At 35.0% G+C, this 72,089-nt stretch overlaps 2 protein-coding genes across 2 annotated transcripts; both read left to right on the top strand.

Annotated features, from left to right (window-relative positions):
• The first annotated feature begins 10,820 nt into the window (after positions 1-10,820).
• Positions 10,821-11,411, top strand: LOC127546428 (olfactory receptor 1361-like). Its single transcript, XM_051973545.1, has one exon. The coding sequence runs from the start codon at positions 10,821-10,823 to the stop codon at positions 11,409-11,411; it is 591 nt and encodes a 196-aa protein (XP_051829505.1).
• Positions 11,412-16,934: 5,523 nt separating this feature from the next.
• LOC127547963 (zinc finger protein 271-like) lies at positions 16,935-71,178 on the top strand. The gene is given in 7 exon segments (XM_051975098.1): positions 16,935-18,627; positions 18,935-21,964; positions 23,554-23,637; positions 26,552-27,955; positions 58,761-58,774; positions 67,743-68,406; positions 68,467-71,178. Coding segments are annotated over 5 exon segments (2,652 nt in total). The 5' UTR covers positions 16,935-18,627; positions 18,935-21,964; positions 23,554-23,588; the 3' UTR covers positions 68,988-71,178.
• Positions 71,179-72,089: the final 911 nt, after the last annotated feature.

Raw genomic sequence — 72,089 nt, 5'->3', positions numbered from 1 at the left:
CCTAGGGAGACAAGATAGAAGGGAAGCCTTCATGAAAATAGAACAAGGTCCAAATGAATCCTTTGCTGATTTTGTGGGATGTCTGCAGACAGCTGTCACAAGAGCTATTGGAAAAAGTGCACCTACAGCAATAATGATAAAACAACTTGCTAAAGAAAATGCTAATGAGATTTGTAGAAGAATTATACTGGGACTACACAAGATGCTCCTTTAGAGGAGATCATAAGATGTTGTGCCACAGTGGGCACAAATGCCTTTTCTACCCAGGCTATGATGCAGAACATGGGAAGATGGGGTGCCTTTTGGCAAGGGACTTGCAGAGAGACTTATCATTGCATTCAGTGTAGTAAAGTAGGCCATCTAAAAGCTCAGTGATGGCATAGAGATAGAGTGAGAGGACAGTGTGAGAGCACAAGACTCAAAACCCCATGTCCACAATGCAACAGAGGCTTCCATTAAGCATCAGAATGTAGATTGACCCAGGGAAATGAAAGGTGGGGCCCAGCTCCAACACAGCAAACAAAAAAACAAATGAGGCATGATGACAGCCAAGGTTACACCAAGAGAGTCTTTAGAACTTCAGTACTCTGATATGATCAATCAGCTGAAAAGCAATCAGATAGAAGAAATGGATTTCAATTGAGGGGGAATACTGGCTTTTTAACCACAAAGAAGAGCAGTGTCTAGTGTAAGCAGCTCCAATATAATTGCCAGGTGATGTGGAGAGATCCAGGAATGATGAATAGAAGGGACCAGATAGGCTAACTGCTTGGGGGGAAAAGGTTTGCTTGTATCTCTACAGATGGAGAAGGAATCAGATGGGTGCCAACAAGCTGTATTCTCCTTGTCCATTGGAGAAAGACAGAAAAAGGGAAAAAAAAAAAACTCAAAACAAAGGAGAAGACCTAAGAAACATCTGACACTGAAAGAGCATGGCTGATAATGAGACTGTTACAGAACTTAAAAATCCACAAGAATCATTGGATTCCCTGAGATGAAAAATTGTTGATAAGACTATTGCAGAACTTCAAAACCAGTAGGAATCATTGGATTCCCTGAGACATGATAAGACTGATATAGGACTTCAAAATCTGCAGGAATCATTGGATTCCCTGACACATGAAGTAATGGACAATAGATTGGTTTTGTATTATTTCTAGGACTTATGGACATGTATAATTCCTCATGTTGATTCATGTTGTTTGTTACATCACTACTAGCCTGTATTATATTGCTATACTTCCCATATTATTAGATTTATGCATGCCTATTTCAAGTGAGACTCTTTCAGAAACCCACTAATTTGGTTTGATTCCCCATTTTCCTTTGATGTTTTCATCTCCCTTTCTGAGAAGTCAGGGAAGGCATGACCATCTATGTTCTAAAACAAAAGAAAGTGGGAGATGTTATGGGCCAGAATTCTGTACTTGAAACAAGGATTCTTACAAGGTGCTAAGTGGAATTGATAAGACAATGGTTATCTAGTTTAACAAGGTGATTAATAGTTCTCTAGTTCAGTATGATTGATTTAATCTTACCACAAATAATGGTTCCCTATTGATATAATGATTGGTTTATACTCAGTATACTGTAAATGATCTAATTATAATAGAACATATAAACTGGGACAAACTCAGTCAGGATCAGCCTCAGAGACACATTTGTTCCATTTCCAACCTTTGTGGTGGCTGGAGCACAAGCCCTTAGACTTAGAGACAGATTCATTCCATCTCACACCACCATGGTGGCTGGCCTGTCCTCCTGCATTTCCTCCACTGACACCAAGCTAGCCCTGGCCCCAGGCAAGGAGACAATAAAGAATTTGGACTTTAACACCTGGCTATTTTCATGATGATTGCTTTGCTGAAACAAAGGCTAGTCCATAGACCTTCAGAAAACCAACCAGAACACTACAACTGGCTTTATGAAAAAAACCAACAAAATAGATAAATCTTTAGTTAATTTGATTAGAAAAAGGAAAGAAGAAAATCAAATTGTTAGTCTCAAAAATGAAAAGGGAGAACTTTTCACCAATGAACAGGAAATTAGAGCAATAATTAGGAGTTATTTTGCCCAACTATATGACAACAAATCTGATAATTTAAGTGAAATGAAGGAATAGTTACAAAAATATAGATTGCCCAGATTAAGAGAAGCAGAAACAAATTACTTAAATAGTTCCATTTTAGAAAAAAGGAATTGAACAAAACCCTAAGAAAAAACCTCTAGGGCAAAATGGATTAACATGTGGATTCTACCAAACATTTAAATTTAAGAACAAATAATTCCAATACTAGGCAAACTATATGAAAAAATAGGGAAAGAAGAAATCCTACCAAATTCCTTTGATGACATGAATATAGTGCTGCTACCTAAACAAGAAGTAGGTTCAAACAGAGAAAGAAAATTATAGACCAATTTTTCTAATGAATATTGATGCAAAAATCTTAAATAAAACATTAGCAAAGATATTATAGCAAGTTATCCCCAAGATAATATACCACGACCAAGTAGGATTTATACCAGGAATGCAGGTCTGTTTCAATATTGGGAAAACTATTAATATAATTGACTACATCAATAACCAACTAAGAAAAATCATATGATTATCTCAATTAATGCAGAAAAACCATTTGACAAAATCCAACACCCATTACTATTAAAAACACTAGAGAGTATAGGAATAAATGGAGTTTTCTTTAAAATGAACAGTAGCATCTATTTAAAACCATCAGCAAATATCATATGTAATGGAAACAAACTAGAATCATTCCTAATAAGTTGACAAAATAGTCAATGACTATAGTAACCTAGTGTTTGACAAACCCAAAGACCCCAGATTTTGGCATTAAATACTCACTCTTTGACAAAAACTGCTGGGAAAATTGAAAATTAGTATGGCAGAAAGTAGGCATTGATAGGCATAAGTACTCCTAACACTATTCCAGGATGAAGTTGAAATGGGTTCATGATTTAAACATAAAGTGATATTATAAGCAAATTAGAAAAACAAAGGATACTTTGCCTCTCAGATTTGTGAAGAAGGAAGCAATTTGTGGCCAAAAAAGAACTGGAGTACATTAATCAATATAAAATGGATAATTTTGGTTATATTAAGTTAAAAAGATTTTTTTTAATAAACAAAACAAATGGAGACAAAATTAAAAGACAAGCAGTAAACTGGGAATTTTTTTTTTTACATTCAAGGGTTCTGATGGGCCTCATTTCTACAATATATAGAAAATTGACTCAAATTTAAAAGAATTAAAGCCATTCTCCAATTGATAAATGGTCAATGGATATGAACAAACAATTTTCAGATAAAGAAATTGAAAACATTTCTAGTCATATGAAAAGGTGCTCGAAATCACTATTGATCAGAAAAAGGCAAGTTAAGTCAACTCTGAGGTACCACTATACACCTCTCAGATGGGCTAAGATGACAGGAAAAGGTAATGATGAATGTTGGAGGGGATGTAGGAAAACTGGGACATGAATACATTGTTGGTGAAGTTGTGAACTGATCCAACCATTCTGGAGAGCAATTTGGAACTATGCCCAAAGGACTATCAAAATATGTAGTATACTCTTTTATCCAGCAGTGTTTCTACTGGACTTATATCCCAAAGAGATCTTAATGCAGGGAAAAGAACCCACATGTGCAAAAATGTTTATGGCAGCCCTTTTTGTATTGGCAAGAAACTAGAAACTGAATGGATGTTCATTATTTGGAGAATGGCTAAATAAGTTATGGTATCTGAATATTATGGAATATTATTATTCTATAAGGAACTATCAGCAGGATGATTTCAGGGAGTCCTGGAGAGATTTACATGAACTGATGCTAAATGAAATGAACAGAAGCAGGAGATTATTGTACATGGCAACAACAAGATTATATAAAGATCAATTCTGATGTTCATGGTTCTTTTCAACAATGAGATGATTGAGCCCCGTTTCAATGATATTGTGATGAAGAGAGATATGTACATCCAGAGAAAGGATCGTGGGAACTGAATATGGATCACAACATAGCATTTTCACCTTTTTTGTTGTTTACTTGCATTTTCTTTTTTTTTTCTTTTTTTTTTCCTTTTTGATCTGATTTTTCTTGTGCAGCATGATAATTGTATAAATATGTATACATATATTAGATTTAATTTACATATTTAACATGTTTAACATATATTGGATTACTTGTTATAGGGAAGGGAGTTGGGAAAAGGGAGGGAAAAATTTGGATTTCAAGATTTTACAAGAATCAATGTTGAAAAATTATCCATGCATATGTTTTGAAAATAAAAAGCTATAATAAAAAATAATAAAATTTTAAAAAATAAAAGGACAGCCAATCACACACAAAAAAAGACTCATGTAGCAAGGCTTCTAGGATCCACAACATGAAGTATCTTCAATGTTAACATTATGGATTCTAGTTGATCTTGTGGAACCTTTGAAGTTAGCTTATGAATATGTGTGGCTCAGAGTAAATGGCTTGTATGTTGAGATATTAGTCAGAAGAGCTTGTTCAATCAATTAGTATATAAAAGATTTTACATATGGGTTTTTTCTGTTAGTACTCTATTTGATTCTAATTTTGAATTATATTAGGATTATTTAGTTCTACTTTCCAAGACTGGAGTAGGAAAGGAGCAGTTTACTCAGCCCTAATCTTAGTTTTGATGAATATGTGAGTACATGTCATATAAAATGTATTCTTGTTCAAGCAAGCCAGGTCAGTGTTTATTCTTTCTTGTTCTTATTAAAATATATTTTAAATGTTAATTATTAATTAATTAATTAATTATTAATTAAAAATAATAAATAAAATATTATTTTATCCCCAAGATGGATATTTCTGGGCTTCAAAACAATCTTCAAGAGGTCCAGAGGTCCTAACTTCTATTAGATTAAAGTTCAATGGAGGGAAGGAAGCATTCTCTGACAAATGGAGAAAATGACCACTGATAAAAGGTTAAGCTCATGTTTGTCCATTCTTAATGGTAAATGTTACCAGAAATCATTCAAACAAAGCAGAAATTAACTGAATTGTATGAAGCATATATGTTGTCCATGTTGATTATGACTATATCTCTATGAATTTGTTTAAAGGAGACTCAATTCAATTCAATAGATATGTATTAAATGCTACAAGGCTAAATACTAGGGATACAAATAAGAAAAAGAAAGATAGCTCTTGATCTTAAATAGCTTACAATCAAATTGGGATAGATAACCCACAAAAGGAAACTGAAAAGTAAAGAGTATGGGGCAGACGGTCAAGGGAGTAAGTGTCTAAGATGAGAGAGTATATAGTTTGTTGGAATCAAAACCCAATAAACCTATTGATGATAAGTGGAGAATTACTTCTTAAAAATCAAGGCTTCTATAAAGGAAGGCTACAAATAGATCAAAATATTTTTGTATATTCTGTAGAAATTTAAGCATCATCCTCTTAGCACATTATGACCAGAATTATATTAAATTGTTAAATTATATTTTAAGATGTTCTGTTAATGACTACTACAAATCTTTTATGATTAGCATTTATTTTGCATGTATAATTTTTGTGTGAATAACATTTGTTCAATACTTGATTCACTTTTTGTAATGAATACCTTTCTGTGCTTCCAATTTTGGGAAAACCCTAGATGTAAGCTACAATTAAAGTTACATATAAAATCATCCTTTGGCATAATATAATTGGCTTTGATAATCCCAATTTTGAGAACAAGGATTCTATGCATCCTTATTAGAGGCTAAGTTTCAAAGGACTGATTTTGGTTCAAAATATATATATATGTCAGTAGAGAACATTTAGATCCAGCAGCAATTCCTTAATGTTATACTTATACCAAAGATCAAAGAGCAGGTAGTAGATGATGAAATTAAATACTCCATATCTTAATAAGGAAAGCTAAGGCTTTAAAAATTGGTTTTAAATTATGTTCAGGAAAAGAAAGGAATCAAAGGAGTATATGATGAAACAATGAATTCAGAAAAGAGAGAAGACAAATCTACCTCTTTCTTATTTTCTACAATTTTTTTTCTGCCAAGAAGAATGATGTTGTGACTGAAAAGAACAGCAATGGAGAAGAATGGGGTTGAGTCTTACCCCCCAAAATGAGAAAAAGAGGCAAAGAAATAGATGAATGAATGAACAAATAAATGAATAAAAATAACAATATAAGTAAGTTCAAATAACTTTACAATGGGGCAGGTAAACAGTAATTTGAGAGAACTTGTGGGAGTAGATTAGCATCAAAATAATTTAAATAAAACCAGTGACAGGGACCAAGTGCTGATTTAAAGGAGGAAAAGAATAAAACACACACTCACACACACACCACACACATACACAATCAATAAATGGAGAAAATCATAAGCCTAATTTTCATAATCCCCAAAGTTAGTGAATTAATATTCAATTCAATAAAATAAAAAAATGTCAGAATATATAAAAAATAAAATCCAACCATTTGCTATATAAAATAAATGCCTTAAAATAGACATAAAGAATAAAAATGAGAAGCTGGTACAAGGGAGCATTTTAAAAAATAACAATAAACTAGCATACTGATACTTGAGTTACTTCAGAAAAGAAATAATAAGGCAGTCATTCCAGGACTGAATTTTTTTCTTTTGAATGGGAGATGAGGCTTTCTGTCAAGAAATCTTGGACCCCAACTGAGTGTACCCCAGAGATGTCTGATATTCTCCTGTTCAAACAATGAGGACACTGGGGAGATGAGAGCATAACGAAAAGTAAACCCTGGAGAGTGATAAGAGAAAATAATAAGAGTGAGCCCTCAGAGAGATCTAAATGAAAGTACCTGAAAAGAAATTTCACCCCAGGATGAATCGATAAGTCCCAAATCACTAAATATGATAAACAAGGAAGTAATAGATGATGGGGATCTTTTTCTTTCACCAATTTCTTTCTTCTTGTCTTGTTTGAAAACCTCCAATTTTTGTAACTGTAGCTACTGAGAAAGTGGCCATAAACAGGTTTCTCCAGATGGATCACTACTGGGATCAGAGTATTATTCTGAAGACATATGGAAGGACAGAAACACCCTTTCAAAGGTGAGTGAAATTGTATGGCTTCTGCTTTATCCATGATGTCCAGCAGAAATAATTAAGATTCATCTGGCCTCTCTTAGGAAGAAAGTGGGTGAAATTCAGTTGGGTCCTATTGGAAAATGACAGAGGTCAAGGAACTACCTCTAGCCATGAATTATGGGGTCAGAAGGAATGGAGAGTATAAAAAAAAAATTCTCTTAAGTGTTTTCTTCTTCTTACACCTTGCCTTAGGAGGCTGCTTATGGTTTAGTATTGTCTTAGGAAGAAATGAGCAGATAGTTTTCTGACTCATCTGCATCTAGATTTCCCATGGTCCCAATTAGCAGATAAGGATTTGTAGAGATTATTGCTATATTATTGTCTCTCTCAAAAGATGCTAACACAAAGAGGCAAATTTGACATGATTGACATTTTTAAAATATAGTAGACAGCTATTCTATATCTTTTTTGTTGAAAAAGAGCAAAATATATAAAAGACAATAGGAAAGAGGAATATTGTTTATTAAGAGGATATACAATAATGATGAGGGAGACATAATGACATTTAGGTGGAAATCAGTAATGACGGAAACAGAAACAAATTTTTCATCATAATATATTAAAGAGAGGAGATAGATCTGTTGAAACTCTTCTGTTCAGATCAGAATAATTAATAAGGAATAAACATAATAATTTCTCCTTTAAAAAGTAGAATAACCAACAAAGAGAATGTCTATTCTGGTCTTGATTTTTGCTAATTAGGAGGACCTGGTTTCTCGGGTGGGAATGATAGTGATAAGAAATAACTATTCCACATTAAAATCAGAGTTAGAGGAAAGAAGGAATTCAATCTGACACGCACCCAAGATTTGAAAATCTTAGTTCTTAGCACAATGGCTGGCATACAGCAGATGATTACTAAATGTGTATTGATTGATTGGGAAAAAAGGTATCTACCAAAGTAGGACCTGTCTTCTATAGATGTCAAATTGAGAGAGGAAAACATATTTTAATTCTGGACAGAGAAACAATGCCAGTGAGGAAGAATATGAGAAATTGTGCAAAGAAACTAATGTGGATATATACGAAAAACAACAGTCTTGGATTTTTAAAATGCATACTGAAGAGAAAGAGGAAACATAAATAAGCAAGAATATCAAAGTTTCACACAGTCTTATGAAAAATATACAGGAAAACACAATGCAGAAGGCTTTAATGCTGATGAAGAAAGTTAAGAACAACAAATAGTGGAGGTGGGGGGGAATTGTTTTTGTTTTCTTAGGTATACCAGGTAAAAAAGAGGGAGATGAAAGGAAGGTATGTATTTCCATAACAGATGACTTATCCTTTTCTATCAGCTAACAGCCTCCTACATTGAATCAGAGGGAAAAAGTGGGCCCAAGCATTCTCTTCTACTCCCATTTTGGGGGTGATTAACATCTGACCTAAGGCCAGATGTAGGAAGAAGAGAACACTTAAGAGAATAATCTACTCTCCTAGATATTGCTTAGAAAGTTTCTGCTCCTCTTCTTCCTCTTCCTCTTCTTCTACTGCCTACTCTCTTAAGACTTGTGTTTGAAAATTTCAGTGCCTACATAAACATGTTTTTCTCTCTCTTTGACTCACCATGCCTGTGTTATTAAAAAAAAATGCATTTTTCCCAGGCCTCTTCCTCACCTTTCATTTATATTCTTGGAGTGGGTGGAAATCTGGGACCTCCCCAGTCACTGAATCCATAGTCACCATCTCCATTACTGGATATACTTTTATGCCTCCAAAGCAGTGAGCCAAGAGAAGGAGGAGGATGCTTATTCCTAGTTCCTCACTGCCCCCTAGAACATCCCTCTATAAGCATCACTGAACAATAGCTTTGGGTGAGGGAACAAGAAGATAAGCATTTATTTAGCACCTACTATGTGCTACTATTATCTCATTTGATCCCTACAACAGCCCTAGGAGATAGGTATTATTATTATCCTCACTTTACTGGGGAAAGTGAGGCAGACAGGGATTAAATAACTTGTCTGAGATCACACAGCTAATAAATTTCTGAGGCAGGATTTGAGCTGAAGTTCTCTTGACTACAGGCCTCCCAGTGCTCTCTCCACTGAACCACTTAGCTGTTCACCCCAGCAGGTTTCTAAGTCTTGTCTGTGAGTATTGTCTTGCTGTCTAAAGCATTTCTTTACAAGATAACTATTCTAGAGAAAGCTAAAAAGGAGGAAGAGGAAGGTTTTTTCCAAAGGTAAGTTGGGATGTAAGTTTAGGGTGACATTCTGGGAGATGATGTGGGTAACAGCATTCCCTTCAAGAGGTAAGGGGTGAGACTGTATTGTACTATATACTATAGGGGAAACAAAGTATACAACAGTGGCTTTCTAATACTTTTATTACAATACTCAAGCATGTAACAAATCCGTATAGTGTGATGACCGCATTAGCATCCTGGATACCTTAGAATCAGCCGGAGTCAGGATAAGGAAAGTCCTTAGTCTTTACTCTTTGTCGAAGTGAGAGGAATAGCCACAGGAATCTGGCCAGGAGTCCCTCTGGCTTGTCTTACTCCACTCTCTAATCCCTCCTCTCAATCTCTCTGTACACCAACAGATTGAGCCAGCACAGAATAGTGGGACTGGCCATTTTCCAAGCAAATGCTAACAGAGTATTGTCCTTAGACAATACTTAGACAAATTAGAGTAATTAGCCTTAAGTGCTTGCTTGTCTGAACCTTAGTGCATGGACTCAATAGTTTCAGCCCTTTATATTATAGGACTCTTATGTTCCTAAGAGATCACACACACACACACACACACACACACACACACACACACACAACCATGTGTTGTTGTTTTGTGTGTTGTGTGTGTGTGTGTGTGTGTATAGTGCTTTGTAAATCTTTCTTTTTTATTGATTTTTTATTTATTTTCAAAACATGTGAAGGATAATTTTTCCAACACTGACCCTTGAAAAACCTTGTGTTCCAATTTTCCTCCCCTTCTTCCCATTCCCCTCTCTTAGATGGCATGTAATCCAATATATGTTAAGCATGGCAAAAATATATGTTGAATCCAAAATAGGCATACATATTTATACAATGATTTTGCTGCACAAGAAAAATCAGATCAAAAAGTTTAAAAAAATGAAAAGGAAACAAAATGCAGTGCTTTATAAGTCTTAAAGTACTCAGTGGTCATCATTTATTACTGTCATCAGTTGCCCAGAGAGGTTATTTCAATGATATTTTAAAAGTTAACACTTTTATATCTCCTCTTTGGAATTGATCTTTAAAGGATGAAGAAGAATATTTTAAATTTCTTCAATGGTTCTTGAAGGAGAATTTAATTTTTTTTAAAAATAACTATAGAAATATCACTGATCCTATTTTTCCCTTCTTCAACCCAGGCTCAGATCCAACAGTAATGTCACAGTGGGGAACCAGACTGATGTCTCTGAGTTCTTCCTTTTGGCCTTCTCCAGCCATCAAGATTTTCTTTTCATACTATTCCTGATTGTGTACCTAGCAGCAATCCTGGGAAATCTGTTGATTCTTATGGCTGTCAGTTCAGACTCACATCTCCATACTCCCATGTATATCCTCTTGATCAACCTGTCCTTGGGAGACCTGTGCTTCACCTCTACCACAGTTCCCAGACTCCTTTATTCTCTATTTACTGGAGACCAGTCCATCAGCCACACAGCCTGCCTGACTCAGGTCTTCTTCTTCCTGATGGCGGGCAATGTGAGTAGTGTTGGCAGTCATGGCATGGGACCGTTATGTTGCTGTTTGCCGACCTCTGCATTATGCTACTGTGGTGACACTACCACGTTGCATAATGCTCATTGGTGGAGTCTGGGTTGGCACAACTCTCCATTCCCTGCTCCATACAGTCCTCATTGCAAGGCTCACCTTCTGCAGTAGTCGTGATATCCCACACTTCTATTGTGATGTCTATCCTTTACTGCAGCTTGCCTGTTCTGACACCTCCCTCAACTATATAATAGCCCTAGTTGAGGGTAGTGCAGACATCATCTTGCCTGCTGCTTGTATTGTCATCTCCTATGTCTTCATTGGAGCTGCAGTAAATGGAGTCCGAGCTACTGGGGGTTTGCACAAGGCACTTGCCACATGTGGATCTCATTTAGCTGTGGTCATGCTTTTCTATGGAACATTAATTATTGTTTATATACAGCCCCTAGGTCAGACTGAGGTTCAAGGAAGAAGTGGAGATCTTGTAGCCTCAATTATGTTCTCAGTGGTGGCTCCTACACTGAACCCCTACATATATAGTCTTCAGAACCGTAAAATTAAAGCATCTCTGGCACGTATATTCAAAGTGAACTGGTTATAGTGATATAGCAAAAACAGGGCCTGTTTAAAATCCATAATAATAACAATAATCCCCATAATAACCCAGACAGATAGATACTATTATTATCTTCATTTTTACAATTAGAAAATGAAGTAAACAAGTTAATGAACTGCCTAGAGTCAGATAGGTAACAGGTGTGTGAGGCAGAGTATGGATTTAAGTCTGATTTTCTTTTTGCTCTATCTGCTGTGCCACATGGCCTCAAATGGCTTGATATTCCATACTGGAATGATACAGACTTACCCTTTTCTGTTCCATATCTTCCTCTACACAATGATCAAGTTATAATACACACACATACACACACACACACACATGCACTCACATACAGTCAGAGAAAGCATATTTGAACCATAAAAGCTATTTGATCTCAGGCTTGTAGATAGAATCATCTATATCTAGGCCTTCAACTACAGATAATCCACATTGGAATATTCAGTTTTATTTAGTCTTATTCAATGACTCTTTTATGTTACCTGACTTTTTCCTTCCTCAGAAACTTTCTAGTTCTCTTAGGAAGTAGTGTATATCTTTTCTTCTTTCCTCCTTATATCTCAATTTAAAGTAACTTTATGTGGAAACCTCATGCTTTTTCTTAGGAACAGAAAAGATGAAGTCAGACATCTTCCCATATTAAAAATTACAACATGTGCCACAAAGTCATAAAGTATCTATTTCTGATAATTATTTTTGGCTCAGAAAGATGACTAGAAACTAGTTGCTGGGGGTTCTAAATCTGAAGTCTGTGTATTGATTTCAAGAAATCAGTAAATTTGGATGGGAAAAAAACCCCTACCTACATTTTTATTGTCACTAATATTTGGTTTTCTTTTTAATCCTATATATTTTATTTTATACATTTAAAAATATTATTTTGAGGAATCCATAGACTATGTGACACTGCCAAAAGAAATTAACAAAAAGATTAAGAACCTTCAATCTACAGATATTGAGTAAATAATGAGCTAATTATCTTGTTAGATAGAGGTAATTCATCTTTTCTCATCCTTACATGTCAGGCAACATTAAAACAAACACACAAGCAGAATAGTTTTATACAACAAAAGGTACTTTGTTTCAGTCTTAAAAGTATGACAGGGAATTTCTGGTTTATGATAGCTAGCTAGCTAGGCAGAAAGATAGACAAGAGACAAGATAGTCATGAAGAGAGCAAGCATTTAAGCTTTTGTCCTAAATGTTAGCGATACAAAGAAAAGCAAGTAAGACACTTCCTACACTCAAGGAATTTTTAGTATAATGTGGGGCTCCAACACATTAATGACAACTAGAAAAAAATGACATGAAATCTTGTTTCTGGACAAAATAAGTTTTTTTTTTTTTTTTAAATCACATATCATTGCCCAGCATTGTCCTACTGGTAGAGTACAAGATTTCCATAGTAGAAAATGGAGATAAGACCAGAGTAGAAGTGGCATGGTATGGAAGTGATCAGGAAGTGGCATGAAGATCTGGTTCCAGGCAAGATAAGATAAAAATTCAGTATCCTAGCAGCAGATTCCAAGATTCTAGAGAAATTAGAAATATGGTTTCTTTCTTTGAACTATTAAAATACATAAAATCCCCATACACCCACACTTAACACCATATACCAAGATAAGATCAAAATGGGTCCATGATTTAGGCATAAAGAATGAGATCATAAATAAATTAGAGGAACATAGGATGGATAGTTTACTTCTCAGACTTGTGGAGGAGGAAGGAATTTGTGATCAAAGAAGAACTAGAGATCATTATTGATCACCAAATAGAAAATTTTGATTACATCAAATTAAAAAGCCTTTGTACAAACAAAACTAATGCAAACAAAATTAAAAGGGAAGCAACAAACTGGGAAAACATTTTCACAGTTAAAGGTTCTGATAAAGGCCTCATTTCCAAAATATATAGATAATTGACTCTAATTTATAAGAAATCAAGCCATTCACCAATTGATAAATGGTCAAAGGATATAAACAATTTTCAGATGATGAAATTGAAACTATTTCCACTCATATGAAAGAGTGTTCCAAATCACTATTGATCAGAGAAATGCAAATTAAGACAACTCTGAGATATCACTACATACCTGTCAGATTGGCTAAGATGACAGGAAAAAATAATGATGAATGTTGGAGGGGATGCGGGAAAACTGGGACACTGATGCATTGTTGGTGGAGTTGTGAACGAATCCAACCATTCTGGAGAGCAATCTGGAATTATGTCTCCAAAATTATCAAACTGTGCAAACCCTTTGATCCAGCAGTGCTACTACTGGACTTATATTCCAAAGAAATACTAAAGAAGGGAAAGGGATCTGTATGTGCCAAAATGTTTGTGGCAGCCCTTTTTGTAGTGCCTAGAAACTGGAAAATGAACGGATGACCATCAATTGGAGAATGGTTGGGTAAATTGTGGTATATGAATGTTATGGAATATTATTGTTCTGTAAGAAATGACCAGCAGGATGAATACAGAGAGGCTTGGAGAGACTTAACATGAACTGACACTAAGTGAAATGAGCAGAACCAGAAGATCATTATATACTTCAACAACGATATTGTAAGAGTATGTATTCTGATGGAAGTGGATTTCTTCAACAAAGAGAAGATCTAACTCAGTTCCAATTGATCAATGATGGACAGAAGCAGCTATACCCAGAGAAGGAACATTGGGAAATGAGTGTAAACTGTTTGCATTTCTGTTTTTCTTCCCAGGTTATTTTTTACCTTCTGAATCCAATTCTCCCTGTGCAACAAGAGAACTGTTTGGTTCTACATACATATATTGTATGTAGGATATACTATAACATATTTAACATGTATAAGACTGCTTGCCATCTAGGAGAGGGGATGGAGAGTGGGAAGGGAAAAGTTGGAACAGAAGTGAGTGCAAGGGATAATGTTGTAAAAAAAATTACCTAGGCATATGTTCTGTCAATAAAAAGTTATAATAAAAAAAATACATAAAATCCCCTTGTTAACTGCTGAAATCATAAGTCTAAAAAAGGCATCTGGAATGTCCAGTGTCCAGACAATTTACAAAGATAAAAAAAAATAATAAAAGCATTTATTGTCAAAGAAGTTTGCAAGCTAGAGGAGAGAGACAAAAGTTCTTACCTGTTCAAAGGGGAGTGGGAAAAAATGAGGTAATGATACCTATTTGAAGTATTTCCGCTAACTGTGGGGTAAGGAAGAAACAAAATCAAAATAGGATTTCTGTAAACACAATCAGTCAAAAAGCAAGATATTTGCATCTCTTTTTGAACTGGTTAGAATTGGTTTCAGCAACTGCAGGAATCTTCAAGTTTAGCTAAAGTTTACTTGCAAAGGATAACTTGTATCACTTTTATGTCAAGTAGCCATGGACTTCAGAAGTTCTTCTGATTGATTAGATGTATTATTCCATTGTCTGGAAGCTCTAGTATATTTAATTACTGAGTATAGCTCCTATGTTCACACAACCCTTTCTTAGTTTTGGAAGCACACTTGTCATTAAATGATTGACAGTGTTGTCTAGAATGATGCTTTATACATAAAAGCACATTAGAATCATTTGGTCCCAGAGGTCATCTAATATATTACCTAAAATAGAAATTTCCCTGAACAAAATTTCTAGTAAATGTTCTTCTAGCCTCTTTTTAAAGACTTGGAGTTAATAAGGAAGTCAGTACTTCATGAGGCAGGCCTTTATCTTTTTAATATATCACAAGTGTTTGATCAATAAATGAAGAAATACATGAATAAAGATGTGGTTTTCTTCCTTGTCAGAAAGCACAACAATTTCTGATCTTAGACAAGAATAAGATAATTAAAATGCTTAATGGAACCAAAATTTTAAAAAGGTGGAAGTCTCTTGAATCAAATAAAGAATTGTAAAAACACAAGATTTTTTTAAAATATAATTTATAAGACAAAAGTGAAAGTCAAAGAGTTTAACTGGAAGGTCCTTTAGAAATTAGACTACATCTCTCATTATAAAGATAAGTAAATCATTTACTGAGCACTTAATATATATATTGGGTACTATACTGTTAGAGATATAAATTTATATTTGCTTTTATAAGTATGATTATCCTTACCTTCAAGGGGTTTACATTCTGATAGGGGAAGACAATATATAAAGAGGAAGGAGGAAGGGTTAGATAGAAGAGATTTATTGATGCCAGAATGATATAGAAATGGCCAGGAAGTAATGACTGATTCCAGGCAAGAAGAATTGAAAGCTCATTTATCAGAGTTGAGCATACCAAAACAGATTCTAACATTCTGATCCAGATGGTGATAAGGAGCCACCAGAATTTATTGGGTAGGGGAAACTGATATGAAATATTCAGACCTACTCTTTAGGAACATCACTTTGGCAGTTGAATAGAATGAATATTGGCAGGAGTGGAGAGTGGAAGTGATGAGGATTGTGACAGGGTCTGTTTGAGTCTCTTCTTTCCAAACTAGCACTCATACAGTTACTACATAAATTTGTCATAGGCATTGAACCCAAAATGCTGCAAATGTTCTTGGATATTTTTTTCCCATCACAAAGTTAATAATGAAATATATGATCTCTCCATAAAGTATTGTTTAATTTCACTAGACAATCCATCTTCTTTCCCACTAATAAACTTATTTGATGACATCTTGTACTCTGGTTCATTATTTACAGTGTACCTCCCCATTTAAAAAAAAAAAAAAAAACTCCAACTTGAACAATTTAAATAATTTTTGATGCCAAAAAATTGGGAAAGAGATCTAGCAAAGGATAATTTCATGGTACCTATAAAATATAAGGTTCAACCTTGGCTTGCAAAGTGTATCCCTGAGACAAAATTACCCAACTTTAAGGTACTCATTAAGTTTATATCCATTCAAATCTGTAGTTCACCATACTCCACTGATATGCTTACCTTTATTTGTTGACCATATGATACAATTTTAAACAAATGCATTTAATAAAATAGAATAGTAATGAAAATAGAAATTAAAAAATTTCTTCATAAATCTGGGGTTAACTGTTCCATCTGTAGGGACAATAGATACATAGTAATAATAATCATAATGATTATTATTAGTTTGATAGCTACTATTTACCTAATTTGATCACGCAGGGAACAAATTCATAGAGACACATAGTAAACTCAGGTCATGAGAAACTTTTATGTAGGAATACACACATAGGTGACACATTTTCTCAGGGCACTCATATAAAGAGATACATGTGATTGGAAAACATGAATAAAGGAATAACACATGCCTCTGATATAAGGATACCCACCCAAGCTGATGATCTCATATGGCATGCAGTCAGCATTTTTTAGATATGTATCCTTTATCCAGTACATAGTAATAGTACATAGTAATGTAAAAAAGTTTTATATATATTTGGAAAATATTTTACTAAATAAGAATATAGATATAAAAAAGAATGAAAAATTGAGAGAAAAGGCTATGGAGTCAGAAATTTTATTTAAAGAAAAGACCAATGAAAGTAACTCTTCTGACAGTCTTTACCATAAGAAGAAAAACCTGGAGATATATATGTTGGGTCCTAAAAAAATTCCCAGGTGATCTGTGCTTATTCAAAGTGTCATTTTCTGGCACTTCAAAAAGGGAACTGGGAGAGGTGATTGAGCAATTAATATATCTAATTTAACTCATTTGTCTCTACTCAATCTTCCCCAAGATACCTCTCTTTGAAAGGATTTCCCACAGAAGGAAAAAAAATGAGATTCACTATTCTATCACAGAGAATCTGTGGCTTATTACTCCTAAGGCAGGCCTACTCTCCAGCAGTTTTTCCTTCAATAGAATCTTTCCTAGTTCAGCTTTCTTCCTCATTAGTTTGTTGTTGGCTTTTTTACTCTCTGGATTTTTTTAGTAATACATTCAATGATGGTTTCCTTCAGGCACTCCTCTGGCATATATTAATTATTGTGGCTCTTCCATTCAATGGTTCCACTTATTCATTCCTTTTTTTTTGTCCTGCCTTTCCAAATTCTTTGCTACCATCCAACAACACTGACCTATCATTCCTCCAACACAATTCTCTATCTTCCTTCTCTACACTTTTATGCCAGCTGTGCCCCATGCCTAGAATACTCTCCCTCCTCACATCTATTTTCCTTGGCTTCCTTCAAAACTGTCAAATCTCATCTTTTGCAGAGGACCTTTCTTTCTGAAATTACCTCTCATATATTCTGTATATGATTTATACAAACCTAATTATATTCATATCTGTCTCCCGCATTAGAATGTAAATTCTTTGAGGGTTGTCTATTTTTGCCTTTCTTTTGTGTGTGTGTGTGTGACCCTAGTTCGGTGTCTGGCATGGAATTACACTCAATAAATGCTTTTTGACTACTATTATCAGTTTGCCTTCCCTTTATCACCCAGGGACTTGTGACAGCACTTGAATAATTTTTTTTTTTTCAGATGGGTCAGAATGCTCAACGTTCTTGTAATAAAAACAATAGCAAGCACTTATGTAGCACATTAAGGTATCAGGGTTACAGAGCCATTTAGTGTCAGAGGTTCAAAGTGAATTCAGGTTTCCTGACTACAGGTCCGGCGTTCTGTTCACTGCGCTACCTAATGGCCTCTATTTCCTTCTTAATTTCAGTTCCAAACGCTGCCATGAACTTTACATTTTCTGCTAAAGTATTAGTCCGAAGCGAGAGGAAACTTTCTGTTTTCTCTTTCTTTGGGTCTCTCAACTGTTCTTTTCCGGTCTCAGCACAGATAATGGTGGAAGACGGCCGCCGGAAACTGGGATTTAACTCTTGGAAAAGGGCGGGACAGGGAAAGAAAGAGGGCGGGGCAAAAGGTCCCCTGATTGACGGAGAGTTTAGATGGTGTTAATATCTCTCTCCTTACCTTTCCCTTCCTGATCCCCAATTCCACTGAGATAAGTGAAATAACTGAGTTTTGGGTTCAAAGCCGGCATAAGCGAAGCCCATAAGTCACCTCTTGGAATGCGATAACGAGGAGAAGCCATTGCTTTGCAGTCAGATACTTGGAAAAAGAGGACCCAGAAATATGGAAAGGGGAATTCTGGGAGTCGTAGTTCGAAGGCTTTTTGTAGTTAATCACATCACTAATCCCCTGGGAGCGGAGTGCGCGAGCCCTGTTGTGGGTTCCAAGGATGCTTTGGTTTAGACCGGCTTTTGTTGCGTTCAGACTTGGGTCCTGTATTCAAGCATCTGGTAAGTACAGCTCGGGAGTCTGATTCTGGCTCCCCAAGGGCCTATTTTTCCACCTAATTGGGATAATCTAGAGGCTGGAGTAGACCTTCCTCGGGGGAGCTGGGCTCGGGGGTCTTTATCCCGGGGAGCTCTCCAACTATTAACCGTGAACTTGGTCGGCCCGCGGAAGCCCCGGTGGGAGAGGTGCCGAAAGTCCGGTTAGAATTAGCTCATCGTCTTGTCGGGTTCACTCTTTGCCTCCTCTTCCCTCTGCTTACCCCCACCCCCAGAATCTGGGCTGCTAACGGTTCTCCTCTTTCCCTTTCAGAGGGCCGGAATATGAGCGAGGACGGGTCTTTGCAGCTTTGGGGAGTGGTTTTCTTTTGAGGCTGCTGATGGAAAGATAAGAACTGGCCTCAGGATTCTGGACCTCGGACAGGGATTGCGTGTGCCTTTCTCTGTACGCCCTGCTTCTGCTGCTGCCTGGCTCCTCTAAGCGTTATTGTCAGATTGATTTGAGAAAATCTGTTTCTCTCTACCTCGGTAAATTTGTGTATTGATGTCACGAAGCGGGCCCCAAGTTCAACTTGCAAGTGTTGCTATTTTCTCCACATATTTTTTGAGTTTAGACAATCAATGACGCAGATTTCGAAGTTCAATCTGCAAGTGTTGCTATTTTCTCCACATATTTTTTGAGTTTAGACAATGACGCAGATTTCGAAGTTCAATCTGCAAGTGTTGCTATTTTCTCCACATATTTTTTGTTTAGACAATCAATGACGTAGATCCTGATTTTTGGCATTTGCTGATTGCAGAAGTGTAAATATTTACACTAAAATTTTAATAATCATCTATTTGTCAGTCCTTGTGCTCTGGGACACAAAGAAAGGCAAAAACAAACAAACCAAAATAAATAAACCCACCCCTGCTTTGAAGGACCTGAAAGTCTAAAGAATTGTTTTGTATGCTACTACTCTTGTGGAACATTTATATGTCCAGTACCTCTCCACAATTTTTTGCATGATTCTAGAGTCAGGCTATATCATAGAGTTTTTTTTTTTTTTCTGTTTACTATAATCGATCTCTGCCCACAGTGCCCCTTAGAAGAACTTGAAACTGCTTAATCCAAGTGAAAGGGATTGGCTCCCTGTGGGAAATGCAGACTTGAAATTCATGGGGAGAGTCTCCCATACAAATTTCTAAACAAGGTGATGGCCACTCTCTTGAGCCCCCAGCTTCTGACTCCATGTGAAGACTGGGTCCTGAGAATTGATGTACTTTGGAGGCAAGATACAATCTTAGGAAGAGAGAAATCAGACCTTGAAGCTGCTCGACAGAGTTTTAGATGGTATCAATACCCCAAAGTGGCTGGACCCCAAGAAGCCCTAATCCAATTCCCAGAGCTTTGCTTTCAGTGGCTAACACCAGAGATTCACACAAAGGAACAGATCCTAGAGCTGCTGGTGCTAGAACATTTTCTGTCTCTCCTGCCTGGAGATATCAAGATTTGAGTAAAGTCTCAGCATCCCACAAATAGCAGAGGTGGTGAGTTTGGTGGAGGAGTTGATCCAAACTGAGGGGAGAGGTGAGAATTACAGAAAGATGATGAGAGGGAAGTAAAAGGTTGAAATAGGCACTTAAAATAAGGAATCCATGGAGCAAAAGGTTTTCTGAGAATTTTGGAACTCCAACATGGGATCAGTGGATGATGTTATCAAGCCCATTGTTTTCTTCAGAGTCCACTGTGGGTAGTATTATGTAGTATTTTTTCATATAGATAAGACTATCATCATTTGAGACTGCTTTTCTGAGTAGTTGGTTTTTATTTTATTTTGGGGGGGAGGGTAATAAGGTGGAATAAAGTAGGGGAAGTGGATGGAATATGTTATCAAACTATCCTATCTTGTTAATGGATTTGTGCCATTGATCCATAAAGAAGTGACTGAAATTTAGAGTTGGAAATAATATCTTACATATTTAAGATAGGAAGTATGAGGTAATGGGAAAAATATTGGCTTATGATGAGAAATTTGGAACTGAGTCATAGCTCTGACCTTTTTTAGAGGTGTGATCCTGAGCAAGTAACTTTACCTTTGGGTCCCACTTTCCTTATCTGAAAAGTGAGGGAATTGACCAAGATTGTCTCTGGCATCACTTTTGACTCACATTTAATTTTTTCTATAGCTTATGTCAGCCAAATTAGGACCAGAAATCTAATCTTCTGATTCCTACCATCTTCTCTCTTCATTAAACATAGTGCTTCTCTAACAGTGAAGTTAAGATCATCCTATTTGTGCATATTTCTTTTCCTTTGAGAGTTACAAATTATCTCCTTATATGTCTAATAAAAAAAGACTCCTGTCTTTTCATAATTAAAAGGGAACTCAGAGGTCATCTAACATGCTAACTGAATGGAAATCAGGATGCTGTAGGACTCTGGGAAAGTCACTTAATATTTTTCTATCTGTTTCCTCAACTATAAAATGAAAGTAATAATAGTCCCTATCTCATATGATTGCTGTGAGGATCAGATGATATATTTGCAGATCTCTTAGCACAGTGCCTAGTACGTAATAGTTGCTTAAATGATTATTCCTTCCATATACCATGAAAATTTCACTGAAGACCTCTGGTGAGGCAGATCATTTTATCATATTTCAGATAAAAGAAATATCAAGACATCTGGCCACATCTTATTGGGTCACATCTACAGAATTGTGTACCTCTGACTGCCACATTTTAGCAAGAACTTTTGACAAATAATAGTACACCCAGAGCAAGTTATTAGGTGATGAAAGGGACTAGTCTATATCAACAAACATGGGTTAAAGGAGTTGAGCATGTTAGGGAGACTATGGTAAGGGATACAAAAACTGTGTTTAGTTATTTGAGGAACTATCTCTGGAGAGATTTGAAAAAAAGAAAGTGCATGTAGAAAAGGCACCAAAGTCAAGACTTTTAGCAGCAGTGTCCATGGTTCCTTTTGTGATCCTAGAAAAGCACTGGTTCATTTTTTTTCCTTGACTTTCCTCTTTGTAGGGATTGCATGCTTGTCTGTGTGTATGTACATGCATGTGTGCAAAATGCGCATGTGTATACATGTGTCTATAGTCTGCTTGTGCATGCCTATGTATGTGCACACATTATTGTGCATGTACATGTATGTGCATGTGCTGGGCAGTCAGTGAAGTAGTACTGGGTGATATATAGTTTGATCCATCTAGGAACTTCAAGATAAAATCAGTTTTCTTCATCTTTTCCTTTTAACTCCTCAGCCATTAATTCTCAGGACTCTAGGCTTCTGGAGGGAAAAGAAGAAGAGAGAATGGCTCCTGAATTCCTGACTTTGAGATCCCAGGTATGTTGATACATCCTTTTGTCTGAAATATTATCTTTATTTTTAGGATATGGACTCATTTCGTCCCACCATCTAGCAACCCAGAAGATTAGACAGAGCCATTCTGATGTTGGACTTCAAAAGAAACGATCCCCACTTATCTAGTGCTTTTCTTCTTTTTCCTAGCTAATATTCACTTATTTATTTATTCTTCTCCCCTCTCCTTCCCCCCCCCCAGGCAATTGGGGTTAAGTGACTTGCCCAAAGTCACACAGTTAGGAAGTATTAAATATCTGAGGCCAGATTTGAACTCAATTCCTACTAACTTCAGGGTTGGTGCTCTATCCGTTGTACCACCTAGCTGCCTCCACTTAATTATTTATTAAGTCATTCTGTCCTTCTTATGGTAGCTACTGTAAAAGATGTCAGGGAGGCATAAGAGAAATATCTTTTGGTCAAAGTGATTAACAGCTTTACTGGGAAACTGAGATTATACTATTAAACAATTAGGAATTTACTTAATTTTTTGTAATTACCAAACTTAATTGATATAAAAAAACCAAAAAATTAAATTAAAGAAAGGAAAGGCTAGATTGAGCAAGGAGAATGTAGGACAATAATTCTCCGACTTTAGGAAATGGTGGAATCCTTTACTAAAAAAAAAAAAAAAAAAAAAAAAAAAAAAAAAAAACTTAGTAGAAACTTTGTAGCAAACTATTTTTAATGATTGAATTCTTACTACTAATGGAATCTGATTGTAAAAGTTAGGATTCCACCCATAAAATCAGGCATATGGTAAATATATAATATTTTGAAATTTGAAATCTCCCAGAAATGCTTAGATATCCTGCTCAAATCCACCACCTATTCTACCTTCTCCAGAACAATTTAAGGAGGAGGGTTGTGAATGAATCAGAGTGGGTTTGACATTTCAGGAGTCTGTAACATTTAAGGATGTGGCTGTGGATTTTACTCAGGAAGAGTGGGGGCAATTAGATTCAGATCAGAGGGACCTATACCTGGCTGTCATGCTAGAGAATTATAGGAACCTAGTTTTTCTGGATAAATATAGCTTCACTTTTTGACTAAAGATCTTCTACTTGGAATGTGTCTATTTTCTTTTTTCTTACAAGATATGAAGTGATTAGTTAAAAGTTTTTAGGGGGTGCAGCAAATAGAGAAGATGTCTAATCCCTTTACAACCAAGAGAAAGTCTATTTCTCTTCTTCATTCACTAATGAAAAGGCTTTGTTTAATATAACTGAAAATTGGGAGATTCATTATGTTGTGTCTTAGGCTTAATCTAAAACATCATCCTCCTGAATAATATCTTCCCAAGATAAGTATTCTCTTAGTGTAAGTTGTAGAGCAAATGTCTACAAATATTAGAAGCAATTTCTATCTTCTTAACAGGAAATGGGATTTAGAAATTCACACAAACTCTTATGATTCATTCCTCTTCACTTTATTGGAATGTTACGTTGAACTCTCCTACTTCAAGTTTCTCCTTTTGTGTTGTCAAGAGTTTGAACTAGAAGTTGAATTTTGAAATGATTTTTTTTGTCCTAATGCCAAAAATTTATTTTTACATTTTTTCCTCACATGAGCAGGACTTCCAGTTTCCAAACCAGAATTAATTTCCCATATGGATCTAGGGGAAGAACCAGGAATTCTGGAGAAAGAAGTTTCAGAAGGTATTTGTTCAGGTTAAAAAGTGAGTAAGTGAAACTATGCAGAGAGCAATAATTGCAAGCAAAAACATCATATAATCCTGTTAAATTTTGAATCAGAACATCTCAAAGACTGTCAGACTTGGGGGAAGAGGATGAAGTGTTATCTTAATAACACACCTGTTCTGATGCATTCTCCAAATGAGATATATTCCTTTTCTCTATATCTAAGCTGTGTACCTTTAATCTGAATACCATGTCTTACCCTTTCTATGCTTTTAAATATTTTAATAGATTTAGAGTGAGGCAGGGTGTTAGAAATCATCTAGTTCATACTTTTTGCTCATGTTATGATATGTTTCTAGTTATATTGCTTTCTGATCTGAGATTGTGGTACAAATTAATATTTTTTTTAATTTAAGAATTTTTATTTGCGATATTAGGGTCACGCACTACAGCATTTAGAATGAGGTCTTTCTGTGTTTAAGAAGTTTAAAAAGTGAGAAAATTTTATCAGTTTCTTCATCCCATTTAAATTCCTTTAAATGGAAGTATCTCCAAACGAGTGATAATGGGGTAACCCCAGTGTCTACTAGGGAAGAGAAAAAGGAAGAACCATAAATACAAAAATTATTAAAGGGTAATACTTTACACCCAGCAGAGATGGAATTGTAATGCTCTGAGCCTCTGAATCTGCATCCAGATTGGGCTAATAGTATGCCCTTCCCTAAGATTAGGGCAGCTCCCTAATTCAAATCAGGAAATTTCAAGATAGATAGAAAAGGTCATTAATAATGCTGAAAGGAACTTACAATAACCACTATATAGCCATCTTTATATTATGAGCACCAAACAATTTTAGTAATTAACTTTATAAAAGAAAGTTCAGTGACATTATAAACATGAATAGCAATTGGTATAGCATCTTCGAAATCTTTCTCTTTTGTATAAAGTAAGTCCCATCTGTGACATTAATAGACATTGTCTCCTTTTCAGGGATTTCAAGATGGTGACTGATATGGGACAAAGTGTTAGCTGCTGCCTCTTCTATGTTTGGGATCTTTGAGTATAATAATTGGTAGAGAATAATAAGACCGTGCAATTAGAATATTTATCTTTGTCCTCAAGATTAGATATCAAAGGGAGTAAGCTCTTTGAGAGCAGGGATTCCTAGTACCTAGCATAATGCCTGGCTTCTAATAAGCACTAAATAAAACACTTGTTGATTGATTAATGTGATATCAGGTGCTGTGAGGCCATTTGAATCTGCATAGTTTTTATGCAATTTTTATTGTGAAAAGATAAGGAGATCTCAAATTATTTTAGGGATAAAAGACAGAAAGAAATAGATAATGTACTAGCTAGTTGATATGGCTGTGAATCAGGATATTCTGTGTTATAAATTAATTAGTAACAGCTCTGAGTAATTCTCTCAAGTGAGGAAATCAAAGATCCTTTGTTAAAAGTGCTTTAAGTTTTTCCTTTGGAATTACAAATATGAAAACTTTCAGATTCCAAGGAAAGGATTTTAAAATATTTAATATCCTAAATACTTAAATCCTAAAAAGACCTTAAATGTTAATAAAATATTTGTACATATGTGTATATTATATGGGAAGCTATATTCATTCATATTTTCTAAAGTAAAAGAAAAGATTAATACTTATAGTTACAAAATTCTAAGAATCAAGAAAGGTTGTAGAAATTACAAGTTAGACACTACAAATTTTATTGTAGCAGTTACAATTTACAAACTTTACAACAATGGTTAAATACATAATCATTTTTATGTGAGTTCCCTGTACATTCTCTGTTTCCCAGTTAGTTTTCTCTAATAGCTAAGCTGTTATTTCCATTTTTTTTTGAAGTAAGTAACTCAGAAATGTGATTTCTCACTAAATTTTTTGATGATATTTTGATAATGACAATTTGAAGTTTCCTTCCATTGTTAAATATTTGACTATTTATGCTTTTAGTGTTGTAAATCTGCCTTTTTTGAAGTTAATTCCTGAAGTTTTTTGGTGGTCATGAATTAAAGGTTGCTATATATTGATTAAAGTTCTTTTTATGTAATAAAGTCCTGGTCTGACTTCCTTGAAGTTTTCCAATCTGAATTATCTATTATCTATTTCATCTGTTGTTACTGCTATTCCTGCCTTTAAATATTGAACTATTCTTGAAACATTTTAAACTTACTTCTTAATTTTAAAACTATATGTGTGTATTTATATGCACTAAATTATTTCCTCTAAGCAGAATAGGACTTTTTAAATTTATTCGTTAAATCTACTTTTTGTCAGGAAAACTCAGACCATTTACATTTAGTACATTATCTAAGCATTAATTTTTCTGTGTTCTCTGGTTTTCCTTTCCCTCTTTCATATTGAATTCTCTCCCCTTAGATCAAGTTATTCTTCAACTTTCCCTTAAGGTCTCCTAAATTTCTTCTCAGATTTAATCTTTGGTCTTCTTCACAAGTTTAAAGTCTTCCAAATTACTTTCACAATTCATCTCAAGTTCTTCTTTTTTCTTCTACTCCTAATATCACAATTTTCTACCACAAAAGTTGAAAGGAGGAGAAAAAAGAATGCTGGATTAGGGATTTGAAAACCCAAAATCTATTTGTGATTGTGCCACTTCAAAATTACATGTTCATGAACAAGTCCTTTATTGCATGTTAAATCATGTTTTTTCTTATTAGCAGAAGTCCTTACTTCACAATTCTATTATGGGATTAAAATGAAATATTAAATATGGAAGTCCTATATAAACTTAAGAATTCTGCAAATGCAGGGAGTAGTCATTATATTTTTTTAACCTTTCAATTTTGAAAAGAATTCTCCTTGATTTAAAGGATAGAATATAGGATTTATTATTCACTAGTACTTTTTCACAATATAAAAGGACCCAAGATTTTTACATTTTTTGTTTCTTTCAGATTGGAACACTGGGACTAAAAGCAAAGAGTCGATTTCTAATCAAGCCATTTCTATTGAAGACTCATTTTTGGAAAGACTTAAAATGGTTGGGCTTAAGGATTCTCAAGGACAAGATCGGGGATATAATGTCAAGATAAAGAAGCAGCAGCAAAATAGGGACAGACATTCTAAGGAAGTAACAGCCCCCAACAGAAAAACTTCTTATTTATTAAGAAGCCATGTAAATAATAAATTTGAGAGAACTTCTAACTCTGGGTCAATTCCTATTCTACAAAGAACAGAATCTTTGGAAAAGAGACTCCCTAAATTTGATACTCATGATATGGTCTGCAGTGAGTTTTCAGATGTGCTTAAATGTAATACAATCCCCTTAGGGAAGAAACCTTGCAAAAGTAATGAATGTGTGGAGACTTCTAGTCATTGCTCAGATTTAATCCAATGTCATGATTTACATAATGAGGAAAAAGCACATAAATGTAATGAATCTGGGAAAATCTGTAGTGAAAACACATCCATTACTGAACATCAGGGAATTCTCACTGAAGAAAAACGTTATAAATGTAATGAATGTGGCAAAGCCTTTAGCCGGAACACATTCCTTATTCAGCATCAAAGTATTCATACTGGGGAGAAACACTATAAGTGTAATGTCTGCAACAAAGCCTTCAGTCAAAGAGCACATCTTGTTCAGCATCAGAGAATTCACACTGGAGAGAAACCCTATGAATGTAATGATTGTGGAAAAGCCTTTAGCCAGAGGTCCCACCTTGTTCAGCACCAAAAAACCCACACTGGAGAAAAACCTTATGATTGTAATGAATGTGGGAAAGCCTTTAGAGATAGCTCATCTCTTATTAGACATCAGATCATCCATACTGGAGAAAAAATATATGAATGTCTTGAATGTGGAAAGGCTTTCAGTCATAGCTCAACACTTACTCAGCATCAGAGAGTTCATACTGGAGAGAAACCTTATGAGTGTAAAACATGTGGGAAAGCCTTTAGTCATAGTTCATCCCTTAGCCAACATCAGAGAATCCACACTGGAGAGAAGCCTTTTGAGTGCAATGAATGTGGAAAAGCCTTCAGTAATAGCTCATCCTTTATTAAACATCAGAGAGTTCATACAGGAGAGAAACGCTATAAATGCAGTGAATGTGGAAAAGCCTTTAGCCAAAGCACACATGTAATTCAGCATCAAAGAATCCATACTGGAGAAAAACCTTATGAATGTGATCAGTGTGGAAAAGCCTTCAGTGAAAACTCAACTCTTACTCGACATCAGGTAATCCATTCTGGAGAAAAGCCACATAAATGCACTGAATGTGGAAAAACTTTCCGGCACAGCTCATCTCTTAATCAGCATCAAAGAATCCATACTGGAGAGAAACCTTATAAGTGTAGTACATGTCAGAAAACATTCAGTTTCAGATCATCATTTTGTAAACATAAGAGAGTTCATATTGAAAAAAAAGTTGTATAAATGAAATATATGTGATAAATTGTCAATGAGAGCTTATCCTTAAACACCTAAGAATGCATATTGAAATTGAAGTTTACAAATGTTTGCTACATTTACTTATAAAGCACTTATTTTTAAAAGCTACTTTATTATGTCAATCATCTGTATTTTCATCAGTATGTTTCAATTACTAATACGTATCATGACTCCTTTATACCTCATTAGAGAGTTTGACTATAGACCTTATCGTATTTAATGGTCTGACAAGGCAGGTTTCCCCCTTACCAATTAGACTTTTTTCCATAAAGGCATCTCATCATTTTTTTGCTAGTTTATTTTTTCATATAAATTTGTACTGTTAATTGTGTAAAAGAACCCTGTGGTATTTTAGTTAGTACTGTATCAAATGTAGTACTTAATCTAACTAATTTAACAATTAAATATTGACCTTTTTACTATATTTATTTATCAGATTCCTGTGGAGAAGTGTTCCCTCTATTATTAACTTATTTTAGTTCAGCCATAACATTTTGCAAATTTCTTTTAAAAATGTGTTTGTCTTAGATATTACCCAAATATTTTATTTTTTTAATTGTCAATTGTTTTAACATTTAAAAATTGGTTTGTTATTTTTACTACCAGTATAAATGAATATAGTTGTTTTTGACATGTTTAGTTTCTTTCTTGATTCAAATTAACTGAAATCATCTCAATTTTTATTGAGAATTTGAATTGTCTTTATAGATATGTGTTTTAACCTTTTCATTATAAATATTTATCCTTTTAATTTCTTATTTTTAATGTAATTTCAAGCACTTCTAAAACCATGTAAACTAGAAGTGATAAAAAAGAGACTCTTGTTTCACCTTTTTTTTTCCCCAGTGAGAAAACTTGTATTTCCCTTTTACACTTATTTTTGGTTTTTAGATGCTATATTGTAACAAAAGAGGGTGTTGATTTTTGGTAGAGGTTTTTGGTAATAGATTCAATTATGGGGCCTTATGTATGAAGTTTTATGTATGAAATATTTAAACATGAATACTTGAAAGTTAGAGTTGATTTCTTTGTACCATATGAAGGAAGAATACTCCTCAAATAAAAACAGAAGTGACAGAACCTTTCATTGGGACAGATAGGGGAGATCAGCCATTTCCCTATCATTGAGCACAGGGAAAAGTAATAATGCCCCTCATATAGGCTGTGGAGTTAGATAGGCTTGACACATTTCCCTGCTCCCACCCCAAAAGACTACCTTATCTACATGATAGAGTTTTAGTTAGGAACAATTAAAATTACATAAAGCACTTTATAAATGATAAAGCTGTAATTTAAAATGTCAAATTTTGAATAAAATTCTTCAGAAAACATTTTTAATGAACGTTATGTTAACTCGTATTATAATTTTTTTTTAATTTTCAAAACATATGCATGGATAATTATTTAGCATTAACCCTTGTAAAACCTTGTGTTCCAATTTCTCTGCCTTCCCTTACCTCTCTCCTAGATGGCAAGTAGTCCAATATATGTTAAACATGGTAGAAATATATATTAAATCCACTATATGCATATATATTTATACAATTATCTTGCTGTACAAGAAAAATCAAATCAATTAGGAAAAAAAATGAGAAAGAAAATAAAATGCAAGCAAACAACAAAAAGAGTGAAAATGTTTTATTGTGATCCACATTCATCTCCCACAGTCCTCTCTCTGTGTGTAGATGGTTTTCTTCATCACAAGACCATTGGAACTGGTTTCAATCATTTCATTGATGAAAAGAGCCATGTCCATCAGAATTGATCATCATATAATCTTTTTGTCCCCATGTACAATGATCTCCTAGTTCTGCTCATTTCACTTAGCATCAGTTCATGTAAGTCTCTCCAAGCCTCTCTGAAATCATCCTGCTAATTATTTCTTCTAAAATAATAATATTCCATAACATCCATATACCATAATTTATTCAGTCATTCTCCAACTGATGGACATCCACTCGTTTCCAGTTTTTTGTCTCTACAAAAAGGGCTGTCACAAACATTTTTGCACATGCGGGTCTCTTTCCCTCCTTTAAGATCTCTTTGGGATATATGCTCAGTAGAAACACTGCTGGATCAAAGGATATTCACAGTTTGATAATTCTTTGGGCATAGTGTTAACTTTTTCTTTAGAAAATCATTTAAGGTTTTCATTTAAATCTTATTTCATGAGAATTGTCAGTGAAAAAAACATTTATTAAGCACCTACTATATGCCGATAACTATGCTAAGCTCTAAATAAACTCTAGTTGTGTTCTATTGCTGCAGAAATTTCGAGAATTACTGATGAGACCATTTCAGATCCCTCTCTATATAGTATCTGAGCCTAAAGTTAATCTTCACACTGATACTGAAGAGAAAGCCCTGCAGTGGCTGGAGTAATCCACCCTTTCAACTGACTTTCTGGCTCCATTTCTCTATTGTTCCTCTAGCCAATATTGCATAAAAATCTGGAGGATATTAAGGGGGTTTTATTATTTTATCCTTAGCAAACCTCCCTCACTACTCATCCCAAAAGTATTGCTTGCAAGGGCAGAGTTCTAGGAATAGGTCCTTTCCTGAATCCAATTCTTTCCTCTTTGGGTAGCTATACAGTCTGAGTATTGGTTCTGTATCATCTCCTCTCCTGGATTTTTTAGGATGTAGAGAGCAACTATAGGATATTGTTATGATTTCTAGAATCTTTTCTGCCTATCCTTTCTTCTTTATCCTTAGCCCTACTTAGTTTCTTTGTCTCACAGTGTCTGTGGGCTATGTTGGATTAGTATGATTTGTGAATAATATAAGGAAAATTGCTTTATTCTTTGAAGCCTTTTAGGCTTCTTTACAATTTAGAAAATGAGACAAAGTTTTATAGATAGGTTGCAGTTTGGCCCAAACATGTCAAGATACCTTTGTTTTCAGAGACTTTGGGGAACTCAGCAGGGTTGGGGAATAAGCCCTGGAGAGGAGCTGCTGCTACCCACTGCTTCCCCACTTGCAAGTTGATCCAGGAGTAGTGTTACAACCAATGCCCTCTTAGAGTGAGAGAAGAATCCTTTATTCAGCAATTGTCATGAGAAGTGGATGCGCATTGGTGAGACACGGAATGCAGATGCAGGAGCAAGCTTTATACTGTTAGTTAATCTTACCCTTTCCTTCATTTCAGATTGGTCATATTTACAGAGTTAGCTACAATTGGTGGGATTTACAATCTGAATTACAATTAGGTCAGATTTAGAGTCAAGAGTTACAACTGGTTGATTTACAATCTTCTTTATTCACTCATTCCATATATCTAAAGGGTTGTGATCTGTCATTGATCCTAGATGATTTGGACTGGTTTAAGCCCAGACTCTTTTGTGGAAATCTTTGTTTAGCCAATTCCTTAATTCACACAGTGATTGGTTAGAGATATCTTAATAAGATATTTTAGCTCCACCCTTGAGTTTACTCTCTTTCAACCATACATGCAATTGCCATTTCATAGCTAATTGGTTAGTTGGTTTTTGTCCTTTATTCTTGAAGAGGACCAAAATGATATCATTATGTTAGAGTTGAGTTATAGTGTCTGACTGTGGCTGATCAGACAATACGAGCTCAGATTGCTTTGCCACAGATTGGACACAAAAAGTACCTATAATACTTAGAGAAGGTGGCTTCTCTAACTTTGCACATCTTGTGTTTCTTCTGAGCTAATTCAAATCTGCTTTGCTCATAGAGTACAGCACTTTCTCTGGTGATACCATTCTGGACAGTCCTAGGCCAGTGTCTTCCATATCATACAATCAATTCTAAAGTTCTTAAGAAATACCTTGAGAGTGTCCTTTATTGCTTTTCTGATCATCTTGTGAGCCCTTGTCCTCTGGGAGTTCTCCATTAAAAAAAATTCTTTTTACAAGCATATATTTGGCATTCTAACAATGTGGCCAGCCCAATGGAGTTGTGCTCTCTGCAGTAAAGTTGGAATGCTTGGCAGTTTAGTTCAAGAAAAAACCTCAGTATCTGGTCTCTTATCCTGTCAGGTGATCTTTAGAATGTTCCTAAGACAATTCAAATGGAAGCAATTCAGTTTCCTTATGTGGTGTATGCTGTCCAGATTTTACAAGCATATAGCAATATAACTCTGTAGATCTTCAGTTTGGTAGTCAATCTAACAATACCTCTCCTATCTCACTATTGTCCAGGGATGTTCACATTGATAATGAGATTGAAACACACATTGTCAGAGCTAGCTCAGTGTTTGGGAGGCTCCAAAGGAAAGTGAATTTATCTGCAGCATTCAAAACTTCACCATTTGCTGTAATCGATGGTTCTACATATCGATGATGTGATGCTTACTGATGGAGGACCTATATTTTCTTAGTGTTGTTAAGCCAAAAGTAACACAAGCAGCAGAAAATTGACCCATACCCATAGCATCTTAGCTTTGGAGACGGCATTGAATGTATAATTTATTTGCAAACAATAACAACAAGAACAACAAAATTCTCTTACTTGTGGCTCCAAGAAGCTATAACATGCACAGCAGCTTGTAGCACAATGGACAGAACCTGAAGTCAGAAAGACCTGAATATTACCTGATATTACCTCAAGACAGTTCCTAGCTATATTATCACCATGATGCTAACTCAAATCTGGATACTATGTCCCTAAATATATTCTCACCCTCTGATTGGATGGCTGGAAAGTAGGGTATTAAACTCCTTCCAAAGCCTTCCTTTTCATTTCCAATTTTCTTATATTTTATTCCCTTCTTGCTCCCAAGGATTTGGCCAAATAGGGTTTCTTGTTGTACATATATATCACAATTCTCTTGCCTTTTGTGTCTAAGAGAGCATGAAGTACTGAAAAATAACTTCCTGAGGCAAGCAGGGAAGGGTATTGATGGGGATCAATTTAAGTTTATAGTCCCACTTCTGTGGAGGTCATGGGTAGCCCCATTTTGCTTGCTGTGTCCAGCCAGAAATGCAAATTATGTCAAACCCCTGAAGTTAAATTTCCTCTGTAAATCTGTCCATGACTCATGCCATCTTTGCTGAATCTCTTTCTGGGATTATAGCCCACCACAGTGTGGATTTCTTTTCTCTCTTTCCCTATGACACACGATGTCTTTCCTCTCATCTGCCCCACCATGCCTAATGTCTTTCTCCTTCTAATAATTAAGTCTTTTAGGGTGCTAAACTCCTCTATGGATTTAGCCTGCCAGTTAAGAGCATACTTCCACCTTATGGAGTATATTTTTCTTTCTCCTGGTTAATTGTGAATTCCAGTAGGGAATTTGTCCTTTCCATTGTTAATTGTTAAAATCTATGTTTTTATTATTATATGCTGTTCCAGTTCTATTTCATTTTTACCACTCCTGGTGTCTATTATATTTGTTCATTTTGTCTATAACCTTTTCTCCTAAATAAATCTATTTTTTTTTGCCAGAGACTATCCAATGTGAATTCTTCACACATCTAAACCCCAATATCTCATGCTTAACCTCAAACAGTACATCTGGAAGTAGGAATTGCTACCATGAAAACATCATTTGGTGGCGAAATTGCTTTCCTAAAACATATCACCTCTTGCTTACAATGTACTCTCTCCTCACCTTCACCTCTTGTTCAGTTTAAAATTCAGTTCAAATGCATCCTCCTATATAATACTTTCCTAGTCTTCCAACTGTGCTGCCTCCCCATCCTCACAAAAGCCTTTCATTTATTTAGTATATTCTCCACTCATGTGCATATCATCAAATAAGGTTAGGAGAACACCTCAAATTACAGCATTGTGACAGGTTAAGCAGCTGGGTAGACTCTGCCAAAGACATATTGCATCTTAAACATTCAAATCATCAGCTTTCATGATCAGATGGACTCAGTCCCTATTGGTTAATATATAATCTCCTATTCTCTCTGTTCCTATGAAGATGAATCACTCAGCATCTTTAAAACAAAACAACTTTCCAACCTTAGATGGCTACTCACTCACTCCTAAACATGATTCTGTCCCTACCATCCCCCAATCCAATGTCATGATGCAGATTTTCCTAGCCCTTTGGAAGCTCTGGCGGCCCTTCCACTCACATCCCTGATCCTCTGATTATAGTCAAGAAATAGGAATACTTCTTTCTCCCTGGTGCCACTTCAAAATTCTTCCTTGACCATCATCACTAAGCAACCTCTCCTTGAGATTGGCCCAATTCATATTTATCACTTAATCCCAGTTATAATAACTTATTTATTAATCTCAAGGACATTTTGTCTTTTTTCTCAGTGAATTTAGTATCTGGTCCACCCCAACTTTTCCTTCATTCATTAAAGAGACTTCAATATGTATTTTGATGTTCATTCAAATACCCAAAGTTCCCAGTTCCTCAATCTGATCATTTCTTATGTTCTAAACTATTATATCTCAATGACACACAAAAATTACTATATCCTTATTTTTGCCATCACCCCCATATGTTCACCTTCCATGTTAATGACTTTTAATTTCTTTCAATCTTCAACCTTTTAAAAAATATCTCTCTATGCTTCATTCTTTGTCTTAATCATGATTTCCAGTCCCTCCATCCCTCAGTAGTATATCCCATCATTCAGCCTTCTTTGTCTACACTTTCCTTCATTTCCAACCTTGATCTCTTAGTGAGTCAATTCAGCTTTATAGGATCCTCTATTCTTGCTCCCCTGTGCCAGGGCCAATCATACCATACCACACAATAATCCGGGATTACTTCTTTGTTCCTATCATATGCTCCTGAATGGAACTAGAGGAAATCATATAACAATGCTGATTAGGTCCATTATAATTTTATGCTAACATCAAAATTTGGCCTTCACTACAGAAAGGCAATCCTATATTTTCTTCTTATTACTTTTATCACTCATCACAGCAATTATTCCAAACCTTTTCTTCTCACCTCAAGCTTCCTTCCCCAACTCTCTTTGCTGAGGACTTCAATTCATACTTCACAAATAAATTGAGACAACTTGTTGAGAACTTTCTTTTCTCTCTTTCTCACATACTTCTGACATCATGCCATACTACTGTCTCCATCACTGCAGTCTCTGATCATATGCTGGCTTTATTTCTGGCAAAGCTAAATCCTCCACATAGATTTTGATCCTTCCTATCTTCTGTAGTAGATTTCCCTCACCTTTCTCTAAGCTTCAATCCCTCAGACCACATATCCTGATCCTTTTTCTGCTGCCTACAAACATATACATCTCCTCATGCTTAAATAACAATAATAACAATAAAAACACTCAGTAGATTTTACCAAGTCTACCAGTTATCTTCCTTTCTCAGCTAAACTCCTTGATAAAGCATGTACTTCCTCTCTTCTTCTTCTCTTTTTAATCCACTACATCTAGCCTCTGATTTTAACATTTAAATAAAATTATTTCCCCAAAGTCATAATTGATTTCTTGTCACATCCAATGGTTTGTTCTTAATCTTGATCTTTCACCTCTCTGAAGCATGTGATATTGCTGGCCATCTCCTTCTGAATACTTATCTGTATGACTAATGCCTCTTTTTTTGGAGTCATCTAGGTCATGGTCATTAATCATAGGTGTCTCTCAAGACAATGTCCTGGGCTCATTTTAATTGTCCCTTCATGCTACTTTGCTTGGTTATTTCATCAACTTCCATGACTGCAATTATCATGTCTATGCAGATAATTCTCAGGTCATTATATCATAATAGTACTTATTATATATCAGACTGACAGCTAGGGGGTTCATTGGATTGAGCATTAAACCTGGAATTAGGAAAATGAGTCCAGATACTGTAATTTTGGGCAAGTCACTCAATCCTGTTTGCCTCAGTTTCTTTATCTATAAAATGAACTAGAGAAGCAAATGGCAAACCATTCTGGCATCTTTGGCAAGAAAATCCTAAATTATGTCACAAAGAGTCAGACATGACTGAAACAACTCAAAAACCACAAATATGTCAGACACTTAGTGCTTCACAATTATCTCATCCCTAGTTGATATGGCAGCTGATCTAGTCATTTCTTACATGAGAATGTATTCAGCATATCTTTCCTTCTTATCATTCTCTTCTGTTTTTATCTAGTCCCAGAAGGAAAGGAGGAAGTAAAAAAAAAATTTATTAAGTATTCACTATGTGCCAGGCACTTTGCTAAGGACTTCACAGTATTCTGTACCTGAAAAATCCTCTAAAAAGTAAGACGCTTTGCTCCAGAATGGTTATAAGCATAGGCTCGGATTTCTTTTAGACATCTCCAAAAGCCACTTTATTACCCTCATTGGCAGTGATAGCAGTTTTGCCATCACCAAAAATTGCCTTGGCAGTTTCTAGTAGAGAATTGGACTGGGGAAAGATTTGAGGCAACCAATCAAAAGATTTTTACCTTAGTCCAGGGCAAGAGGTGATGGAAGCTTGAACTACACTGTGAATGTGTAATTAAGTAAAGAAGCTGACGTGCAAGAGATATTGTGGAGATAAAATTGACAAAATTTGACATTGAATTGGATATATGAGTAACCAAGAATGAGGAATTTGAAGTTGCAGGGCTAGCTTGAAAAGGTTAGTATTAGCGTACTCCTTATGGTCAACAGCCTAACTTTCTTTCCACTCTATAAACAATAAAACCAATGACAACCATTCTGCTGCTGATGACAGCATTTATACAGTGATTACTATGTGCCAGCTACTGTGCTAAGTACAGTAAATATTGTCTATCATGTTGCTACCTGCATTTGAGGAAACCTCTGATACACTGATTACTTCTATAGAATTGCTTTTGTGGAGAAGAATGAGTAAGAATCATTCAGAATTAGAAAACAAAAATGGGTTATAATCTTCACTGGTGTAGGGAGTATCCACATTGGAAGATCAGGAATTCATGAAAGTGGGGTATGTAGGGTCAAAAGGAGAGACAGGATATGTATAATTTCATTCCCCAGGCTGTTAAATCAGTCTAGGGATGTTTTAATGACGTATCTATGAGGCACGTTGCCTTGTTTCTAGCAGATTAACACTTAGAAGACAAATTACCACCTTGAATAAATATATCTAATGTGTACCAATGAGTTTCCAGGAGTGTTTGCAGAGTAGAGTTCTGGATTCCACATTTAACATACTTTTTCAGACCTATATAAGCTCTGCATCCTTAATTATTTCTATTCCCTCAATCTACATTTCAAGGTTTTTTAAATGATTCAAATGTATTTGAGATTGTCTGTAGCTGCCTTTACGTGGAAGGGCTGCTGGGATAGAATCTTTTAAGACAAGGAAGATGAGTTCCCTGCTTATTCTCAGCAATGATTTTTAAAATCAGTTTTATTTTAATACTACTGTGCAGAGTCATGATATTCCAGAGTTCTTTTGGATTGGATTTGTGATTTCACTGAAAACTCCCAAGAAATACCTTGATTAACAGATGATTCGGGTGTTGATATACCTGCTCTATAATTTATAGTCTTAGCTTCTGGAGGCACTGGGAAGTTACATCTTCAGGGCCTTACAGTTTGTGAGAAGTGGAAAGTAAACCCAAGCCAACTCCAAGGCCAGCTATCTACCCACCATAGATATGGTAGATTGGGTAAATTATAACATGGTATATTCACCCTCATCAATTTGGGAATTCCCACCAATGATGCAAACCACCATCTAACCATGTCCACCCATCTGGTGAGACTCTCAACCTAGTCTTCCCAAAAGCTTACCAATGGGGTCCAATCAATATGCTAGAGTCCTTTCATTTCTCTACTCAAATACTTGGAGTCCAAGCAAAAGTACAGTGAACACTCTGGCCATTTACCTTTCATCATCCACTCTCATCATATGATCACTATTTTCTCTTACATGATTCTTTGATGTCCTTACTCCTTTTGAGTTCATTATTTTTAAGTCTTTACATTGCTCTCTGCATAATGTTCAGATTCTTCAAAGGTAAAAGTGTTCCAAGTTTCACTGTATACTAATATTGGTAAAATATCTTGAAAAGATGGAAGAGAAAAAAAATATGGGCTCCTTTCATTTGAAGTTTGGTTTAGCAAAAAGTGCTTTGCAGTTTCCCTATATCAAGATATTAAATGACCTAATTATTTGAACAGGGCTCATGGATGGAACTGTAGGTAGTCAAAAAATCAAGTATTTGGTAGTAAGGCAATTTTTACATGTAATTCATTTAAATTTTAATATATTTTATTTTCCCATGAATATGTCTTTACTTCTCTTGTTTTACCCAGGAAACCATCTCTTATACGAAAAAAAGGGACAAAAAGAAATTAAGAAAAGCTAGAACACAATATATACAATGTTCCATATCTATAGTCCCCACCTCTGCAAAGAATGATAGTTTATCTGCATTAATTTCATAAAGAATTAAAACCAATTATGGCACCTTTCTCATAACCTTAAGAGGAAACTTGAGACAATTTTCTTTCAAAGCATTGCAACATTAACCAAAAGCTTGTGTTACTAAGTTGTGCCCTTTCAATTGCTCTGAAATGTGATAATCTGCGGGAGGTATTTATTAAATAAGCATATAGATACATAAAGGAAAATTTAACTGAATTACAAAACACAAAGTGATTGCAGGAGAGTTTAATGTTCTATTTACAGAGCTGGACATATCTAAAAAAGACAAAATCTAAAAGGAACAATTATCTATATACTCCCACATAATGGATAAAAATGTCTCAATTCATCCAAATACTGTTAATACATATGTCCTTTTTTCAGTGTAACCCATATTTGGCTCATGAAATTTAAATTTTAAAAGTTCTAATTATCTTCATTCAGTTCCAAAGTCAGGTTTACCATTAGATAGTCTGGCTTTCAAATCAAGCTTCATGGATCCATGTTGCAATTATCAACTCAACATCTCTTTTAGTTTTCAAGTTTAAGGACATCAGCACTCCTCTTATGAAGGTTTAGGAGTTGTGAGTCTTTTTTTTAACATAATAAATGTTGACTATTAGAATAATTTTTATAGTTTTTAATTTTTCCAAATACATGCAAAATTAGTTTTCAACATTCACCTTTGCAAAACTTGTTTTCCAAATTTTTTCTCCCTCTTCCCCATTCTCTCCCACAGAAAGCAATCTAATGCAAGTTAAACATTCAATTCTTCTAAACATTTCCATATTTGTCATGCAGCACAAGAAAGATCAGATCAAAAGGTGAAAAAATATATACTATGTTTTGATCCACATTCAGTATCCATTGTCTCTCTGGAGATTGATGTCTTTCCATCACAAGTCTATTGGAATTGCCTTTAATCACCTCATGATTGAAGAGAGGCAATTCCATCCCAGTTTATTATATAATAATGTTGCATACAATGTTCTCTTGGTTCTACTTACTTCACTTAGCAGTTCATGTAAGTCCAGGCCTTTCTGAAATCAACCTGCTGATCATTTAGTTAATATTCCATTATATTCACATACCATAACTTATTCAGCCATTCCCCAACTGATGGGCATACACTCAATTTCTAATTCCTTGACACTACAAAAAGGGATACTGTGAACCCAAATGGATCCTTTTCCCCTTTTTATGATCTCTTTGGGATACAAATCCAGTAGACACACTGCTGGATCAAAGGATATGCACTTTGATAGGCCTTTGAGCATATATGAGCCTTCAAAAAATTGATTTGTACCATCCAAAGCAAAGGGCTCCTTTATAGGCCTTGGGATTTGAATTATGAGACTACTAGGAGAATGAGGACAACAATGTGATACCAAAAATTATGTTTGATAAAGGCAATAAAGATCAAAGATTGAATTGGAAGGAAATTTCCAACAGTAGGAAGAAGCCATTTGAGTACCTTGCAAAACATCTTTTAATATTTTAAGTCTAGGAGAGAGATTTCAAAAAGTCTAATCAGGATAGTCTAGGTGCCAACCTAGAGAATCTTCAAGGTTTTTGCAGCCCTACTAATCCATTTGTCCTACTAGGTTCAAGCTTTGCTCACTACATGACTTGAGCAAATGTTAATTCCACTGAGAGGGGAGAGGATTCAACAGTGGTCACTTTTATAATGGGAAACCAGGAGGAAGACCCTTTGTTTACTTTATCATTCCATATAAAGTCTTTGGCAAATTCCCTACCTTTATTTAACAAATATAGTGAACAACATATAAATATAAAGTCAACTGGAAAGTTATTTTCTTTTAAGCATTGAAATTAAACATGCTAAATACTTCCAGTAGAGAATTCTGCTTGGGAAGATACAGTTCAGAAGGTGCTTGTTATAATACTGGAACACGGTAAAGGAAATGTTCTTAATGGATCTGATCATGAAATTATGGTAGAAAAAAATAACTTGGCTCCAAATTGATTAGGGCAGGTTCTTCTGGTTAAAATAGCTGATGTGAAAAATCCTGGAGAAGGCCCACAAACAGCCAAGCAACAATCTAAAAGAACATTATACGGAAGTATGATTAAGAAAACCAAAAACAAACACCAGTAAGTTCATATAGTCTGCAAACCTGTGTAAGAGGTTGGACAGAAACACTCGAACTCTCGAGTTACAGCACTAGAGGAAGCAAAAGCCAGTATTAAACTCCTGTAATGGAATCTGAAGCCAGTGGCATCTAGTCCTGGCATTTAAATCAATAGCAAGGGGCAGACCCAATTCCATAAGTCACTGCATAGTGAGACAGGATCAGGCAGGGTACATAGGCCTCAGGGCAGTTCAAGAGGCTTGAAACTGACTCTTAGATTGAAAAATTAGAAGAAAATGTAAGGTATCCAATATTTTTAAAAAATTCACCTGGAAAAACAGGTCAAGAAGATATTATTTAATAATCAGCAGACTCCTTGAAATCATAACCACCCCCATTGCCGCTTTTATCCACCTGGATACCATATTTCAGGCATCCTCCATTTAGAAAAAGGCCTTCAAATACTTTTCTAATCCTATGTTTATTGTCTGCTATAGTGGAAAGAGGAGTTAGTTGGGTTCAGATTCTGACTCAGTTACTACCTCTGTGGACTTTGTGAAATCATTTAATTTCTCCAGAATTTAATTTTCCCTTCCATAACTTTGGGGAATTGGAATATATTTTCTACAGAATTCCTACCACTTCTTCAATCTTTGATGCCATTATCCTATGATTTGTTAAACATCAAATCTGAGAAACATTAAGAAACTTACATGTTCAGAGTACCATAGTAGGTGCCCTGTTTTATTGTAGTTTTATCATCTAATTAGAGGGATATGATACAGTATATACACAGTTAGAATCCCATGTAGAATTGAAGGGCTTAGATGATTTATTGAATGGGGGTTAGAGGGAAAGTCAAAAGATAACAGTGATGTTTCAAGCCATGGTGACAGACTGGTGGTACCATGAATAGAAACAGGAAAGTTGATAAAAGAAGTTTAGAGATAATGAATTCATTTTTGGATATATTGAGTTTGAGATTGAGCTAGAAGGATTTTCAGTATGCATTTAGACCAAAGGTGTCAAACATAAGGCTGGTGGCAACACTCTAAGGTGTAGTATGAATGAGATTAAAATGTAATTGGGAAATATTTAACAAAAATTTAAAATGCAGTAAAATATGTGGTTTTGAAGTTAATAATGTAGTCTGAAGGCATCATTAGATACAGTTTAGTGGAATTCTTATTTCTATTTGAGTTTGACACCATTGATCTAGACAAATCCCTTCATTTTACAGATGAAGAAACTGAAACCCCAGAGGAGTTTAGTAAATTTCTCAACATCACAGAGGTAAAAATAACAGAGCTAAGATACTAGTAGGACATACCAATGATGAATCCAATAGACAAAGATGACTAGAATCCAGGAGTGAAGTCTGAATATATAGATTTGTGTCATTTATGAGTCATTTATATCAAGATAATAAGGGAACCCAAGGAAGCAGATGGTATTATAAAGAGATAAAGTACAAAGAGAACATAAAAGGACTTGGGATAGAGCCTTGAGGGATGAGGGAAATCTACACTTGAGAAACATGACTTCCCCTCCCTCCAATTTCAACAGTTTTTAACATTACAGACTAGTCAAGAAAAAAAAAGATTGGATTAAAGACCATCATCAGATTTAGCAATTGGGAGGTCTTTGGTGATATTTAAAAGTACTGTTCAATAACAAGATGGCAATTGAGATAAAAGCTGCAGGGGATTTAGAAGAAAATGGTAAGTGAGAACGGCACATGTAAGTGTGCTTTTTGTAGAACAGAAATGAAAGGGAAGCAATATATAAGACCAATATGGTAACAGCAGTTTGAGGGAATAACAGGTTCAAAGACATAAGTTTTAGGAAAGCAAAATTGTGAGCATATATTTATATCGTGGTGGTTATTAATAGGGAAAGGTTAAGGATAAAAGAATGACTAACAGAGCAATCTCTCAAAGAAGATGTGAACAGATTCAAATATACAATTAAACAACTTAATTTCTTGTTGAAATTGTTGAGATCCAACTAGTTTGGCTCCTAAGCTGTTTTTTTTTCCTAGTATATTATATAATTTAAAGACTTATTTTCCTTAAATTTTTTGCTTTATGATTCCTTACGTGTCAAAAACATAAGACAAGGAAATCAAACTGCTATCTTTGGGTTTTTCCTTCACAGACTTTCCTGGTGATCAGAACACTAGTGTCTCTTCTTTGAGAAATTCCTGAATTGTCTTTGAATTGTCTCTGAAGTTTGTCTTCACATGGCCATATACTTTTTCTTCACCTGTCTTTCCTTTACTGGTATTGGTCTATCTTACAACCAAGCTTTGAAGATGCTACATAATATGTATACTCAGAATCACACCATCTCCTACAGATAGCATTTGATCATTATATGGCCATCTATTGTCCACTCCACTATAACACGGGCATGAACCCTAGACTCTGTGACTTGCTAGTGGCTGAATGTTTAGTTATGACTTAGTCATGACTAACATCCATGCTTTCATACACATCCTCATGTAAAAACTGTCTTTTTGTGTGCATTCAGAAATCTCATACTTTTTTGGGACATTAGTCACCTATTGAAGCTGTCTTGCTTGGATACTTATGCCAACAAATTGATGATCTTTGTTATGGGTGGCACAATTTTGGTGGTTCCTTTTCTGTGCACTATGGTTTCCTATATCCAAATTGTTTCAGCCAGCCTTGGGATTCCTTCAGGCAGTGGAGGGAAATGAAGGCCTTTTCCACTCATGGTTTTCATCTCTGTTGTCTGTTTTCTATGGCACCACTTCCCATGTTATCTTCCTTTTTCGCAAAGGACATTGTGTTCTGTGGTATACACAATGGTTATGCCCAAGCTGAATCCTTTCCTTCACAGCTTAAGGGAACCAGGACATGAAAACAGTTCTGAAAATTTTATCAAAGGCAATGACACAATAATCCAAGACCATCAAACCTATCTCTATTACAATGTATACAATACATACTTATTAAGCCTTTAGTTTTTGATAGATATTGTGCTAAATGATGGGGATACAAATAAGACAACCCCTGCCTTCAAGAGACTTATACTCTAATGGGGGAAGACAACACACAAAAGGAAGCTGAAAATTAGGGGAAGAAAATACCTCTAAACCAACACAGACTTGTTGATTTTTGGAATATTGTTTCATTAGTGGACCGATTCCAAACTGGATGAATGCCTTTGTGTGCCTCAGAGAATTTGTCTGTGGCCCTGTGATTGTCAGCCTATCCAAAAATATTTTCATACTAGTCACAAATAAAGAATCTCCAATTAAACAGCAAATTGGAAATCTTGAAAATCAAAGTTAAAGAAACAAAATAAAACACTGACCAACCATCAATAAAACAAAACATTGGTTAATTCAAGTTAGGGGAAAAAAAAAAAACACAACATAAATTACTAGTACTAAAAATGTACTAGTATCCAAAATGGAAAGTAGAACTATTTTTTGCTCAATTATTTGCCATTAAATATTTGTTTACATTGTTCTTTGCAGATTACCCTTAGATTGTGAGCTATCTGAAGGGCAGTAACTATTTTTGCTCATCTTTGTATCCTTGTATTCCCATTGATTTGCACAGTTCTTGGCTCATAGTAGAAGTTATATAAAGCTTGTTTATTTGAAATACTAGCTGCTTCTGTCATCTATTCCTGGCCTCATGGTCCATGCAGGCATTGTTCTTTGCCAAATTGGCTTCTCAAGGACCGATTCCCTGGTAATTCGTTGTGAGCTCTTGGTGGCTCACTGGCTTTCGGCTTCAGATTAGCTTTTCTTTTCCCGCTCCTCCATTTTTTTTCATGTAGAAAAAGCTGGTGCTATGGCTGGATCATTAGTTCTTTCAGAATAGGCCAGAATTGTAATGTTCCCCAGGCTATTTCAAATAACCTGATGTTTTTAATGCCCAACTTTCCTTAACTCAGGCTCTGAGCCTTAAATAATGCAATTTTGAATTCCCCAAAGGGAGCAAATTGGAGGAGAAGGCAGAAAGGTTAAAAAAGGAGACTCAAGAGGCACTTAGCATGGGAGTCGTAGAGAAAATAAGAGGGAAGAAGTCATTCTCCGTTTGGTGGGGCCTCCAGAGCAGAGTGAATTAAGCGTAGGAAACAAATAGAGTACCTAAGTAGGATCATGACGTGCCATGCCGTTAAAGCCTTGGAAAATGAGTCCCTTGAAAATGGAAAGTGAGGGAATACATGCTTCCTGGGAGTTGTAGTCTCCGAGCATTTCCTCTGCACAGGCGCACTCCCTCGCCGGGTTTAGAGACCAGGCGCGTGTTGTTTTGCTGATCCCAAGTACGTTTTCAAATGATCCTAGCTCTAAGGGCGGCTGTCAGGCTGGCTTACAGACCCAGGCTGCAGGTACGTACTGCTCGTCCCAACGAGCCTCAGAGATCTGGCCAGGCTGGCGATCAAGAATGGGCCAGAGTGTTGGGCTCATGGACAAGGTGACTGTTAGCTCGGGCAGGGCAGCCGTTATCCGGCGAGAGGAACAGTTAGCCTGGGCAAGGGCGGCCGTTAGCCAGGGCAGGGAAGCTGGGCTCGAGGACGGGGCACTAGTTATCCCGAGCAAAACGAACTGGGCTAGTGGGCACTTACCCAGGGCAGGGCACCCGTTATCCCAAGTGCATGGGGGTACTGAAAAATTATAGATGCTGCATTCAAGCTGGAGCTAGATTTCCCAAGTGTTGTGGAATGGACTTTGGAGTCAGGAAATCTGGGCATTAGTTCCGGCTCACACACATAATAACCATATAGTCATGGGCATTAATCAATTTCTCTGAGCCCCAATTGGCTCATTTATCAAATGAAAATATATGTCTCACCAACCTCATAGTGTTGTTTTAAGTAAAGTACTTATAATTCATGCCATCTATACTTACTCATGCTTTTTTTTTTTTTTAAATTTCTCCATTCTATGGCATCCTCCTGGAGGTCTTTGTATTTATATAAAAGGCTGCTTTTACAATATGACCTTTCAATCTTTTCAACTACAACACTAATCTCTCCACTTGATGTCATCCACATAATAAAACCGTTAGTGATTAGATTTCATTATCAGATCCAAGATCTGGAATTTGGAATTATTCTCCTACCATAACTGTCTATTCTTTTCTGTAATGTTCAGGCTAGCTTTCTGGAGGTCCTCCTGATGGGCCTTGGTCTCAGCAGAATAGTCATCCCGATGTTGGACAGGAATAGAGTCCAAAATCTTTATTGTCTCCTTCACAGTCTGTGTCTGTCACAATCTGACACAGTCCCCCCAGCAGTCTGACTCTGTCATAGTCTGACTCAGTCTGACTCTATCCCCAGTTATCTCAGCCCTTAAATACCCTATTATAATTACATCAATTGTAGAACTATTACATCACCATACTAAGTATTAAGTATATGTAAACTAGAGAACCATTAGCTCATCAATTCCACTGAGTAAATTCCTTGTTGTAAGTATCCTTGTTTCAAGTATACTTTTCCAGAGTTCTGGGTCTCCACACTTTTCTACCTTAATAACTACTCTCTGACTTATGACAATTTACTATGACTTTCAATTCAATGCCTATTCCTCTTTGCCTAGTCTTTCTCTTTTAATCTGCCTCTCTATTATTAGAACATTATTAAAAACAAAACAACAACAACAACAACAACAACAACAAAAAACTTGCACAAAAAAACAAACAAAAATCCCTCATTTGACTCTGCCATCCTGAAGCTTTTTATCCTTTTCAAAAAAAAAAAAATGCTAGAAAAGATAATGTATTTGTTTTCTGTTTTTTCTCTTCTCAGTTCTCAGCCACTGGTGATCTTGCTTTCAATATCATCATTCTACTGAAATTGTTCTTTAAAGTTCCCACTGATCTCTTAATTGTTAAATCCAATGGCTTTTTCTCAGTGTTTCTTTGACCTTACTGCAACTTTAGATGACTTTGACTAACCCCTTCTCATTATTATGGTCTCCTTCCTTAGGTTTTTGTGATGCCACTTTTAGTTCTCCTGACTGCTTTTTTGGTGGATCATAATCTGCCTGATAAAGATGTTCCCAAATAATCTGTCCTGGCTCTTCTAGTCTCTGCACTCAGATCTCATCAATTTCTATGAATTCAATTATCTCTATGCAGATTTATTCAAGTTTATCCATTCCAATTCTAACTGATTGATATTAACACCTCAATGTCCCATTCATATTTTTAATTCAATATATTAAAAAATGACCCCCCCCAAAAAAAAAAAAAAAACACCTTCCTAACTTGTTGTTAGGTACCACTGTCCTTTGTCACTCAGATTCACAACCACAAAGTCATCCTTGATTTTTTCCCTTTTTTATCATGGCCTCCTTCCCCCGTTTAACTTGTCAGATTTTGTCAGCTGTCCTTATACAACATTTCTTTTATCTCCACTAACACAGCCTTTATCTTAATTCAGACCCTTATCACTTCTTGCTTGGTCTAATTATTTAGCCTACTAATTGGTTTGAAGACCCAAGTCCTCTCTTTAGTCCTTTATCTCTACAATTGTCAATTTCTATTCTTAAGGTAATCACTATTGTTACCCACTCAAAATTCTTAATTGACTCATTCTTGTCTCTATCATAAAATAAAAATTCTTTAGACTGAAATTTAAAGACTTTCACATTCTGGTTCCTACCTACTTTTACAGATTTATTTCATAGTAATTTCATTCAATCTTTATTCCATCCAGACTTAGCATGTTGTTTTTAGTCTTCTCTATACTACATATTCTGCACTCAGGCTTACATTTTAATGGTGAGAACACATAAAGGAAAACTAGGATGAGTGTGGGAAGAGTTCATAGTAGCTTGGTTTGTAAATGGCAGGCAAGTGGCATGAAGGTCTAGGTCTAGAAAAGATAAGGCAAAAATTCAGCCATCAGAGTAGCAGAGACAGAGTTTATGATCCCATGGAGAGGGAAGAGGAAAAATGGCAAGATTAAGGCAGTATGTTTTGGAAATGACTGGGAAGGGACATGGAGGGTTGTTTCTAGATAAAATAAGCCAGAAGCTCTTCTCATAGAACCGGAATCCAAGGTTATAGAGTCCAATGAACTCTAATGGCTTTCTATTTCCTTTAGGACCAAATATCAATTCTGTTTGATTTTTGAAGCTTTGATCACTCTGGCATCAGTCTATCATTCCAATCTCATTTCCTGCTCTCCTTTTTGCAATCTGTCTAAATTGGTCTTCATTCTGTTCCTTATATACAATTTTCTACTATCTCTATTCCTTTATAAGGGCCAACCCTCATACTTAGAATACACTCACAAAGAATCCCTGTCTTCCTTAAAACATACTTCAGATAGCATCTTTGCATGAAACCATTCCTGTACCCTTGTATCTTTTAGTGCTGTTCCTGCTAACCCCTAAATTACATTTCATATAATTACTTTGTATTTATTTTTAACTGCTCTCTTTATATTCTGTATGTACTAATATTGCAATGCCAGAGAAACTGAGGCAAGATAGAGATTAGAGAGTATTTAATATTTTATTTGAAATGGAGAGATTTACTGGGACTAAATGGACCCATGATTTGGTCCCAGGGCTTAATGAGATTATCCTCTCCAAGAGTACAGCAAACAATCTGAGTTCTCAATGACATATATATACACATCAGGGGATAGACAGGGGAAGGGGCGGAGTCAGAGTACTAAGAGTGGGAACAGGACTCTTGACAGTGTGGGGGGAGGCACTGGAGATGGGGAGAGGCATCTGATAAAACAGTATCTGATATTGTGATAGATTGGGATAGGGAGAGGTATTCTGATATTCTAAAATATAAGATCTTTTATCTTTATCAAATATTCTGATGATTAAGAGGGGGGGTGCTGTCGCAATATTGACCAGAACTATTAGGAACTGAAGCAGAACAATTCAGGGAAACTGAGGCAGGACAATAAAAGAGAACTGTGGCACAACAATTATAAGTACATATATTTATATTTTAAATGTATATTTTATATACATTTATTTAAATGTTATAATTTTTAAAATTATATTTAAAATTTACATTTTAAAGTATAAGCTCCATGGGAGTAAAGATTAGTTTATTTGTTTTGTCTCCCTAGTCCCTAGAAGGCACTTATTAATAAATATTTATGTACTGGTTAAATCTAAAGATGCTGCTGTCATCTCCTGTGGTTGATTATTTGGATTGTTTTCAATTTTTTATATTAAATAAATAGTTCTATGAATGTTTTTTGCTTTAGGTTTTATTGTAATTTTAAATTTTAAATTCATTTAAAATTATTCTAAAATAGTAATCATCAGTTTAAAAAAGCATCATGTAAAATAGAATAATAATTATGTTGTAAATTTCTTTAATACATATATGTATGTATTTTATATGCATACTTTTTTTATACTTTCAATGAAAACATCCTTTTGGTAAAAATTTGGAAAAAAAATTTTCTTCTCTATTTTTTCCATATTTTGTTGCTCTGTAACTACTTACATAATTGTAACTCATGGTATGTATTACTGCTGTCATAGTGCTATTTTTCTCCAACATGTCTTCAAATAACTTTTCAAGTTTATTTATGCTCTAGTTTTTGTATCCTTCACATTTATCATTTTCTCAGATAATTCCATTATGTCTGTATACCACAGCATGCATTAGCCATTCTTTAGTTGTTGGACACATGCATTTTTTCCTAGTTCTTTACCATCAGAGATAGTGTTGCTTTGTTATTTTTGTACATAGAGGACTTCCCTCACTTCAACTTCCTTAGTCTAAAGCATTTAAAAAGAAAAAAAAATTATTGATGACTGTAGTTATGTCACCTATATTCCTCATTGTTGTTTTTTCATTAGCAACCCAAAACCATTTATGACAAAAAAAACTGACCCATATATTAAAAAATTGACATTTTATGCTATGTTTCATAGTACTACAAAGAAGGGAATGAGTAAAGAGTTTATTATATTTGTTCTTTGATGCCAAGTTTAGTTATTATAATTTTGCAACATTCAATTTCAATTTTAATTGTTTTTTTATTTACATTATTTTCACTATGTAAATTATATTGATAATCACTTTCATATATAATATAGTAACAGTAATATATAACTTGTTTAGCCATTTTCTAGTCCAAAGTTTCTTAAACTGTGGGTTGTGACACCATATGGGGTCATAACTGAATGTGGGGGGGGGTCATGAAATTATGATTTATTATCAGTAAATGTTTGATTTGTATACCTATTTTATATATTTATATACTAAGGGTCACATAAAGATTTCTTGGGCAAAAAAGGGTGGTGAGTGGAAAAAAGTTTGAGAAGTCCTGCTCTAGTCAATGAATATTTACTTGTCAGTTGTTTGGTATTACACAACTGTTACAAATATTTGTATTTATCTGAAATAGATTTGTCTAAAGATATCAATATGGATATGCAGGTATGTGCATTATCTAAAGATATCAAGGTACAGACATCAGCTAAATTAGATTTTAAAAAAGAAAGATGCAGCAGGTACAAACAAGATAGGAGAGGCTAAGGAAAAAGTTTAGTTAACTCTTATTTCCCTTCCTTCCCGACTTCTTTAAAGAGATCTAGACAATGCAAAAGATCAAATGTTTATCAGAAAGTTTTTTGTGCTTTATTTTATTTTTTTAAATCACAGTAAGTCATTTTTCCAGTTCAGTAAGTTTGTCTGTAGATGCTGGAGACAGATTCTGGCCGGGAATGCATTCCCCTCCTCCCCTCTTTCCCCCGCCCCCAGAGCATTTTAGCCCAGAGATTTGCAAGGCTGTGAATCACTACAGGAAGGAGTTCAAGAACTAGCATAGAGAGGCTTAAAACTTGTATGAGTTGCAGAAACAGGTGACAACTGGCAGTCACAGATCCAGGGCAGACTGAGGAGGGGCTCTGTGCTTAGAGATGGCACTCCAGAAGTGAGAATGAAGGAACAATTGCAGGTTGTAGATTTTTGTACCAAAAAGGAGCAAGTTCAGAAGCTAGCACAACTGTGACTTGGACACCAGGAACAAAGCAGTGCCCTCTAGCCTAGTCTGAAGCCTATAGAGGAAGAACCAGGACAGGAATATAATTCTGTCCCTCCAAAAAAGCAGAGCTTTCCAGCTGAGTAATAATGCTTAGACCAGCAGCATTCTATTGAAATTCCAAATGGGCTCAACCTAAAAATGTCTGTTGCTTGGAGATCAAGAACGTTCCCTTGGCCTTTATTACTCTGGGAGTCCTGAAAATTTGTAGATCTCCATCTTAAACTGTCCTGAGAGCTTAAAATAACACAACATTTGATAACCCAAGAAAGTAGCAGGAACAATATGACTTTACCTGCAGAAATGCACAGTCCGACACTTAGATAGCCTTAAATTAATTGGACAAATAAGCCAACTGTAAAAAAAGAATCCTACCATTAAAAGCTATTATGTCAACAAGAATGATCAAGCCATGAATTTAGAAGAGAATGACTCTAAAACATCTAAAAGAAAGCATTAAAAAAAAACACAATTTAGGAATAAATTTAACTAGAATATTTAGAAAAGATAAAGATTTTTTTTAAGTAAATGAAAATGTTAAAGTAAAATTTAGAAAAGAATTGAGAACTACAGAGGAAAGAATGTGAAAAGAAATTAACAGCTGACACAAAAATTTCAAAAATTGGGGTTTATGGGCTAGATTTCCTTTTTTATAGATCAGACTTTAAACCCAAATTATTCTGATTCTCATTGATTGAATCGGCCAACAATAGGTTCCAACCCACACTAAGTCTCCATGACTCAGTAAGTAAATAGGATTGGTTCATTTTGGGGTCAGAAATTCTGAGGGTCTTCCCCTCTCAGATTACTTTTTTTTTCCTTTTGAATAGCTAAAAGAGACTATTTCCCTCATTTTTTTTTATTCCAGTCAATCACTGAATGGGCATTGTTTCAAACTGAGATTTGAGAAAGACCTGACTTTAAAAAGGCCAAGGTCTCCCACTACATCTGTCTTCAGTCCTCCTAGTCTGTATCTTGCCATTGGATGCACATGACTCCAGAAGAGAGAGTGAGGCCAGTGACTGTATAGCCCTGCCTCACTTAAATCCATTTACTTTTAAGTCATAACATCTTTTTGATATTGTGGTCTTCTTTGAGAATGAAGGAGAAACAACAACCCCCACCACAATCTGGGACTTTATAGTTTGGTTGTAATCTGGAATTCTCACACTAATTCTATAATGCTAAGAGAAAAGTTCCTCTTAGACTCCTCATTCTCATATTTTCCTTTCTAGATCTACTTCTTATATTATTTTATAGTTGTTCTGGAAGCATTTGAAATCACCAATATTTTCCAGTGCTATCTTTATTTCCACGCATATATTTGCAAATGCTACTTTTAAGTCCACATGAAATTTTTGAATTTCACATGAGCACTTGAGTATCAAACGTGACTGGTTTCTTCTCTAAAAGTAGGTAAATATGGAACAAATTCCTAGTTTTCTTCATTTTCATGAATAATATTAGATAACACAATCACTATAATTCTATTTTTCTTGGATTTACACTTGAGTAAATGGCTATGACACATATCTAGTGCAATGCTAGTACCTTCCAAGCATGACTATTAAAGTTATTAAAATAATTTGTTTTCTCTTCTATTTAATGGACCTATTTTGAGTTAGAGGAAAGGAAAAAAGTTGTTACTTATTAAACTAGAATGGTTTATTCTTGCATAAGTGTTTTAACTTATTTTTTATTTTCTCTTAATCTTTGTGGTAAATTTGTTTCTAAGCATAATCTAAGATCTTTTTTAGTTGGAAGGAAGGTTAAGGACTAAGTCTCTTTGTTAAAATCCTATGTATTATGTATCAATATATTTTAAGTGTGTGTTTATGATAGCTACTGAATGAGATGAGGTGAGATCTCAAGACAGTTGTGAAAGTGGAGTAAGGCTTCATCTATTTCAGAGTTGGAGTAGGCCTGAAGATCCTTAAGCATTGATTCCAGGGCATACCTAAATCCCCTTCCTGCTATCCTCCCATGACATCATTTTCTCCCTACTTTGATCAGTTATGGGCAACTATGTACTTATTAGCCAAGTTCAATTTTTTGGGTAGTTCCCACAGTTAGAATGTAAGACCCTCAGCCAATAATATTGGATAATGGTCAGTGGTGGGAGGAATGTTTGCAATAGGGATTATTTAAAATACCTGTCCCAAAAGGTGCCTCCTCTTTTTGATTGCTTGCCCTGACTACTGGAGGAACACCTACTTCTCAAAAGAATGTACAATAAACTTTTGCTTTACTCCTAGAGATCTTTCCAGCTTTTTATTAAATGGTGACCACTCACCATTCTGAGCCACACAGCTACTAGAGGTTTTGCATTTTTTTTAATGCTGTTTAAAAATAGGACATGACTAATTTTTTTTTTGTGATATGGCTAAGATGAAAATAGGTCTTGCATGATTTCACATGTTGTATAATTGATGTCATTTTGTTTGCCTTCTCAATGGGTTGAAGGTTGTAGGGAGGAAGAGAATTTGGAATTCAATTTAAATTTAAAAGAAAATAATGTTAAAAATAATTTTTAAAAAAAGGAAAAAAAAAAGATGGGACCATGCTGTTATTAGAGGATTGTGAGCTGTTTGTGTGTATGGCCTCTCTTGACAATTTATGCATTGGCTTTGAGTTCAGATTTATGTAACTAAGGCTTCTGTGTCCTTCTTATTGATTGTAATCTGTCTCTATCCACAGTGCCTCTTAGAAGAACTTGTGATGTGAGACTGATGAAAAGAACTGCTGGCCTGTTAAGAATACAGATTTGAAACCAATATGAACCACCTCAAATTCTGATCTTCAAAGTGATGGTCTCTCGAGATCATCTCCACATGAAGATGTTTTAGTCTCCAAATTGGTATCTCCTGGGTACAAGATATGATTGAAGAAAAATCAGATCTTGAAATTGCTCACCAGAGTTTTAGGTGGTATCAATACCCAAAGTGACTGGACCCCAGGAAGCCCTCATTCAACTCTGGAACTTTGTTGTAAATGGCTAAGGCCCGAGATTCATACAAAGGAACAGATTCTGGAGTTTTTGGTACTAGAGCAATTTGTAACCATCCTGCCTGGGGATATAAGGATTTGGGTAAAATCCCACCATCCTACTAATAGTAAACTCAAACAATTGTGAAGAAAGGTGAGAATCATAGAAAGTTGATGGGAATAGAAAGTAAGAGGGTAAAACTTGACACCTGAAGTAAGGGGTTCATGGAGCAAATAGGGAAAAAGTTTCCTGGGAATTTAGAAATCTAATATTGGTCTCATAGATAACATCAACCAATTGTCTATTTGAAGCTCCACTGTGGGTAGCATATGCTACATAAATCAGAGTATTTTCAATTGAGACCATCTTTTTTTGTTTTGTTTTGTTTTTGGATGTGTAATGTAGTGGGAACAAGTACTGGGCTATAATGGGGAAAAGAGTGGATGATAATCAGAAATTTGGATCTTGAGTTTTGGTTTTGACACTTATGAATTGTGTGATCTTGGGCAAGTGACTTCATTTTTTGACCTTATTATCTTCATTTTCAAAATGAAGAATTGAATTAAATGGCTTCAGTTCTAAACTCTGACATTTCCTCTAGTTTATTCAAAGACAAATTAGGATTAGAACTCAGATTTTCTTAATTCCTACCATCTTTTTTTCTCTAAACCACAGTGTCTCTGACAATGCATTGGTAGTTGTAAATATTGTTTTCTCTATGAAATTCAGAAAATGCCTTCGTCATATTATTATGTGTATTTCCAGAATTTCAGAATTTTAATTTACTTCAGAAGTCATCTATATCATATTAGCTGAACAGGGATCTTGTGTATAACAATGATTTACTTGAATGACTTTTTACTTTATTCCAATGAGAGAAAACTTTCTGGGACATAACCATTTTACTCTCTGATAGGTTTCTAAGAAATTCAGAGAGGATTGATAGTATTCTAGGACTTAACATTTCATAGAACAAGTTGGTTCATGAAGAAAGTTTCAAGGATAAAATTGTTATATCACTAACACAAGTTATTCTGATGAAAAAATAGGGAGTTTTCTATAGAGATTCTGGATGCAAAGGGAACTCATTAATGAATTTAGAGTATTGACATATGAAAAAAAGATGGAAGCAAAAGCAGGTTATGGAGAATGGAAACAAAAGGTCATTGTTCTGTAAGAATACTGTTGAGTGCTTAAATATAATAATATTTAAGATTTTTAGTGAATGCTGAAGACAATTGAAAGGGCTTTTTAAAATACTGAGACAATATCAAAGGAATAACAGAATCAGTGTCCAGAATGGATAGAGTAATGATAATGAAGACAAGATAGAATTACTTAGATCATATTTTGTTTTTTTCTCTATCAAAGAGAATGATATTCAGACTGAGAAAAATAAGGAAAAAAGTTCAATAAGTTAAAACTGAAAATAAATTGTATATATCAAAGGTGGTATTGGCACTTGTAGCAAACTGGAGTCCAAACTAGATTAAAATATAATTGGGACATGTTTAACAAAATTAAATAAAAGTACAATCTAACATAATTTTCATTTGTGATTTTCACAAATTCATCAAGGATCCATTTCTGTTCAAGTTTATATTTTGCTGTCATTGAGCTGTAGTCATCTAGGCTAAATTAACTATATTCTTGCATCACCAGGATGATTTAGTTATTTTCAATGTTTTAAAAACATAGAGGATTAGAGAGGTACCAAATAATTGGAAAGAAGTCGATGTCATAATTCTTTAAAAAATAATTTAGAATCTGCAAACTGTAGGCTAATGAGTTTCATTTTAATTGCTGATACAAATCTAGAATGGTTTTTTAAAGCTTATCAATAATCAAATTTTTATTATTCACCAAATATGTGTCAATTATCTTACTAAGTATTAAAAGATACAAGTACCAACAATAAAGTTATCTCTACTCACAAGCAACTTCCATTATTGTGGAGGAGAAATAAGTTCATGCAAAAAGTTATATATAGGATAAAATATAGGCTGAATTGACAAACAAAATAATTAAAAGGAAAGTGGTTTGACTGATAGAGCATTAGGTCAGGTTTAGGCAAAGATTCTTGCAGAAAGACATTGACTCAGTGAAGCAGAGGTAAGGAAGAAATACATTCCAAGTATAGAAGATGGTCAGTGCAAAGGCAGAGAGAGATGAGATAATGTGATGTGTAAGGAGCAGACAGAAGGCCATTTGGTTAAATTAGGATATGACGTGGAGGAAAGAATAATAGCCAATGAGTCTGGAAATAGGTTGGGGTCACGTATAGGAATTTAATATATAAGTTAAGAAATTTATATTTTATCCTTCTAGAGGTAGCCACTGGAAATGGTTGAGTAGTTGATTACATAGTTAGATTTGTACTTAAGGAAAATTATATTGGTAGCAGTATGTAAAATAGACTGGAATGGTGAAATGTATGAGTTTGTTAAGAGCCTTTGAGCCAATTAGGAGACTTGCAATGGTTAGCTATGTGAAAGTGAGAGAAAGATTTGGATGAAAGAAGTCTAAAAGTAGAAATGGCAAGATTTGCCAATTGATTTAGATATATGAGATAAGGGAAAGTGAGGAGAATGCTAACATTACAAACTTGAGATAATGGAAGGATGGTGGTGCTGTAGAAATAGGGAAATTTGGAAGAGGGGAATGTTTAGGGGGAAAGATATTAAGTTCAGTTTTAGATATGTTGTATGTAAGGTGTCTCTAGAACATGCCCTTAGAAATATCTGACAGGCTTTTGCTGATGGAAGATTGAAGATGAAGAGATTGGGATAGATGTATTGAATATATGAATTTGTTTAGCTATGATCATCAATAAGCCCATCAGATATGATGACATTACCAACAGAGAAAAGAGAGAGGAGAAATCAGAACAGAATTTTAGGGAACACTCATAGTAAAGGGGCACTATTCAAATGATGAAGCAGCAAAGGAGACCAACCACCACAGAGTAATTTCTTGAAAATTCAGAAAGATTATACAGGAGGTGAATGAAAGTGATCAATAGTGTCACATGATTAGATCAGAAAGGTTTAGGACTGAGAAAAGATTATCAGTTTTATCAGAGATTATTGGTAGTTTAAAAGAGAAGTTTTAATTTAGTGGTGAGGTAAAAAGTTGATTGAAAAGGGTTGAGGAGTGAGAGGAGAGGAAGTAACAAATGAAAAGAAATTTTTCAAGGAGTTTGACTGAGGAGACAAAAGAGATAAGATAACAGCTTGAAGAGATGGTAAGGACCCACAAACATTTTTTAAGGTTAAGAGAGACAGGCATATTTAAATGCAACAGAAAAAGGTACCAGTTGATAGGAAGAAATGGAAGAAAGGAGAAAGTTAAAGATGAAATCTTCTGGAGAAAATGGGAAAGGAGAGAATAAAATGCACATGTAAGAGGGGTTGGTTTTTTAACAAAGAAAAGAGAAAGGAAAAAAAAAAACCTCATTATCAGAGAGGAAGAGAAAGAGGAGAGATGATTTGAGCATTCTGGAAGAGAATTTACATGATTTTATCTAGATGAGGTCTTTCCAGACTAACTTCATTTTTTTTTCCTTTAAAAGGGTTACTATTCTGGTAAATGATAATGTGGTAGACATAGTATTCCTAAGTTTCAGCAAAACTGTCAAATGTTTCCATGAATTCCTTTAGATAAGATAACAATCTGAGGGATTGATGATGGTAGAATTACATAGATTTGGAATTGCTTGAATGACAGAATCCACGAATTGTTATTGATGAATCAGTACTAGTTTGGAAGGAAATCTCAAGTAATGTTCCCTAAGGATATGTCTTTGATCCTGTGATATTCAACATATTTGTGACTTTTATGAAGTCCAGATTTTAATCTGGGAAGAACTTTGACCGCCCTCATCTCCTGAAAGCTAGGAAGGATAAGTAACTTATTTAATTACATTTTTAGCTTTTGAATATATATCTTTAGATGGTACATGAATCTAAAAAGAAGAAATTTAATAGCAATAAATTTAAAGTCCAATACTTAGATTCAGAAAGCAATTTGAAATATTTGGAAGCAGGGAGAAATAAGTAGCTAAAAGTTGGTATGGAAGAGTTCTGAGGATTTTCATGGACTACCAGCTCAACTAATGAATTAGCCATGTCATAAGGAAGCCAGAGGGATATAAGCACAGTGACCAAAACTAGGAAGTTTTTGCTGACTTTGTTAGGCCATACCTGGAATTTTGTACTGATTTGTGATTCCAAGATTTTAGCAAAGAGTTTTTGACTAGTTGGCATGAGACTAGAGAAAAGTCACTGGGATGAGGAGGGCACTAGAGATTATATAAAAATAGGTTAAATAAACTGAACATGTTTAGCTGCCATAGGAAAAACAATGAAAAGGACAGGAAAGCTTTATTTAGGAATTTGAAGGTCTCTTGTGGAACAAGTATAAATAAAGTGTCAAAGTACATTAGGAAAAAGGATCAAAATATATTGGCCCAGTAAATGAACTAGTTATCACCTCACAAAAAAGTATTACATCTTCTATGTTATGCAGAAATTTGAGGAGAATACCATGATTTAATGAGGAGAATCCTGATTCTCCTGATATAATAACTTGGCTCCAGTTATGAAACTTTGTTCTTCAGAATCTTGTGACAGTAGTCATGAAGTCATGAAGTCAAGACTTTAGTCTCTCGGCATAGGAGAAGATGCGTTACCTTCTTTGTCTTCCTTAACCTGCCTTTTGTGGACAATGTTGAGGTTATGGGGAATATTATATAGGGAGATATTAGCTTTATAGGGCTGCAAATTTCAAAGCAGAATTGGTCTCCCTCATATTTCCTTTTAAATCCCCAGCTATTAATTATCAGGATTCTAGTCTACTCCAGAAGGAGAAAAAAGAAGGAAAAAATGGTTCCTGAATACCTGACTGCTGAATCCCAGGTGTGTTGAAATTTCTTTTACTAACTAACTAATACTTTAGTTTCCAGGGTACAGACTAATTTCCTTCTGCCATCCTATATAACTCAGAAATCTGGCTGGATACATTATAATATACTTCAAAGGAAATGATCCCCAGTTATTGAAAATTGTCCCACTTCTCTCCAGATAGCAGTTATTCATGAAATCATCCAAAAATGTTATATGCTGAGTTTTATAAGTGAATGCTAGAAAGGTATGAGAGAAAGCTCTTTTAGTCAAGGAAGTTTCATTGTTAGCAGGAAGACAAACATGACAGAAGTTTTAGACCAGTGTCTGCCTCAGGATGAGAGTAGGGGGGAAGGCAGAGACAATGCATCATTGGAAAGTAATGAAACCAGTGCTGATAGGAAGAAAAGGCAGGGAAGGTTGGGAATGGAAAGAAGTGGAAATGGAAAGGGAAGAGAAAGTTGAAAGAGAAAGGAAGGGAGAAAGTTTTAATTGCCTACTATATAGCAGGATACTAGGCTAATACTATCTCATTTATTATGTACAACTTCCTCCCTCCCTCCTTCCCTTCCTTCCTTCCTTCCTTCCTTCCTTTCTTCCTTCCTTCCTTCCTTCCTTCCTTCCTTCCTTCCTTCCTTCCTTCCTTCCTTCCTTCCTTCCTTCCTTCCTTCCTTCCTTCCTTCCTTCCTTCCTTCCTTCCTCTCTTCCCTACTTTCTTCCTTCCTTTCTGCCTGCCTTCCTGCTTTTCTTCCTTCCTTTCTTCCTGCCTTCTTTCCTTCCTGCCTTCCTATACCTTCCTGCCTTCCTACCTCTTCTCCTTTCAGAGAAATGAGTGGTATGAGCCTCCTTTGACCAAAAAGTTCAGTTGCTAGAGGCTTGATATGGATTGATGGTTTTTGATCTTAGACTGTTAATTGCTTCCCTCTACTTTAATTCTTCATCCTGCCTTGTTATTTATTTAACAAATGGATGGTTTTTGTATTCTCTTGCAGAACAAATCAACTCTATTAAAAATATTCATTAGCTTGCAGTCTCTCTTATGTAACTGGAAATATACTTTTCAATAAAGATTTATGAATTTTTGAAAAAAAATATAAATTAAAATCACTTATTTATTGTAAGCAGCATTCTTTACATTCGGTCAAAATAATGATCAAGAAATCTAACAAGAAGAGTAGAATCAAAATGGTAGAAAGAAGACAGAGACTTGCCTGAATTCCCCCTAATATCCTCCAAACTTTAAATATGCCTCAGAACAAATTCTGGCATGGCAAAACCCACAAAAGGACAAGAAGAAACAAATTTTTAGCCCAAGAAAGACAATTTAGAAAGTTGGCAGGAAAGGTCTGTTAGAAGAAAGGTCCAACAGAGTCCGGCTCAGATTATACCAGCAAAGGCTATGCTCAAGCAAACCATCAGCAGATTTTGGAGAGGAGAGAGGAGGGTGATTGAATCAACAATCCACAGAGAGTAAGAAAGTCAAAATAACTATTCAGAAGGAGATTATGGGGACCCTTTGCTGGAACTGTTAATAGGACTGTGTTTCATTGCCTATAAAGGAATTTGAGTTATGGCTCTAGGTAGCAGCCCCAGGACCAGGAGGAATACTAGCACACCTGGGCCTGTGGCTGCAAGAGTGGGGGCTCTAGTCATAGTTCCAGAGTAGAAGAATATTTACCATTCCTCATAGACCAGATCATAGGCAGAAAAGAAGTAGCAAATTTCTCCTTAGATCATACAACTTTGGAAGAACCAAAAAACTTGCAGACCTCTTAGAATTAGTTCTAAAAACACACCAAAAAAAAAAAAAACTGCACAAAACCTGAAAGCTAGAGCCAATGCCCCATCAATATCTAGAGCAGAGCCCAAATTTATTAAGAAGCTAAAGTCAAGAAATAGGCTTTGTGGGGAGGAGAATAGGGATAAGAAAGGCTATTAGAAGGAAGGACAGTTTAGGAGAAATATCAGTCAGAAAGAAAACATTTGAGAATGGACATGGTGAAAAGGATAGGATAAACAGAAATGTTGGGGAAATACAGTAATTATAAATGCAAAAAAAGGATAGGAAATTTCTCCGATAAATGCCTTATTTCTCAAATATATGGAAAACTGAATAAAATTTCTAAAAGTAACCATTTTCTAATTGATAAATGGTCAAAAGATAAAACAGTTTTCAGATAAAATAAAGCTATCTCTATAAAATATAAAAATCATACAAAACACTCATGTCACTATTGATTAAAGAGAAGCAAATAAAAACTCTGAAGTATCACACCACACCTATCAGAGGGGTAATATGACAAAAGAAAAATGGCAAATGTTGGAAGGGATATGGGAAAATTTGCACACTGGAGTTGTGAACCAATTAAGCCATTTGGTAAAGCAATTTGGACCTGTGCCCAAAGGATTAAAAAAAAAAGTTTTTGATCCAGCAAAGGGTCTGTATCCCAAAGAGATTTTTAAAAAGGAAAAGGACCTATAGAAAGAAAAACACAGCAGTCGTCTTACTGGTATAAAAAAATTGGAAATTAGGAGATGCCTTATTGGGGAATGGCTGAACAAGTTGTGGTACATGATTATGATAGAAGACTTTTGTGATATAAGAAATGCAGTGGTATACTACAGGTTTTCAGAAAAACCTGGAAAGACATGTACTGATGCAAAGTGAAATAAGCAGTATCAATATAACATTCCACTCAATAACAGCAGTATTATATGATGATCAATTGTGAATGATTTATTCAGCCATATAACGATTAAGAGCATTTTTGAAAGGCTTATGATGAAAAAATGCTATTCATTTCAGAGAAAAAGCTACTAGAGTCTGAATGCAGATAGAAGCAAAATTTATAAACAACTTTTTGTTTTGTTCTGTTTTCTTTTACAATGCAACTCACTCAGAAATAGGTTTTGCATAACAGCACATTTATAACCTATATGAAATGGCCTTCCCAATGATGGAGAACAGAAAAGAGAGGAAGGGAAGGAGAAAATTTGAACTGAGATTTAAAAAATATTAACATTTTTATTAATTTGGGAAAATATTAAATTTTAGGAAAGAAATCCAGTGAGAAACTGCAATAAGTAATTTGTTTTTACTTTATAACGGTGCTTAAAAATTGGCCATCAAATCTTTAGTAGGAGAAAGAATGGTTACCCCTGCAAAATCTGTGGCATTCAGGTAAATAAGCACATACTTACTACTCTCAATCTCAAACATAGAAGAGGGTCCTAGCCTTTGTTCTTTACAGTGAAAGTAAGAAATCATGCCTATGAAAGTATAGTTCCAACAGTTCTAGTCCTAAAGTTGTCAGAGATTCATGGATCTAAAAGGAAAGGAATTCTCTGTCTCCGAAGCAGGAGCTTTACTGAGGTGACCCTTGTTTTTTTTTTTTTTTTTTTTTTTTTTTTTTTTTTTTTCTGAAGAAGAGCAAGGCTACCTATTCCAGTCCAGGTAAATATAGCTACTAGGTCACTTCAGTTTTGTTCAATGGTTCATGAACTAAGTTTCTGTGGCCCAGGCTCAGCTTATTACTTATCCACCTGATTTGGTTAGATTCTGACAGGCAGGGATGCTTCTGAATATTATTACAAACTTTATATGCATTGATACTTTGCACTACCAATGAATATAAACAAGTTCCAGAGGACATCAGGTCTAGCAGAAATCTATAGGAAGGAATTGGGAAGGTAATAAATAGGGAGTATTTTGGAGAGGGAGGATCCCATTTAATAAATTAGATAATCCCAATGATATTCCCTACTCCCTTTACATATTAGGAATATCTCCCAAATGCAGGATAAGCAAAGGCATATCTATTATACTGACCTTGGCTATCTTAATGATGATGAACTTATGCTAAGAAATAGGGTAGAATGTGGTCACATAAGGATACACAGGGAAGATCAAGTCATGTGTGTGTAATGGGGCAGGGATGGGGACAGAGGGAGGAGGGAGATATCAGTAAATCAGCTAGGAAGTTTCCACAGTAAATTACAATGTCTAAAGTTGGAGCAGCTAGTTGGCACAGTAGATAGAGCATTGGCCCTGAAGTCAGGAAGGCCTGACTTCAAATTCAGCCTCACAACTTAACACTTAAATATCTTAACCCTAATTTCCTTGCCAAAAAACAAATTAACAAAAATCTAAAGTCAGGGTTATAAGATAGACCCAGGTCATAAAATAGATTATAAAAATATCAAAGGATCATAGCAGCAATCTATGTCTATTATTAGGACATGGTTAAAAAGATAGATGGGATGAATGGTGATCTGTTACTAAATGGAACATCCAAACTAATGGAATCACATGCATTTGAGTATTTTAGTAACATTTGGCATCTATTTAGTGCTTTGTATGTCACTTGATCCTTACAATAACCATATATATCAGATGGTCTGGCATTATTATCCTAATTTTACAAATGTGGAGATTCGGGCTTGGAGAGGCTGTGAGAAATTTTATTGTAGGAGAATTCAAGAATGCAGGAGATCATTTTCATGAGACAATCTGCAAGGGTAACCTTGAGCAGCCAAAGAGAATTATCCAGGTGTAAATCCCCATGAAGATGATTGTGCTATACCAAGTAGGATCGGGTTGAAAGAGAGAAGTTCCCCCCTCCTCCCAGACAAAAAGATGCAAAACTAACTTTTCCAACAAAAATATGCACATACTATGCCCCAAAGTCAGACATGTTAGATGTTTAATATATCTTTGTCAGAATATTAAGAAATTTGAAAACTCTCTGAATCACTTATATATTCCATTAAAATTTCCTAGCACTGCCACCTATATCCCTTTCTTCAGAATCGTGTATTGGAAAGGTATGAATATGAATGGGTTTGATATTTCAGGAATCAGTAACATTCAAGGATATAGCTGTGGACTTTACTCAAGAGGAAGGGGGAAACTGGATTCAACTCAGAGGGATCTATATCGAACTGTGATGCTGGAAAACTACAGGAACTTGGTTTACCCAGGTAAGAGTAGCTTTGAATTATGACTCAGGATCTTCCCAGTACAAATTATTTTTTTGTACTTCCTCTTTTCTTAAAATATCTGAAGTGATTAACTGAATTCAGATTGGTATCTGTGGCAAAAAAAAAAAAAATTTTCTTATCCCTTTGAGGCTAAGAAAAAACTTATGTCTTCTCCCTGTGCCCTGATGAAAAGGCTTTTTTAAAAATTGAACTGAAAGGGGGCAAACTCATTATATTGTCACTCAAACTTTCTTTTTCCCATTATCTGCTCACCTAAGTCACCCAAACATCCCCTGGACCAAGTAGCAGCATAAATATATGCCAGAGCAATTTCTATTATCGTGGGAAGAGAGGAAATGAATGCTCTTCCTGTTTTTCTTTGAAACATCATATCAAACTTCAGGAATGTTTGTATTTCCCTCTAGAATCTCCTTTTAAATTTTCTTTCATCTGGATTTTATACCTAGAATTGAGAACTAAGATACTTCTTTGTCCTTTTCTCAAATTTTCCATTTCCCCCTATGACCAGGGCTTCCAGTTTCCAATCCAGAAATCACATTCCATATGGATCAAGGGGAAGAATCATGAATATTAGAAAAAGAAGTCTCAAAAGTTACTATCCAGATGAGTGAAAATCAGATGGAAGTTATTGTAAACAAAAGGACAGATAATCTAGTTCCTAAAGGGTCTTAATGTAATCCTAACATTTTACATACTTCACAAGTTATCCTCTTGCATTCTTTCAAGCAGAGATATATTCTTTCTTTCTAAATTTTAATGCTGCTTCCTATCCCTTTACATCTCTTTGGGAACATTGTTCCCATAATTCACTCTCTTCCTTTCTAGATCCAATATCTCATACTTTTTGATAGATTCCCTGAAGAAAGGAAATGATAGTCTTGACAATTAAAACCTTCCATCTATTTGTCACTATTATGTCCCTGTAGTAGGCTTCTAATGTGTTTTTCACATATCGTTACCTTCTTTTTTCTGTTCAGTTATATGTAGTATAGTCTGGTGACACAATTGCTTGTTTTTCTCCACATTGATCTTCACCCAAATTCTTTCTACTATACTTATCCTACTCTAGTTCCTAGATTTTTTCACATACACATATCTTTTTTTTAAACATATATTACCAGTCTCTACCTTATTTTATCTATCCTTTATCTTATAAATAAGTCTTATACCTATTAAGACAGCTGGGTGATGCTGCAAACAGTAAAGTAGACTTGGAATCAAAGTAGACTCATCTTCCTGAGTTCAAATCTTATCTCAGACATTTACTAGTTGTGTGACCCTGGACAAGTCCCTTAACCCTGTTTGTCCCAGTTTCCTAATCTGTATAATGAGCTGGAGAAGGAAATGGCAAACCACCACAGTCTCTCTGCCAAGAAACTGCCCCCAAAAGAGCCACAGAGTCAGACAGGACTGAAATAGCCGAACAACAGCAATAGATCTTATTTAGAACCACATTCCTTGTTCACAATGTTATACCATATAAGCTCAAATTTGCTTCCTTCTATTAGGACTTCTGGTTTCTTTCATTTGTTGTTAAGAATCTAGGCAATTGGGTATAGATATATGAGGCCATAGGTTTTGATTTTACTCTTTTCCCATGAATTTTGCTTCCTATGAAGTCAATATCTCAAATGCTTTTCTTTTTCCTTCATTATAACTACTTTATTTTTATATGACTTGATAAATATATATGAGTAGCTGTCTTCTTTTCCTCTTTTCTTTGTTTTTAATTAAAAGTCCTTTTTTGGAAATTGGAAAACTGCCTGTAATATTCCTATATTTTATTCTGTGGTCTAGAAGTTCAGATCTCATTCTCAGACATCATCTTTTTAACTAGCTTTTCATATCCCAAATTGAGTTTGTCTTTTACATACCTCACCTTAAATGGGAAACAGTGATAAAACCACCACTGGGTTCTATGTGATCTTCAATTTGTCATCCAGCACTTTATGATCTTTCATTATTCTTTGTAAGTTCCTCCTGGCAGTATTGTTTTGTGTCCTGTGAATCATCAGAAGTAGGCATTAAGTGATCTATTTTAATGAATTTTAGGAAGTTCAATCAATCAATTATCAGTTATTTATCACATACTTACTTCTGAGCCTATAGGTACAAGAATGAAATTATCCCTACTTGCAATGTGCTGAGAGTCTTGGATACATGCACCAAGAATATAGTATTTTCTTTTATTACTAAAAAGCTGACAAATAGCTGCCACAATGCTCCTGAGTAAAAGATTACCCACCACCATTGCCTTTCTTCTTCTTTTGACCATTACTATATCTGAGAGTTGTTGTGGCTCCAGTTTTATTATTCCCTAGTGATCATAGATTTAGAATTTTAAGGGTATAAACCTTAAATTAGATGACTTATTCAAAGTCATTCTAGAATTAAACATCAGTTCTAATACTACTGTCTTTTGCTGTCTTAAAGTAGATAACCTTTTCCCTCAGACATTCCACTTCCCTCCTCTTCAGAAAGATCCTAAACCCTAACTTTTAGTTCTGAATGTACAGTGATTTTTCTTTTTTTTTTTTATTGTTCTTCTGACATTCTTTTACTCTTTAATTTTCTGAAACTTCACATTCCATTTTTGCCTTTCAGGTATTGTTATAGTAGGGATTGCTTTCTGCTATGAGTGGGACTAAATGGTTACTGAGTTCTCTTCCAACTCTCCAATTCTCTGAGTGTAACTTCTCCAAAAACTAAGGTGAATATCAGATTATATCTGATTTTATTCACTATCAGAAACTGTAAGAGTAAGGACTTATTGTACTCCAGGCTGTCCACAATTTTCCAAACCAGAAACAGTTTTTCCCCTGTTAGTAAGAATATAGTCATAAAAAGTGGAAGATGTAGGAACCAACTAAGGTAAATTTCTCTTTCATGTAATTCACAGAGACTGTTCTTCATGGCACTGATTAATTCCATTCCTACATTGTCATCTGGTACAGGATCATTTTTTTAAAATGATACACTTCACTGTCCCTGAAATCTATAGTGGAGAGGTCTTCACTCTTACTTTTAAGTGCTTATGAATATTTACTCCCTAATCTGTATTCCTTTAGATCTTTAAAGACTTAAACTGACCTTTATCACTTTTTACCTAGACAAATACACTTAATTTATTTTTCTTCCTCTCATTACCCTCCCCCAAGTTTCCATTTTACAACGCATTTTATTTAATAGTTTGTTTTCTTATCTTTTTTCATTTATTTTAGTTATTTCTTTTCTCTTTAATTTCTTTTTAACTCTTTCTCTTCATTCCTATTCCTTATTCATTTTGAGTCCTCCTTCAAAATAACTCCTTTTTCTTACACTAATTTGTTTTCTTCCTTCACTTCCATTTTTTCTCATTCAGCATTTTGACATTCTACTTTTCTTTTCCTCAAGTTCAATATCTGTCTTTCACAAGTTTAGTCTTTACATTAACTTTCATATGCTCTCTCTCCTTATTCAGTTCAAGGATTTCTTTCTTCTTCTGTGACTTCACTTGGTACCTTCTTCCATAGAAGCTAAAATTTAAAAATAAAAAAAAATATAACATATGTGGTAATAAAGTGGAAAGAACACTGGGTGTGGAGCAATAAAATTCAAGATCTATTTGTGGTTCTATCACTGGCTAGAGTGATGCAAGTCAACTTATCTCTCCAAAACTCATTTTTTTCTCATGCTTATAGTTCCCTAGCTCTTAGTGTTGTTGTAAGGATAAAATGAAATAAAAGATGCTAAAGTTCTGAATAAACTATAGTTCATCTAAATAAAAAGGATTATTATTATTTTTACCCTTTCTAATTTGAAGACATTTTCTTTTAATAGAGGAGATAGCACTTACCATGCAATGGTAGTTTTTTCCTCAACTCATATAATACAAGATTTTTACAAATTTTATTTCTTTTTTTTTTTTTTAGAGACTTGGCTGAAAGCAAAGAAACAATATCAAAAGATGACATCTCAAATGAAGAATTCTTCCTGGAAAGATTTATAGTGGATGATCCTAAGAATTCCCAAAGATAAGCCTGGGAATGTAATGTCGAGTCAGAGAAACAGCAGGGCGATTAGAAGAGCCATTCTGGGCAGATAATTGTCCACACAAAAACTTCTGATATGGTAAGAGACCATGATTTCAATAAATTTCAGGAAAGCTTCAGTCTAGGGTCAATCTTTTCTACCCAAGAAATAGATATTATAGGAAAGAAGTTCCATAAATATGACAAACAGCAAATGATTCTCAATGAGTATTCAGACATTCTAAAACAAATGCCTTCAGGAAAGGCACCTCAAAATAATGGCTCTGAAGAAGCCCTCTGTCAAACCTCAAATTTTATCCCATATAATAACATGGAGACTGAGAAAAAACCTTATAATTATAGTGAGTATGGGAAGGCTTTCAGCCAAAATACATACTTTATTCAACATCAGAGAAATCATACTAGTGAGAAACTCTGTAAATGTAATGAATGTGGTAAAGCCTTCAGTCGAAGTACTTTGCTTATCCAACATCAGAAAATTCATACTGGAGAGAAACACTATAAGTGTAATGAATGTGGCAAAGCTTTTACTCAGAGAACAAACCTGGTTCAGCATCAGAGAATCCACACTGGTGAGAAACCTTATGAATGTAATGACTATGGAAAGACCTTCAGGTACAGATCAAATCTTACTCAGAATCAGGGAATCCATACTGGAAAGAAACCCTATAAATGTAATGAATGTGGAAAAATTTTCAGTGAGAGCTCATCTCTTATTCGACATCAGATCATCCATACTGGAGAAAAAACATATGAATGCAATAAATGTGGGAAAACCTTTATTCATAGCTCATCTCTTAGTCAACACCATAGGATCCACACTGAAGAGAAACCCTTTGAGTGTAATGAATGTGGGAAAGCATTTAGTAGTAACTCAAACTTTATTAAACATAAGAGAATTCATACAGGAGAGAAATGTTATAAATGTAGTGAATGTGGGAAAGCTTTTATCCAGAGCACACATGTTATTCAACATCAAAGAATCCATGCTCGAAAGAAATCCTTTGAGTATAGCGAATGTGGAATAACTTTTAGTAATAGTTGATCTTTCATTAAAAATAAGAAAGTTTATATTGGAGAGAAACAGTATAAATGTAATGAATGTGGAAAAGCCTTCAGTCAGCGCACACATGCTATTCAGCATCAAAGAATCCACACTGGAGAGAAACCCTTTGAATGTAGTGATTGTGGGAAATCTTTCAGTAATAGCTCATCCTTTATTAAACATCAAAGAATTCATACTGGAGAGAAACGATATAAGTGTAATGAATGTGGAAAAGCTTTTACGCAAAGCACACATGCTATTCGACATCAAAGAATCCATACTAGAAATAAACCCTTTGAGTGCAATGAATGTGGCAAAGCCTTTAGTCAGAGAACCCATCTTATTCAGCATCAGAGAATCCACACTGGGGAGAGACCCTTTGAATGTAATGAATGTAGAAAAACCTTTAGGCATCGTTCATCCCTTACTCAGCATCAGAGAATCCACACTGGAGAAAAACCCTATGAATGTAATACATGTATAAAAGCCTTCAGAACTAGATCATCACTTACTAAACATCAAAGAATTCATGCTGAAGAAAAGCTATATGAATGAAATGGATGTGAGAAAGCCTTCAAAAAAACTTCTTTTTATGAACATGAAAGAAAATCAAAATTAAATCCTATAAATGTTGGCCATGTTGTTTACTTATGACATTTTAAAAAGGTATTTAATGAGCCATGATTTCATCAATGTGGATATTCCTTTCACTCCCTCAGCACTCTTTTTCATCTTAGTAAATTGTTTGTTTCTAGCTTAGTCGTGTTTCAAGTTCTGGCAGAGCAAGTTTCCATCTAAGAACTTTTTCCTCTACAAATTATTGCATATTTTTGCCAATTTTTTTCATATAAATTTCATTGTTACTTTTTCTAGTCTTATGAAACAAATTCTTTTTATACATAGATGTTGTATTAAATTTGTAAATTAAATTTATTTGTAAATAACTGATTAAATAGTGAAATATGAAGATTTTAACATGATATTTTATTCAACCCACTCATGTGCAAAGGAGTTTATTCTTAATTGTTAATTAAAGGACTTAATTGTCCCTTTTATTATATCTTAAAATTTTTGTATAATTATTTTTACAAAGGTTTATTATGAATCTTGGTAAATTAATAACCATATCTTTTATTTTTGTCATTTCCTTGTTGTTAGTTCATCTTTATTTGTACCATAAAAGAACTTAAATCACTTTGCCAGTTTTATCATAGATTCTGCTATCATATAGGAGCTCTTTGTCTCAATTTTTGTTAAGTCCTTAGATTTTCTATTTATATAATATATATAGAAAGATGTTTTGAGCTTTTCTTTAGCAATGCTTATTCATTTAATTTATTCTTATTATTGTTATGTAAGCACTTTGAAATAATGTCAAATAGAAGTGATATTGGAGAACGTGGATATTATTTAAAAGCATGTGAGGAACATAGTCTGGAAAGGAATTCTGCTGCTGCACTGTGCCACCATTGGGTACAGGTGAATTTTACTCTGTACCCAGGTTACCTTTATCTCACCTATTCTGCTCTATCTAATAGATTCAGAATTCATGTATTTTGACTTGTCTACTCTCAATACATTGTCCTTTGTCTCTTATCCTCTTATCTTCCTTATCAGGAAAGCTACTCATCCCTTTAACCACAGGAGGTATTTTCAAAGTATTAGCTATGTGGAAAATATGGTAAAGGAAACAGCCACTATGTAGTTAAAAAAAAAAAAGTCCTATATTTTGTAACTTGGATTCATATTCTGGCTAAGTCAGTTGTATGTGACCAAATCATTCAATCTCTATGAGTCTCAGCTTCATTTGTAAAAATTAAACTAATTGTATTTATAATATTTACCTCGTATGTTTTGTAAACTTTAAACTGATTGTTGGAATCCTTACTAACTGCTAAGTAATTAGAGTTGATCTAATCTTACAAGAAGATGTTTTGGGCAGAACCTGAAACAAGGTACTAAGTAGAACTACCTATAATCCCTCTCTCTGGAAGGAGCATAAATAGGCCAATGGGCCAGTCGGAGAGTGCTAGAGAGTGAAGAAGCTACAAGTCGAGATTTCACCGGAATGACATGAAGACTGGAGCTGGCTGGAGGCTGAAGAAAGCAGAGGCAGAGGCTGAAGGACCAGACCTTTGGATTTAAAGACATTTGGAGAGAGCTCTTGGAACAAAGCAGAGAGATAGGCCTCTAAGCTAACCGGGCTATATTGGAGATAATAAAAGATCTGAACTTTCATCACCTGGCTGCGTTTTGAGAAGAAAAAGATCACAACAACTGATATATAAACATATATGTGCATGTATTTATCTAAATATACACACATATTGAGGATATGACCTGTGTTTTCATATAGCTTACAGTCTAGTTGTGAGATGACACACACACATACTTCAGAATTAGCTGATTCTTCATCTCACTAACATAGATAGTACTCCTGCTGATGCAGACTTGCCACCTGCCCATGTCACTTTATTTTGTGCAATTCTTGCTCACATCTTTTCATAAATCCTCTATAAGGGGATCTATGCAATGTGTTAGAGGCCTTCCTCTAGGTTTTAAATATTTTTTTTTTTAGTCTTTGGAACTCTTAAATTATCTGTCTCTCAAATGGGAACATAACTAACTCATTTCCCTTTTTGGTTATTTCCAGGAAATTACTTGTAAGTAGGAATGGTTTTTAAACCTATCCCTATCGTCTTGCACATAGAAGGCACATAATAAATGTTTATTGAATTGTCTTGCATTCTTTGTATTGTGTCATCTCTTAGAACATATAAATATAATGTCACTTTGAAAGATAAGTTTCTATTTTTTTTTCAAGGCAATTGGGATTAAGTGACATGCCTAGGGTCACACAGCTAGTAAGTATTAAGCATCTGAGGCCAAATTGGAATTCATATCCTCCTGACTTCAAGGCTGATACTCTATGCATTGCACCATCTAGCTTCCTCAAGAGATAAATTTCTGTTAGAAATGTAAATTAAATACTATGGAGGATCTGTGGGACAACAGATCATGTCTAACAGAGAAGAACCACAAAGAAGTATACAAGCAAAATAGAATTTAGTCTTGGACTGAATTTCAGGGGACATAAGTGTAAATCAGAGTTGGGGGAAGGAAAGGAATTCAGATAGTCAAATTAATAGTCCTTTATTAAGCAACTACATGCAAGGAATGCCAAGTGCTAGGAATACAAAGAAAGATGAAAAAAGTTATATTCTCAAGAAACTCAAGAAATGTAATGGAAAACAGGTACAAATATAGGGAATGGGATAGAATAGAAAGGGAAGCAGAGAGAAGAGAAAACAAAAGGGGAGGAGAGAAAAAAGAAGAGAAAGAAAAGAGAAAATATCACAGACAGCTCTAAATGTCTTAACTCTGGCATCTACTCTTCTTTCCTATTTTCTCACTACACACAAATTAACTTTAAATGACTTAATTGTGGGGGGAAACATTCATATTATAAAGGGTATTGTGGATTTTAAAATAACTTTGAATTTCCCCCCAAAATATGAGATTTACAAGTGAAATAAGCCAGAAAAAGTTCTCATAGAAAGTTTCCTAGAATTAATATCTCTGCATTGTAACATAACACAAGGCCAGCCTGATAGAGAGGAAAACCCAGGTTGAAATAGAATGTTCTGCTGACAGATG

The sequence above is a fragment of the Antechinus flavipes genome, chromosome 2 (genome assembly GCF_016432865.1).
Source record: "Antechinus flavipes isolate AdamAnt ecotype Samford, QLD, Australia chromosome 2, AdamAnt_v2, whole genome shotgun sequence".
Classification (NCBI taxonomy): domain Eukaryota; kingdom Metazoa; phylum Chordata; class Mammalia; order Dasyuromorphia; family Dasyuridae; genus Antechinus; species Antechinus flavipes.
This window is presented reverse-complemented; position numbering and strand designations above follow the sequence as displayed.

What these genes read in the sequence shown, in the direction of transcription:
- LOC127546428 (XM_051973545.1), top strand. Translation starts at nt 10,821, where the DNA reads ATGGCATGGGACCGTTATGTTGCTGTTTGCCGACCTCTGCATTATGCT.